Source organism: Callorhinus ursinus, unplaced genomic scaffold, assembly GCF_003265705.2.
Source record: "Callorhinus ursinus isolate GAN/ISIS: 27379988/994484 unplaced genomic scaffold, GSC_fseal_2.0 scaffold84, whole genome shotgun sequence".
NCBI classification, from domain to species: domain Eukaryota; kingdom Metazoa; phylum Chordata; class Mammalia; order Carnivora; family Otariidae; genus Callorhinus; species Callorhinus ursinus.
This window is the reverse complement of record NW_027397146.1, coordinates 1,346,450-1,416,451: the sequence shown is the minus strand read 5'-3', so window position 1 is coordinate 1,416,451 and position 70,002 is coordinate 1,346,450. Positions and strand designations below refer to the sequence as shown.

The 70,002-nt window shown below is 49.3% G+C and overlaps 3 protein-coding genes across 10 annotated transcripts; all 3 read right to left on the bottom strand.

Moving 5' to 3' along the window:
* Positions 1-14,981: 14,981 nt before the first annotated feature.
* On the bottom strand, positions 14,982-21,187 carry CNGA2 (cyclic nucleotide gated channel subunit alpha 2). Its single transcript, XM_025862834.2, has 6 exons — positions 21,078-21,187; positions 20,766-20,858; positions 19,972-20,142; positions 18,768-18,875; positions 16,869-16,975; positions 14,982-16,521 (listed from the first exon to the last, which is right to left on the bottom strand). The coding sequence occupies exons 1-6, from the start codon at positions 21,185-21,187 to the stop codon at positions 15,116-15,118; spliced, it is 1,995 nt and encodes a 664-aa protein (XP_025718619.1). The 3' UTR covers positions 14,982-15,115.
* An 11,059-nt stretch (positions 21,188-32,246) lies between these two features.
* Positions 32,247-40,018, bottom strand: FATE1 (fetal and adult testis expressed 1). Its single transcript, XM_025862836.2, has 5 exons — positions 39,807-40,018; positions 38,667-38,794; positions 34,035-34,141; positions 33,549-33,627; positions 32,247-32,831 (listed from the first exon to the last, which is right to left on the bottom strand). Exons 1-5 carry the CDS (start codon positions 39,910-39,912, stop codon positions 32,700-32,702), a joined length of 552 nt encoding a protein of 183 aa, XP_025718621.1. The 5' UTR covers positions 39,913-40,018; the 3' UTR covers positions 32,247-32,699.
* A 13,215-nt stretch (positions 40,019-53,233) lies between these two features.
* PRRG3 (proline rich and Gla domain 3) lies at positions 53,234-63,825 on the bottom strand. Of its 8 annotated transcripts, XM_073887923.1 has the most exons (6): positions 62,884-63,005; positions 61,900-61,960; positions 60,761-60,840; positions 60,176-60,214; positions 58,945-59,105; positions 54,481-58,574 (listed from the first exon to the last, which is right to left on the bottom strand). In XM_073887923.1, the coding sequence occupies exons 4-6, from the start codon at positions 60,180-60,182 to the stop codon at positions 58,047-58,049; spliced, it is 696 nt and encodes a 231-aa protein (XP_073744024.1). In that variant the 5' UTR covers positions 60,183-60,214; positions 60,761-60,840; positions 61,900-61,960; positions 62,884-63,005; the 3' UTR covers positions 54,481-58,046. The 8 variants fall into 8 exon arrangements, 7 of the variants coding, with proteins under 7 accessions (XP_073744024.1, XP_073744020.1, XP_073744019.1 ...); XM_073887919.1 differs by lacking the exons at positions 60,761-60,840; positions 62,884-63,005 and adding an exon at positions 63,158-63,443; XM_073887918.1 differs by lacking the exon at positions 60,761-60,840.
* Between the last annotated feature and the right edge of the window lie 6,177 nt (positions 63,826-70,002).

The following is a 70,002-nucleotide window of genomic DNA, read 5'->3' as shown; positions in this document are numbered from 1 at the left end:
CTCCTAGCCCCTCTTCAGGATGTCTCAGGAAACTCTGCTGTGTACACCATCTCTGTCTGCAGGGCCTACTGCTGGCTTCTGTACTGCAGTAATTTGTGCCACCATGTTCTTTTTTCCCTTCTCCTGACCAATGCTCCCTGCTTGACTGCTAGTGTGCGAGGACTTGATTTGTTAAGACACATTCAACTGCTTCAATATCCACCCCCACAATGTCTCCATCATCTGACTCCAGAACTACTTCCACTGTCTCCCAAGCCCTCCTTTGCATTGCCTGAAGCCTCCCAACTATGCTTGATGACCTCCCTTGAAATGCCTATTGGTCTTCACCTTTTGCCTCTTCAAAGCAGTTCTGGCCATGCTGTCCCTTTAACTTGTTCATCTGAGTGGAGAATCGTGCTGGCAAATATTTGTGCTTTGGAGCATGAGTTGTCTATTTTCTTTGAATACTGTGTGTTAGCCTAGTACGGTGACAAGAGCCAAGAACAGGGGCTCAGGAAGCATGAATTTAAGTCCCACCACTCTGAATAACTCACTGTGCCTCTCTGGAAAACCCTACCTTTCTTTGAGCCTCAGCATCCTCATCCACAAAATGGAGCTGCCTTCCTCGCAGGCTTCAACACTGACAGAATAGAGGCTTTGAAATAGGCAAGTCAATCTGCATAGGAGAAGAGCAAGGAGGAAGACTTGCCCTACAGATATTAAGATATAATACAAAGTTACAGCAATTTAAAAAATAACAATATGCAATGGTGCAGGAAACCATAAAACTGCCTAGATCTCCACCTCACACCACATATAAAAATTTATTTCTGATGGATTAAAAACCTAGATATGAAAGGTGAAAGCATAAAGCTATTAGAAAATGTAGGAGAAATCCCTTTAACCTTTGAGACGGCAAGGATCAGACCTAAAATAAAACCTTCAAGCCATATGAATTGATAAACTCGACTAATCAAAATCAAGGATTTCTGTTCACGAAATGATAACATTGGAAAAAGAGATAAATGACTGAGTGGTGAATACATTTGTGATGTCTAAAGCCAAACCAAGAAGGGATCCTTCAGCAAGAAGACAGGGAAAACAACAACAATAACAACAAATAGATAAAGAATTTGAGTAGGCAATTTATATAACGGCCAATAAACATGTGAAAAGGTGTTCAAGCTCACTAATAATCAAGGATATGCAAATTGAAGCAATAAGATTTCACTTGGCCCCTATCAGTTTGGCAAATAATAGAAAGTTGAAAAACACCAACTGTCAGCAAGGACTAAGTGAAACTGGAGATTCCATGCCCTCCTGGTAGAGTGTAAACTGCTCTACTGTTTTAGAGAGTAAACCAGCAGGGCTTAGTAACATTATGAACACCTGTACTTTATGATCCATTGAGCCCACATCTGGGTGCCTATCCCAAAGCAGGTCCCATTAGGACATGTCCAAGGATAGCCACTGTGGCACTGCATGGAACTGGGGATGAGCCATTTTCCATTCCCAGGAGAATGGATAGTTTAAATAGAAAACTAAGCAGCAGTTTGAGGTAACTAGATGTATGTGCAACATGGACTGATCTCAAAATTAAAATTTTATTTTAAAATAAGAAACAGAACAAGATTTATAGCACAATAACATTTATGCAAATTAAGAACACATACACAAAACACTATTTTACAAGAACGCAGAGACTCATCTCAAATGCATTAGAGTGGGTGCCCATGGAAGAGGGAAAGGATGTGGGGATCTGGAATAAAGGGGGAAAACAACACAAGAAAGGGGCCTTGTAAACCCTGTCAGTGATTCTCATAGCTAGCCCTGAAATGGCGGGGGGGGGATTTAATTCAACTGTGCACCTAAGGTCCACAAATAAGTTTTATTTAGTCTTTTAAAGGGGAAAAAAAAGGGAGAGGGAGAATGGAATAACTGCTTACTGGGTATGCAGTTTCCTTTTGGGATGATAAAAAAGTTCTGGAATTAGAAAGGGGTAATGGTTGCACAACATTGTCAATGTACTAAATGCTATTGAATTGTATCCTTTAAAATGGTTAAAATGAATGAATTTTATGTTATGTAACTTTTATCTCAATACAACCGAGAAGAAAAAGAACAGGAGAAGGAAAGAGGTACTGGCCATTCAGGGCTTCTTGGAATGCAGCCTGCCCTGAGGCCTTTTCTCATCACAACCCTGTCTCCTGCCCACGGGCCCTTGAGGCCAGGTTCCCCACTGCAGCTCAAGGATGTCTTGCGCCTGGGTCTGGCCCTGTGCAAAAATGGCATAGATAGCAGTGCCCTGGCCTCACAAGGCAATTTTCTCTCCTTTATTCCTTCCTGACATGGCAGCCAACTTCCATTTTAGAGACCTGGGACTTTGAGGAAGCAATATCATAATCCTTCCCCTCTTTCCCAGAGTTTGCCAAAAATTTCGTCATCCCTCCTGGTGTCAAATTAAAACAACCGACAGGTGTGCAGTGCAGGAAGATGGGGTTGGGGCCAAGGTTCAGAGCCCATCACTCAGACACAGGATGGCTTCTCAAGCAAAGGTTGCTTTGTCCCAGAGCCCCAGGCCTACAGCATGAATGTGTGCCTGTTCTGGTCCATGCATCACACTGCATGCCCAGGAGTGTTCATCTTCACCTTACATGGAAATGTCCTCAGAGCGGCACTCTGGCAGGGATGGGACATTTCCATGTTGCAAGACAAGCTGATGGGAGACATCAGGACATTTCCTCTTTAGAGGGGCTTCTGGCAGCTCTTTCTTTGCTTGGAGGCCCATGTAGTTACGTCATTGCTACCACTGGGTCTCAGGATGCTTAGGAAGGCAGCCCTCCCCAGGGTCTTGGTATTCAAGTTCAGCACTTTTGGTTAGGAAAGGTCAAGGCTGGAGCTGGTAATACTAAAATTCCAATACATGTGTCTTTTGTTATTACAAGCCAGGTCACCATGAACAACCCACATGCACCTTCCTGTCTAAGGAAGCCCTTAACTTACATTCCTCTTTCAGAAGGGAGATTGCTCACTGCTCCCCTCCTCTCCATCAATGTTGCTGCTGGCCAGCAGAGAAACAGCATTAAAACAAAGATCTGAATGTGTGTCTCCCCTGCTTTCAAACACTGCAAATAGATAACAAATACAAATGCTTCCTCCTGGCTTTCAAGGGTCTCCATGATAAGACCCCTAGCAGCCTTTCTTCTGCCTTGAAAACTCCTGCTCATCCTTCAATACCTTCCCCAATTCTCCCAGACAGGGTTAGTCACTGCTTCCCCTGGGTTTTACAGCAAATATTCATTAAGCTTCTTCTGGGTGCCAAGCACAATGCCAGGACATAGTGGGTACAGAAGGGATCAAGACATATATAGTCTTACACTCACAGAGCTGGCAGCCTCGTAAGTGGAAAGAGATGGGTGTGGGCAGAGAGAGAGAGAGATTGAAGAAAGAAAGAGATAACGAAGGGAAATATGAGTGAGCAGTGCTGGCCAGAAAATAAAAAAGATGAGATGGTGTGACAAAGAGTGGCTGAATGGCCACTTTAGACTGGGTGGCCAAACATGGTGACATTTAGGCTGAGGACTGAATATCAAGAAGGAGCCAAGGATTGTGAAGCCAACAGACCTAACTTCCACGTACTCACTGCACATCTGTAGCCAATCACTTAAACTTCTTGTGCTGTGGTTATTGTATGTGCAAAATGGGCAAACCCAGCTTGTCAAGTTAATGAGAGGCTTAAATGGAACCACATCGGGACACCTGGGTGGCTCAGTCAGTTAAACGTCTGCCTTCGGCTCAGGTCATGATCCTGGGGTCCTGGGATCGAGCCCCGTGTCAGCGGGGAGTCTGCTTCTCCCTTTCCCTCTGCCTCTGCTTCTCCCCTTGGCTTGTGCTCTCTCTCTCTCAAATAAATAAATAAAATCTTTTAAAAAATGGAACCACATGTGCCTAGAGCAAAATGGGCCTTAATAGGTCAATATCACCACAGCTGAACAGCCATTTAGTCTACTCCTCTGTTTAATATAGGGACTCTGAGGCCTGATGTCACCCTAGCTTTGCTTCTGGCCCTAGTTTTTGGACTGCATGAATGTAGTGCTCTAGTCGGCCCTCAGTGTTTCCTGAGACAGTGTTTGTGCAGCCACTCCCACCCCTGCTCCCTTGGGTACTCTCTGAGTCCCCAGGATGCCATTGCTGCACTAGCTTCTGGCTGAGACTTGGAGCTTGCCTCTCCAGGCCTTGGCTGGGAGCAGAGGGACAGGGCAGCAATGGGCAGAAGCAGAGAGTAAGACAAGCTGGAAATGAACGGCCATGACATGGGCCTTGGGACTGAGAGACACAGGGGCAATGAGTAGCAATGTGCAGATGATGGGCAAGGATGGTCAAACCCTATAGGCAGAGACTGGGATGGAGAGCCATCCAGCCAAGGGAATTCCAAGAAGAAGACAAAAGGATCATTTTACAGGAGATCTGCCCATGACTTTGCTCCCTCACAGATAGCTCATTGCTGGGGGGTACCCATCAGAAGCATCTCCCACCAATTACACACTGACCAGGAGCTCACTAAAGCCCAGGAGCCTTCAGAGACCCCACCCTTCATTATTGTCCAGACAGCCATCAGCAGCGCCATTTGGCATGTTAACTCACAGCTGAGACTCTGCCCTAGCATGCCTGCCTCCCCTGGCTTGCTCTTTTTCTGAGTTCTTGCTGCCTGCGGGAGGGCTTAGGATGGCTGGAGGAGTGGGGCTGGGATTGGGGGTTGGGGTCCAGGTCCTTGGGCTAAGCACAAAGTCCATTGAGGCCCAATCCTCACCAGCTCCAGAGGCTGGGATGCAGGGAGAGGTGGAGGGGCAGGGCAGTCTAGGGCTCAGAGAAATGGGCAGGGGGGAAGCTGAAAAGGAAAGGGGCAATAGAAGGGTCTGGGGAGGCAGGTTGAGGAAGAGAGGGAGATAAAGAGAGCTTGGTGGTGGGGAAGAGCTGTGAGAAGTGAGGGCTGGATGGCATTAGGAAAAGGACAACCTAGAGAAGACAGAGAGAGGGGAGGGGAGAGAGTAGGAAAGGAAAACAGAGATGGATTGAAAGGACGGCAGATGAGGGAAATTATTCTGAGAAAGGGGAAGAGACAAGAGGTGGGGAAAGAGAAGGAAACAGGAGGGAAAGAAAGGGAGCTATTGAGGGAGAAAGAGGAGGGGAGGAAGGAGAAAGAGAACAAGGGGGGTAGGGAGGGCAGCTGAGAAGCACAGAAGAAACAATAGAGGAAAGAAGGAGGGTGACAGAAGAGGAAAGAGCAAAGAGCCAGAGAAAGGCAACCAAAAAAGGTTTAAAGGCAGGGGAGGACCATTTCAGATGGCACTTGTGACCTGGATGAGAGGAAAGACCAACCAAGCATATGAAGATCATTTCAAAGGGGACATGACAATGGCCTCCTAGCCAGGCTCCCAGGAGACACTGCAACATTTCTCCAACAGGGTCAAGCCACACACCTGCAAGGCCGACTGATTCTTTCCACTCCATGAGAGACCTTGTGCCAGCCTCCCCTAGGTGAGCCCTGCTACCCTGCAGAGCTGAGCACTAAGCTCTGAATGTTGGGTGCTAGCCTAGTTTGAGAGGTAGCTAAGCTTTTCCAGCTGTCATCACTCTCTGGCCATGACTTACCAGGATAGGGGCCCAGAAGTTTCCCTGCCTCTCTCCCTTCCTCCCTCCCTCCTTTCCTTCCTTCCTTCCTTCCCTCCTTCCTTCCTTCCCTCCTTCCTTCCTTCCTTCCTTCTTTCCTTCCTTCCTTCTATCCTTCTTTCTCCACTCAGAGATGGCCACAGCCTTACCTCTCCTCCAAGTTCTTCACTGCCCCAGTGAGGCAGGTGGAGGTCTGGACCCAGACCCAGGTCCAGGTCAGAGCCCACAGTGGAAGTCAGGCAGAACCCAGGTGCTCATGTGGCAATGCTTCACAGGTGTCTGCTAGCCAACACCTCCACTCCTTTGTGTAGTTGTGGATTTGCAGGGCCACTAGTCCAAAGTGCTAGGTCTCCCCAAATGTAATGTGGCATGACACAGATCTAGCCATAGTCACCAGCTATGAAAAATACGCTCTTAAAATAACAGGCAAATATGAAGTAATGGATAGGATTTTCATGCCATTCACAAATGATCCAATACATAGCAAGATTTGAAAATAGACAAAAATCAAGTTCCAGCCAGCTCCAACTCAAAATCCTCAAATGTCACCAGTCAGTGCTTCAGTGCTTACTCCATCTGGCTGTGATGTTATCTCTGCACTTGGATAAACAACCCACCAGAAACTTGAGTTTTGGGCCCACAGTGACTCATTTGGGGGCTGCTGTCACTTCGGGCGGGGCTCAGGAACAACTTCCAGGTCACTTGCCCACAGCAACCAATGCTTTGCACCGCTCACACCGTGGGATCTTTCTGAAGCTGTCCCATAGCAGGAACAATTAGCTCTCAACACATTTGGACACAGTCACTGGCTCACCCTACATTGTCTCTGGGCCAAGGAAAACTATTTTCTGTTCCACAAGATCAGAACAGAAAGGGAAGAACATGACCATGCCTGCAAAATGAGCGGCATTCCTGGGACTCTTTTCAGGCAGATTTCCTCTTTCCTAGACTCTGTTTCCCCACCTACTCCCTGGCTCACATCCACACAGAACTGGTTTATTTCCAGAAACCACTGCTGTGCTATGGACACACTGGATACACACTTGTTTCCTAAAGGGTTGTACTTTTATTCCATAGATATAGTAGGAAACACAGACAAATTCAAACTTGTTAAAAAATAAAGAAATACACTGACTGGTTTCCTCATTCTTTGAAGAAACATTTTTTGGCATCTTCTCTGTGCCAGACATTGAATGGGGACAAGGAAATTGAGCCACAAGAGGTAATTTGATCAAGCAGATCCAAGGGGATCTCTGGAGACCCCCAAATCAGGGTGGCTTTGGGAATGGCCAATTTCAACTTGAAGCCTAGGGAACTGGTCCCAGCCCTTGTAAAAGAGGGGCCAAGAAAGGGAAGAGATGAGGGCCATGACATCTGGGCCCCTCCTAAGGAGGCATTCCTGGGCCATTCCCTCCTAAGGTGGCACTCCCCCAAATTGTTTCAATGTTTAGAGGGAGGACTCCAACCCAGCCTGTCTTTCCAAGCACATTGCATATCCAAGTGCTCAGCGATGAAATCGATCTGCAAAGGTGACTCACAGGCAGACAGCCAGTGCAGTCACGGAGCCCTGTCTGCATTCCCAATTTGCCTGCTCAGGTTGTCGCCTTGTTAATGTTATTTACCAAGCCCAATGCCCCCAATGCCTGTCCCCAGCCCCTGCTAGAGCCCTCCAGCCATTGTCCCTGTACGCCTGTCACATCTTGTCAATGCCTTCTTGAATTCAACAGTTCTGGGCAGCCTGTCTACAGACTTGCCTGCTCACTCCCGGGGCCCCAGGATCCAAGAAAGTGGCCTAGTGGCTACAACCCCATCACCTCTCAGAGCAGGTCCCAGAAGGAAATATCCCACAGCTACATCTCCCCTGCCTTTCCTTGGGCAAGAAAGAGAAGGGGTTACCAACAATGACCCTGCACGTGGCACTGTGCTGCTGGCAGACACAGTCAGGGTCTCAGTGGGAAGCGGGGAATGAAGGGGTGGGAGGGGATTCTATGCAGAGGAAATGGGGAGACCTGAGGAGGCCCCTGGAGAACTTCTTCCTGCCATGCCCTGTGCCCGCAGCTGCACTTCTCACCTCTCCCAAACTCATTCTTGCCCGGGGGTCTTGGAGTGCCCCAGTTTCCTGGGGTCCAGGTCCTGCGACGTGTAGGGTGGGCAAGGGCTTGGAAAGCGCGGTACTAAGCTCCACTCGCGGCGCGAGAGCGCCCCCACCATGCTCTGCGGCCAGAGGTGGAACAGCAGCTGGGTGAGCGATCTTGAACCTGAGCTAGCCCGGCCAACCCGTGCCTTCCAGACCCTGGCCCAGGCTGCTGCTCATCTCCACCAGCAGCCTGTTCACCCCACCTCGCTTGGCCTCCAAGACCTGGGTCCCAAACGCTTCTCCCCGCTCCAGCACTGGACAGTCCTCACCTCCCTAGAGCCAGAGTTCTCCAAAAAGCCAGAACAGAAGGGTCTCCAGAGACCTTAACCAATTATAAGGATAGGAAAACAGGCAGCAAATTCAAGGCAGATGTTTGTTCATGGGCTATGCTAGGAACTTCTAATTACTAACATCTTACCACTGCTCCCATCCAACACTAGCCCTGAAGCCTCTCTAACCCCCTACCTTGCCCCCTTAGACTGGCAAAGAGTCAGGCTATGCCCCAGGGACTCAGACCCTCAAGAGCCAGAGGATCAACCTACAAATTCCAGGGATACCCATTCTTCCAGCTGGCCTCTGATTCCACCACTCCGGGAAGAAGTTGGAAGGACTTGGATGTGGCACTGGCCCAGATTATGTAACTGAGTCGGCATTTAAATAACCTAACAAATTGCCCAATTTAATTTTTTTACTCAATCCAATAAAGGAGAAACAAGAAAACGTATCTAATTAAATACATTGATCCATAGAAACTGGCAACTCTGAAGGTCTGCCTGGAAGTTAGCAGTTACACAAACTTGGGTGACACAAGGGTATGAGTTGAGGTAAGACAAACTCATCGCCTCCCTTCCTCAGAAGGGCTTCAAAGGGTCCTGAAAAAGTCTTTTTTTTTTTTTAGTAAGTGGGAAATTGAGGCCAAGAGGGAAAGAAACTCATCCAAGTTCAGCCAGTGAGGCCAAGCTAATCCCAGGTTCTGTGGAGCCCAAGAGAACATCAGGTTCATGCTCCACTCCAGCCACAGACTGGGGCCCTTGGCCTTGGTCTTCAGCATCCTTGCCCAATTGGATCCTTGGACCTGGCACACGATCCTGCTTGCCAAAACAGCTCCACTGCATCCCTCAAGACCCTTGGCAAATATCAAGTACTCAGGGACAAATCTGTATATGGAGAACAAAATAGCAGCTTGCCCAGACCCCCTTAGAGCACTGCCCGGTTTGATTCCTGTAAGTACAAGTAGGTGAAAAGTTCTGGAAAAAAGCAGGGCGTCACCAAGCCTGGAAGAGCCAAGAAAGAATGGTTTGATTAGAAATAACGATTTAATGCCTTCTTCCCCAACTCTGCTACTGTGATTTGCCCCAGGTTTCCAAGGGTAGAAATTTCCATATCTCTAGCAAATAGGGTGGAATAGAACCTACCTTACATTCCTGGGCTCCCAGGCCAGTACCCCTATCAGATCCTACACACGCATGGCCCTGGTCCCAGCCACAGCACTAAGCCCCTTTGCAGCTGTGCTTAACAAGCCTTTTAGCAAGAAATACATCTTCATCACCCTCCCAAATGGTGCCAGCTGTAGCTGGCTTTGTATGGGGTCTTAAATAAGGACTGGATGGTTCTTCCAGGGAAATGTCTGCCTTTTCTCCAAGCAGAATCACTTAGTAGTTGGCAGCTCAGTCCATGCCAGGGGGAAGGTGACCTGCAACAGAACACATAGTTAGTATGGCAAGCCATTCCTCCTGCTGGAACCAGATGGCATCCCATGCCAGCCTACCCCAGTTCTCTGTTCGGCTTGCAGAGCTCTACCTTCAGTAGGGCCCTCTAGGGACCAAGTCCCTACCCACACTTCCAACACCAAGAAGCTTCAGCCATGGAGAAGGCACTGTGAATCCCACAGAGAGGAGGTGGGGACTGGTTTTTATGTGGATCTCTGTGAGGGCCACTTCAGAGCCCTGAAGACAAAGAACCAGTCATGGCAAGGTCTAGAGGAAGAGGGATCAAGGCGGAGGGACAGTGAGTGCAAGTCCACCAAGACAAGAAGAAGCTTGGTGGGAGTGTGGAAGGAATTAAAAGAAGACTGGAGGGCTTGGGCCAGAGAGAAGCAGGAGGAGAAAAAGAGCAGGCAAGATCAGAGACATGGCCCGGGCCGGTAACAACAGGACCTGGAGACCACAGTCATGAGTTTGGATTCTATTATAGGAATAATGAGAAAACAATGGGAGGTTTTAAGCAGGGAAATGGCAAGGATTTCAGGAAGACAAGGTAGAAACAACGACATTAGTCTGAAGACAACTGCAGGCATCTAGAAGAAAGCTTATGGTGGCTTGGACCAGGGTGGAACCAGTGGAAGTGGGAGATGTACGTGGATTCTGACTTTACTTTGAAAGTTAAGCAGAGAGTAATTCCTGGCTGGTTGGATATACTGGATGAAGGAAAGAGGTAAGTCCAGGATGACTTCAATGGTTTTGGTCTCAGCAACTGGAATGGTGGACAAACCATCACTGACATGGGGAGGATGGGAGGGAGCTGGTTTAGAAGAAAAGCAATAAAAGGTGAGTTATGATGGTGTTGATTTTGAAATGCCTTACTGGTGTCAGGTAGGCATTTGGATATTCACCATTATCTGGTCACTACCTTCATGAGCCATTGGAACAATTATTCATATAAACATTTTCTTTAAATCAACCTTAAATCAGTTCACTTTTTTCTTTAACTCCATGCTAAGCAGTTATATTCATAACATCAAGGGTTTCATAGAATGCTAGTATTTTTTTCTCAATACACATTAAAATTAATAATGACAAACATAGTTTCCAGGTCCCCTTGAAGTTCAACCCTTGACATTTTCTCCATGCCCAACCCTCAGCAAAGTCTGGGCACCTAGCATACACAGACTTGAATTCAGCCATTGGCTTTGACACCCAGAAGCCTCCAAGGGCATTCGAAGGGATTGCAGTGGGGCATTCAGAGAGGAAGACCTGGTCCTACAGTTCAGCAAGGCCCTGAGGGCAGCCACCTAACTGCCTCAGTGAGCCCTGCTCAGCCCTCTGCTTGGTAGGGGGGTTTCACAGAGCGGTGCCCACCACCCTTTTCTTAGGTCCATGCGCCCTCTGGTGGCTGGGTTCTCTGAGTCTGTGCACTGGGGGCTTCTGAGCTCATTTCCAAGCTTCGCAAAAGTGAGGGACGCTCTACCTTGGCCTCCTTTCAAGGGAAGGGAAAGGGGTCAAATTAGCTTTAGGCTAAAGGCTAAGGGACAAATAGGTGCTGCTGAGGCTGGAACTCAAACTGGGCTGAAGTGGGGGCAGCAGTCTGCCAGCCAAGCTGAAGCAACCAAGCATCAGACCAAAAGGGGAGGGAGAGTGGTGGGTAGCAGCAGGGGTTTTTGTTTTCTATAGAAGGTCACCAATGCAAAGAAAAGCACATTGATAGCCATATACAAATAGGGCAATTTACCTTAGGTGGGTATTTTCAGAGGAAAATAAAGAACATTCCAATTGAAATATTTTAAAATCAAGAGCAGGGAACATCAGACTATGCTGAATAAATACAACACATAATGGAAAATGTACTTCAGTTCTTAAATTACAGCCAGTTATGGGAGAGAAGTGGGGGTGGTGGCCAGCAACAGGCAAGAGAGAGTCACGCTCTTGCAGAAAATAACCAAGGAGGGGACTAGGAGTGGACACAGAGAGAAACACTGTCTGCCTAGGCTGACGTCCAGATGCTCACACAGGCATCCACACCACATCTACACAAGTGCGCGCGCGCGCGCGCGCACACACACACACACACACACACACACACACACATTCACATACTCACACGCCCCAAGCTTCATGGATATTCTTTCTGTAACTCTTTCATCCTTTTCTCAAAGAACAAACTGTGTTTAGATGAGAAGAGACCAACTGCTAAACAGACACAGCCAGTGTTCAGGACAGTCTCACATTAGAAGGCTGTGGTAGGCCTCAGAGAAGGGGCCACTTAACTGAGTCTCAGAGGAAGAAAAGGCAGAAAAGAGTGATCCAGGCAAAGGGAACAGCATGAGAAAAGTCCTAGAAACCTAAGAGAACATAGACATTCAAAGCACCGCAAAAGGTGATTAGACTCAAAGATATCTGGGGAGAGGATGGGAGCAGAGCCCTGAATCCAGCATCTCAATCCAGTGAGCTCTCCAGATGACCCAGATGAGTCACCTACTTTGCACTGGGGAAAATTAGGTCCAAGATTCAGTGTCTGCTAGATTGATGTGGGCTGGAAATCAGGCACCCATGGGGGCTGGGCCAAGGGTGAACCAGACTCCAGTGGAAAAGGCTGCAGATTTCTTGCTAAAACCAAGGAAATATTTTTCAGTGCACCCATCCCCCTTCTTCTGGGCCCAGTGCCATTCTAGGGCAACAAAACTAATATCTACTCTGGGTTCCAGCACGTAGTGAAACTGAGCTCTTTAGTGTAGCCTTAGCTATGATCAACTGTTGGATCCCCAAGGACCCCACCTCCTGATGGCTCAGCCTCTAATGAAATGAAGGGACTTAGAGTCCTTTCTTCCAGCCCAGCACTCAAAAGGAGAGCATACACATTTGTGTATTCATGTTCCATCATGAATGCTGCCTCCCTACTGCTGCCACTCTCAGGGATCAGGTCTAAGCATGGGTAATCCCTCCATGGAGAGCCCTCCAAGTGAGTCTGTCCCTGGTCAGGATTTGTTACTGTAAGGTAGGCAAGAGACCAAGAAATTACATCTAATGTAAAAGAAGTCTGGCTAGAAGAATGAATTCCAATGAAGATCAGTGGTGACACCTACATCCAGGCAAATTGGACTATATAAGAATTAAAAACTTATGTGTGTCAAAGGACACAATGAACAGTGAAAAAGCAACCTATGGAAAGGGGGGAGGAATTGCAAATCATATCTGATATGGGCTAATACCCAGAATATATAAAGAACTCCTACAACTCAATATGAAAATCAAACATGATTAAAAAAATTGCAATGGACTAAATAGACATTTTTCCAAAAAAGATATAAAAATGGCCAACAAGCAATGAAGAGATGCTCTACATCACTATTTACCAGGGAAATGAATATTAAGAATACAATGAGATACTACCCACACCCATTAAGATGACTACTGTAAAAAAATAAAAACAAAAACAGAAAACAAATGTTGGTGAGGGTGTAAAGAAGTTAGAATCCTAGTGTACTGTTAGTGGGAATGTAAAATGGTGCAGTTGCTAGGGAGACAGTATGATGGGCCCTCAAAAAATTAAAATAGAATTACCGTATGATTCAGCAATTCCATTTCTGGGTATCTTCTCAAAAGAAGTGAAAGCAAGAACTTGAGCAGATATTTGTGTATTCATGTGCATAGCAGCATGATTTACAGTAGCCAGAAGATGGAAACAACCCAAGTGTCTATCAATGGATGAATGGATAAACAAAATGTGGTCTATCCATACAATGGAGTACTATTCAGTCTTAAAAAGGAAGGAAATCCTGACACATGCTACGACATAAATGAACTTTAAGGGCATTATGTTAAGTGAAATAAACCTATCACAAACGGATAAATAGTGTATAATTCCACTTATATGAGTATCTAAAGTAGTCAAGTCATATAAACAGAAATTAGAATGGTGGTTGCCAGGTGCTAGCAGGGAGGGAAAATGGGGAGTTGTTGTTTGATGGGGACAGAGTTTCAGTCTGGGAAGATGAAAATTTCTGGAAATTTGTTTCACAACAATGTGAATGTACCTAACACTACAAAACCGTACACTTAAAATAGTTAATATGGTAAATTTGATGTGTATTGTACCATGATTAGTAGATAGATAAATAGAGACATAGAGAGATGATAAATAGGCAGGTAGGTAGGTAGGTATAGATAAGTGGTATGCATAAAAGCATCTGAGTCTGCACCTAGAGCTTCTTGCCCACTAATTTACACTTATCCTTTGGGTTCCTAATCATCTGGTGGTATCCCACTCAAGTATCTGCTCCTCCAGAAGATCCTCTGCAAATCCCCAGATGTAACCAGTGTTTCTGTCAAGACCCGGCTACTGGCAAATGGAAACATAAGAGTTTGGTGTGTTTGCTCATTGCCCCAGTGAATCAGTATTTTCTGAAAGGCTCCTCTGGGCCAGGCATGTCCCTGAGGCTACAGACAAAGCAGTGAGGGAGAGAGTGTCCTGAGCCTGCCCTCAAAGAGCCTACAGTCTGGAGGGGAAACCAGTTCTGTCAAAACCAAACACACAGCATGATAAGAGCCAGAATATAGACTCACAAGTGCTGTGGGAGTCTAGAGAGGGGGTGATTGACTGCCTAATTGGGAGCCTTCTCTAAGAAGGTGGTGCCTGAGCTGAGTCCTAAAGAACTCAGTGGGGCTTAGGCAGGCAGCAGAAGACAGCAGAGAGTGTTCCAGGCAGAGTGAGTCCTGGATAAGAGGAAAAAAGAGGGGAGAAAGGGAAAGAATGTGAATATCAGAGCTGAGCAATAACCACAACTCATTCAAATGAATTTATTGACTTGTAGGTGTCTCTACTGAAGATGTGAACTTGAAGAGTCTCCCACCCACTGCCAGCCTCAGGGCTTCTTCAGTAACGCTCTGTATAGAGGAGTGATGGCCAGAGCTCCCTTCTCCAGGTGGCATTTCCTTGCTCCTCACTCCCTGCCCTGGAATGGACCGGGAGCCAAGAGAATAATGATCTCTCTGGTTGAGAGAAGACTACAGAGACCTCACTCCTCGCTGGCAACATTCAGATGGATGAACAGAACAGGACTTGGAGTGCTTGATGGAGAGGCAGCCCTGAGTGAGCACACTCCTACATGCCACCTTCCTTTCCCTGCCTTGAGAGATAGACACAGTACCTATGGTAACTGTCTGCAGTCATTTCTCGAACTACATACATGTGCAGGGAAATGGGGATATTCAGAACACATATTAGAAAAGCAAGGACCAGAACCAAGTGGGAAGCAGCTATGTGCAAAAGAGCCTGGAGAGAGGGCAGCTCTGCAGTAGGGTGCACAGTGTCCTGCAGGTGGGCTTCTTCAGAGCAGATCATTGCCCAGCCCCCCATGCCCAAGAGAGACCCCTTGAAGATAGTTCAGCTGCTCCTCTCTTCTCTCCTCAGACTTGGTCAGGCTAAAGCTCCTGGAAGCTGAGCCAACATGGTCTGCACTGTGCATAAGCTTGGCTATTAGCCGGACTTGGAGGAGGGCTCCTAGAGGCTTCAAGGAGAATTCAAGAGGGTAATGCATACAATATGGACACCTGCATGGCTCTTCTAGTTCCTGGGGTCAAGGCCAAGGCTGGGAAGGCAGTTGAGCCCAAGCCCTTATGGCTCATCAGCAGCAGTTGGCTCGGGGCTATTCACCCCATCTGACAGGTAATCATCCATATTGTTCTGCTTCATCTTGGTTTCCAGAACTGTAATGCGCTGCTTGAGTTTCTGCTGGGCTCCTGTGTACTCAGCCAGCAGACGGCCAAAGCGAGTGTACAAGGTCTCCATGTTGGTCTCCAGCTGCTCTAGCTTCTCCTGCACATCTACTTCCATGCTGGCAGCCACCTCATTCTCATCCAGCAGCCCCTCCTTCATCAGGATCTCCCGGCCTCTCTCCTCCAAGACCTTCTTGGCATCAGGGTACTCAGTCACAGCTTCCATAAGATCATCCTTGGACAAGCAAAAGAGATCTGAGTAACCAAGGCTACGGATATTGGCTGTGCGTCGATTGCCCATTTTGCTGCCCTTAATGTTAAGGATACTGATCTCTCCAAAGCAACTCCCAGCCGAGAGAAGGGCATATTGAGTAACACCATCATCAGCCACTACTGCCAATTTGCCTTCCTTGATTATGTACATCTCCTTGCCAATATCCCCCTTGCGGCAAATGTAATCTCCAGGGCTGAAGACCTGAGGACGGAGCTTCAGTACCAGCTCCACCAGCAGGCCAGCTTCACAATCCTGGAAGATGCGCACTTTTTTGAGGGTAGACAGATGGACATTGATGGCTATCTCAGCCCTCAGCTTGGCTGGCAAGTTCTTGAGAACTTCCCGCTCATCCACACTCTTCTTATTGGTCCACAGGTAGTCAAACCACTTAATGACCTTGGCTTCCATCTCCTTGCTGACCTTTCGGAACTGCATGTAATGTTTGACAGCATCAATCTTGGCCTGGAATTCAGCCCGGGTAGCATTCATGTTGGAGATCATGGAGCCCACGTTTCCCACAATGGTGGCAAAGATGAGGACACCAATCAGGAAGTCAAAGATGACAAATAAGTACTCCTCATCCTTTACAGGGGGTGGCGTCTCCCCAATGGTGGTAAGTGTCAGGGTGGACCAGTAAAGGCAGTAGATGTATTCCCTAGCCAGGTAGCCATACTCAGGGTCAGTGATGTTGGGATAAACCCAGGTGTCAACCCCAAAACCAATGGACTTGGAGATGGCATAGTAAATGCAGGCATTCCAGTGGATGATGACCAAGATATAGAGGACCAGGTTGCTGATTCGGAAGATGTTGGGGTAGCTGGTGCGTGTCTCAGTGCGGTCAAAGAATTCAAACATGCGGGCAAAGTGTAGCAAGCGGTTAAAGCGCAGCTCAGGGCTGTGGATGCCCACAGCAAAATAGATCAGGTCCGTGGGAATGATAGAAGCCACATCCAGCTTGAACTGCAGGGTGTGGATATAGTTGTCCCGCAACTTCTTAGGATCTTTGACCAGCAGCCCTTGCTCCAGAAAACCTAGTAGAGATGCAAACCAGTATATCAGCTCTGCCCTCAGGCCTGTCCCTCCCAATAGGCTAATGCTCAGCAAGGGACAAACTGCGCATTCAGCCCTCCTTCCCAAGGAGAGGTATAGAAAACTCATTAGCAGAGCTGGCCTGAAAGACCCTGAAAGATGACCACCAGGTCTGAACCTCACTAAGCACGTGGGGACTGTGAGGTTCAAAGAGGAGGAGACACCAACTCAAGTCCCAGCTAGACAGTTGAGTCTAACACAGTGTCAAGAGGGCTTCATAAAAGTATGGACTCAGGACTTTGGACCTATGGGTCATGCTCCTGCATATGCATCCCAGTTGCTCACCTACCTGTGCGCAATCGGATGAAGAGGTCCGTGATGTACACTACATCTGAGAAGTAGTCCAGTACCAGCCATACTAGGTAGTAGCCTCTCTGTAGGTCACTGAAACAGGCTCTGCAGGAAGACAGGACTGGACTTCACCCTCAAAGTCAGCCAAGGCCCTCTGGAGGCCTCAAAGTGAGTGCCCACTGAGCACAGGGCTTGGGATGGCTACCAGGGACACTGACCAATCACAGTCAGTCTAATGTCATGAAGAAACTTACTGACAAGCAACTTATACTCCAATCCTTATTATTACATAGACATCCTTAAACAGACATCCACACTGACCATTACTTTTCTCTCATCCACTGGACTATGAGTACTAAGAAGGCAGAGACCACCTCTTAGTCATTATTCCATACTTTATGCCCTAGTCCAGAGCACCAGGATTTGACAGGTGTGAGTTGAATGAAAAATGAGTCATTGGAAGTATGAATTATAATACACAGCTGAATAGCCTCGATACCCATCTCTGCAACATACACCTATTGAGAACCCAACACAGACCACTAGCCAATCCAGGTGAGAGAGGAGAGAGTAGCTGGGCTTAGCCTAGAGGCAGTGGGAATGAAAAGAGGTTGGAGGCTGCAGGAGTTTTAGGAGGAATTGACAAGAGTTGGTGACTGAATGGGTAGGAACCTAAAGAGGGAGCCGAATAAGAGAACCCAGGATGATGACCCAATGAGTGTACTAGTCAAAGGGAAGAGCTGTTAATTCTGACTACTTGGTCACATTTCAAATAAAACCCCAGCCCCCTCCACTGCTGCACAAAGCCTAGAGAACAGTCTTGTGCCTGCCTGATGTTCACTTGAAGTCCTCCAGCCACACTAGGCCATCCTGAGAGGGGGTTTTAGCATTTGTTCCTCCTTCCTAGAATGTTCCTTTCACCAGCCTCAGGCACCTAAATAACTGATTCCCTCCCAGCATTCAGGTCTCAGCTAAGGTGTCACCTCCTCAGAGAGGTCTACACTGACCTTTCTCTAGTAGCTTCCTGCCTCAAGTCCCTTAGGCATTTGTTTTGTTCATGTTTACTGCCAGTGTCTCCCACTAGCCTGAGAGCTCCAAGAAAGCAGAGACCATGTGTGTCTTGTTCACCACATTATCCCCGGCACTTAGCACAGAGCCTAGCATCCAATGGGTGCTCAGTCAAACCCTTGCTGAATGAATAACTGAAGTGGGGGATGGGATGGGGTGGGAAACGATGTCAAGGAAAGCTACCTGTAGAGAGTGGCTTTGGAACTGAAACAGCAAGAAGAATCTCCATAGGCTAAAAATGGGGAAAGGGAATTTTCTCTTGAGGAAACAGCATGTTATGATCCAAGAGTAGTGAGTACTGGGGCTGGGGTATGCCCAGAAGGTGGAACTAGAGAGAAGGCTAGGTCCAGAGGGCCTTGAAGGTCACTCTGAAGGCTTCAATTCCATCCGGTGAGCAATGGGGGGCCATTGAAGGGTTTGTGAGGAGGAACTGACATAATCAAATATCAGTTTCTAGCAACCACACTAGTTGCAAGTGTGAAGGATGCATTGGAGAGGGCGAGAGTGCCTACAAGAAATGGGTGCAAAACTATTGTAGTTATCCCAGGGAGAGAAGAGGGTAGCCAGGACAGTATTGGTGTAGATGGAGAAGTAGGAACAGATACCAGGAAAGGATAGACATGAAGCTTTGGTAGCATATTAAGTTGGGAAGTAGGGGGCATTGGGGGTTAATAAGGCAGAGGGAGGTGCCATTGGCAAGCAGGGAATCCAGAAAGAAGGCTGGGCTGGGTGAGCTCTGTATCCACAGCTGGGACTGGTGTACTCTCAACCCCAAGGCCTGTGCACTGGGATGCTTTGGCCACCCCCTCCCAGATCCCTCCCTGCTCACCTGGCCACCAGCAGGCACCAGTTGTAGAGGACAGGCATAGCAATGACAAATAGCCAGCGGTAGTACCAGTCCCCAGCTGGATCCAAGACAAATAGTTCAAATTTCTTCCTGAGGAGACAGACAGAGGCCAGGCTTGGGGACTAGGTCTTCAGTGTGGCAGCACCCCCAGGTCCCAGAGGCCAGGGGTCTTTTAAAAAGTAATTCTTAAGATGATGTGCAGGGTAAAGACTGGGTTGGCTCAGGTCCCCATTTTCAGGGAGCCACAACTTGGTAGTGGGCATCTGAGTAGAGCTCAGATGGGCAAAGGTCACCCTTCTTCCTATTTTAACCCCACACAAACCCATTGGTTCTCATGCCTTCTGGAGGTCCCTTGACCAGAGGGCAGGGCATGGCCAGGGGCAGTCTTTTCATTGGAGTGGGTCTCAGGGCCTGGGGAGGGACTTCCGCAGGATGGTAATAAAGGCTCAGGGCCTGTTCCCACATCTCTCCTGGGAAGAGAGAGGCACTCCAAGAAAGTGAGTGCCACGTGCTTCCTGCCCACCCCACCCTCCCTGTTTGGTCCCTGGTCTCCAGCTCCCAAATCGCTTTCCCATATGCTACATCCTATCTTGGCAAAAGCTCTTTTCCTCCACTGGCCAGAAGTGGGGAATGTCGGCTTGGCCAGACATCCCCAGTCGCCAGCTCATTCTTCAAAGAATAGACCCTCCAGCTCTACCTTCTCCGCCCTCCCCACCCCCTCCTGCTCAGTTGTTCCCAGGCCTTCCCCAGCCAGCCAGCCCCCAGTATGGCCTCCTCAAAGGCCCACCTCTGTACCGACATTGGCGCTGGTGTAGGCATACTCTCAGCAGCACTCCCTAATTGCACCCTTCTCTGCATTTACTGACTGCTGGAACTGAGACTGGGGTTGGCACACATTCATGTGTCCTTGCTTTTTGCTTCATGAGCAGCAAGAGGATATCTGGCAAGGCGCAGCTAGGGGAAGAAAAGCCACCAGGAACTCCCATGGTAATTGGCCCCTGGATGTTGGAAAAGCTGTGAACTGAATTAAAACCATAGCAGGTCTCCCCTGCCAACCCTTTTGCCTGCCATGGCAGGGCTTGATATAGACCCCAGTCTTCCTCTGGCAGTGGCATAAGAAACCCCACCAAGCCCTACAGCTGAATGCTTGAGAGCCCTTCTACTCCTACAAGCTGGACAGCTATACTTGGTGCCCTTGCCCTCGCCGTCCTTGTCGCCTTTGCCATCCCCTTGCTGTGTCGTCACAGTCTGGAGTTCGGGCCCACGGAAACGCTCCAGGAATGAGTCAGGTCGCGGTTCCTCCTCACAAAAATTCTTGTTGGCCCACTCTCTAATGATCCCCACCAGGCGGACAATCCTAGAGATGAGAGGAAACATGAGCCAGAGAGGAGAATCATGCTGTTCAGAAAGGATGTAGGCCCAAGAGCTCACTGTCTGGTGAGGGAGATGGAGAACGGACCCTGGAAACAGGCCAGTCTATGATGTCTGCCATGCTAACAGTTGGGATGGGGGCCAGCACTGAGGGCAGGGACTGGGGTTCAGGTATGACTCTGAATGCAGCCTGAGGGGCAAGGGGTTGCTCTGGGAAGACTTCCTGTCAGAGACGCCATCTCAGTTGATTGTGGAGAACAAATAGTGGTTTCCAGGGCAAGATAAAAGTTGGGCTAATGGAGGGCAAGCCAGGAGGAATATTGGTCCAGGTTTCCTGAGACCTAGGCTGCAGATCTCAGGACCCTCTACATAGACCCCTTTGCTAGTAAAAATTCCTCCCCCTTTCCCAATGCTGAGACAGACAACTCTGAAGGCAATGCTCCACTGACCACTCCCAGCTTGCTCACAGGAACCTCCTCAGGAGAAAAGTGCTTCCCAGGGGTCTTAGAAGAAAGGTTCAGCGGGACTGAGAGAAGGTGAGTTATGGTAGCCACTCTGACAGGCCTCATGGACGGAAGCAGGTAGCAGGAGGTGAGTGGTGGAACCCACCTGCGGAAGCCACCCCTCCCCTGCTGGGAGGCATCCATCTCCTCCAGCCTCTGCAGTTCTGAGGAGGTGTCATCGTCGGCTGCAGACTGTGGCCTGTAGAGGAAGAAGCAGAGCTGACCAGGGTTTCTGTGGGCATGCTTTGTCTCCTATCAGCATTTTTCTCTCCTGGGAGGTGCCTAGAAACCCCATAGTCCCTTTTTAGACGGTATCCTTAAGCCAAAAGATGGTTTGCTCTGTGATAATGAGGCAGAGCTGGGAGAAAGTAGAAGCCTCCAGGCCATCTCTGAAATGATCCAGCCTCAGCAGACTCACCTGCTGTTGGTCCTGTGGTCATCTTTGCCATTGGCCTTGATGGCAGGAGGTGCGTGGTGGTTGTGGTTATTGGCTGGGGAACTCTTCACACCATTGGATTTTTCTGTCATCCTCCATGTACAACCAGTATCCTCCCTGCCAGGGAGATGGCCAAGAGGAAGGTCACAGAGGATCTTGGATACCATATAAGGCAGAGGAGGTGCAAGTGAGCAGTGAGAACAGAACCAGGGCTCATCTGGCAAACACCAGCATTCTTGGGTACTGCTATGGCAATGCAGGACAGGAGGATTCAGCATTGCCTAAGTACCAGGCTCTAAATCCCAAGAAAATGAAGATGCTGTCACCACTCTGCCAGGTAATTTAAAAGGCAAACAACATTAAATAATTTACAAAATGTGCTTATTTTTCTTTCACCCCGGTGAATTTTTTGACATATGAACTATCAAAGCTAAAACAAAACAAAATGGATTAAAAAAATAAAAGATGGTATGCCTGGGCAGCATAGTCAGTTGAGCATCCAACTCTTAGTTTTGGCTCAGGTTGTGACCTTAAGGTCCTGAGATTGAGCCCCAAGTTGGGCTCCACACTCAGCATGGAGTCTACTTAAGATTCTCTCTCCCTCTCCCTGCCCCTCCCACTTGTGTGCTTTCTCTCTCTCTCTCTCTCTCTCTCTCTCAAATAAATTAATTAATTCATTAAAAAAGACTGTCTAAGACATCTTCTGGTGCCCTGGCTTTCCAGATGTCTGGCACATGCTTAGGATGCTGAGCACCTCCAAACCAGCCACTGTCCCCAAACTCCTGCCCCATGGGAGAAAATGTATCTCCTTGGCCCAGAGCAACTGCCACTCCACCACTCCCCGCTGCTCTCTGGTTCTCCTGACCTAGACCACCTCAGAGCTCATGTTCCTCAGGTGGGAGTTCATCTCTCATTGACTCCTTCAACCAGTGGTACTGTCTCTGGCACTCCTTCCCCTCAGCTTTAGTCACATTCTCCCCAGTACTCTCCAAGTAATGTTGCATAAGCTGAGAAACAAAGAGGAGCCCATGGTTGGGGCAAGGAGTTAGGAGGAGAGAAGGGAGAGCTCCCATGGGCTCCATAAACAGTAGTACCAGTCAGAACTTTCTCCTTTGGGCTACAGGGAGCCTTGGAAGAGGTGAGCAGGACCATGGCTAGAACAGCATTATATTCTAGAAAGATCCTCTGGCTGCTATGTGGGGACTGGATTATATGGGGAGAAAGATTGGAGGCAAGGTGGTAGGGAGAAGGCTGAAGAAGATGGTGCCAAAGGAGCCCGAGACAAGTGGGCAGTGTGGAGAACTATTCAGGAGGGAGAAAGGACAGGACTCAGAGATGGATGGGGTATGGGGAGCACTGGAGAGCAAGTGGGTGGGATTACACAGAAAGAAAATACAGACTGAGGGACCAGGTCAGAGCTCTGGAGAACCCCAAAGTTTAAGGTATGAGTAGAGGAGGAGGTATCCACAAAATAGACTAAGAAGGAGCAGCCTGAGAGAGAAAAATCCTGAAGAGAGACAGGTGATTGCATTCACTCTGCAATGTTTCTTGCCATGGGGTCAGGGAGGCTGGGGAACAAGATTCAGAGCAGCTCTTCCCTGCTCAGGCTGGTCAGCATGTCCCACCAGATTTGATTAGAAATGGTCAGCACATCCCCCCCAGGTTGCCTATGGCCCCTACTGCTGAAACCCTGCCACACTCCCCATCACCTCATCCCCCCCATCTACCCGTTCCAGCTTCCAAAGCTGTCACTATGGTGATGGCAGACACACCAAGCTCTATGGTGTGTGGTAATAACAAGCAGCCTCAGAGCTGCTCGCTTGGTGTTCTCTGTGGGACTACGGCACTGGGATGCTAATGAGGGCACCTGAGGAATAAGAACCAGCATCTCTGAGTCCCTGCTTAGACCATGGAGGCAGCAGACCATGGAGACAGAAAGTTCCAGGCAATGCAAACAAAGGTAGTACCACTCACACTGATCAGAGTTGGCCTCAGTGGAGCACTGTTCAGTGAATGAATAGCAGGGGTACAGGTGGGGCAGTAAAGGGCAAGTCCTTTGCAGGGATGGAAGAGACACTGGTGTGAGGAGGCTGGACCTAGAATGAAATGTGAGCAGAGGAAGCCAAACCAACCCAGGGAGGCTGCAAATACCAGAAAGAGGACTTGAGGCAGCCTCTCACTGATAAAGATCCAGTGCAGGCCCTGCCAACCACCACTTGGACCTATTCCTTACTAATCATCCCTAGTAGCTGTGGCCCTCAGCCCACAATAGAAATAACTGTGGGGGCACATGGCAACATTTATAGCCTCTCTAAAGTTCTAGCACCAAGACAGATTCCTCTCCCATTATTCCTGCTCCTTCTCTGCTACAAACAGTCCCTTCCTTCAGTCTGATTGCCCAGCAGCTGCCCTGCCACACATATTGCTGTTCATCAGAACCACCCCGTCAGGCTGCTTGCCAGAGAACAAAGGCAGGCAGCTATCTCCTGGCACTGTAGGCAGCTAGGCCAGTGGTTCTCAGCTGCACACTCTCCAAGAAACTTCCTCTAGTCCTAAGGCTTCCATTACCATCATGTCCCAAATTAAGGTCCCAATTCGGGCATCTCTCCCAAGCTGCCCACCCATATATCCAGCTGCCTGGTAGACATCTCCTTTGAGGCACCTCAAATGCAACGCAACTAAAACTAAACTTGATACTTTTACCTTTAAATTGGCTTCTCCAAGTTACCCATCTCATAAAGGGGGGCTGCCCTCTACCCAGTCATCCAAACCAGAAACTTGGATGTCAACCATAATTCCTTATTTCCTTCAGTCATCATACCCAGATAGCCTCTGTCCTCAGTCAATTGTCCCCCCCAAAGTGTCAAAGATCTGTCCATCTACTGCCCTCCATTCCCAAGGCCCTGGCCTGGTCTCGAGCCTTGACTGCTTCTCTCCAGACATGCTACAGCAGTCTGACTGCCTCAATCCCCACCAGGCTCTGGAATGGAGGGGAGATGTGGACACCATCAGGGTTTGCTGGGAGTTAAAGCTCTCACAGGGGATGAGAGCAGAGAAGGAGGCTGAGGATAACATTCTCAAGACCAGCAAAGGTGACATATGGCCCAAGGAGCTGAAAGAGTGGGGGAAATTGGTGACCTTATCCAAAGCAGCTTCCCACCCTTTTCCCCTCCAGCAGCCATTAGTTTGTTTTCTGTATTTACAGATTTGATTCTGCTGGCTGTTTGTTTGTTGGTAGGGAGATGGGCAAAATGGGTGAAAGGGGGTGGGAGATACAGGCTTTCACTTACGGAATTAATAAGTAACAAGGATGAAAAAGGTACAGTGTGGGGAATATAATCCATGGTATTTTAATGGTGTTGCATGGTGACAGACGGTAGTTACACTTGTGAGCACAGCATAACATAGAAAAGTTGGATCACTATGCTGTACACCTGAAACTAATGTAACATTGTGTATCAACTATACTTCAATTTTCTATTTAAAAAAAAAAAAGCAGCCTCAAGGAGTGGTGGTAAAAGACAACATGTTTTGCAGGGTTTCATAATGAGTAGTAGGTGAGGAAAGAAAGATATGAATATGTCTAACTCTTTCCAGAAGCTTGACTGAGAGAGAAAGGAGAAAGATAGAGTAGAAACTGGAGAATGTGGGGTTGCAAGAGGTTCTCTGTGTTGCTCCTGTTATTCTTTTAGTGAGATAATAAAGCAGGTATAAAAGTTCTGAGGAGGGATTCAACAGATAATGAAAGTATCTGTGCATTTGACCAACTCCAGGGGGAGCCTGATAGATTCCCTGGGTTGAGAAGAGAGACAAGAGAATCCAAGGAGACCAAAGGCAGCTGGAGTTTGCAGAACAGAGCACTGGGGAAGAGAAAGCTGCACAGAGAGAGAATTCTGGAGATCTGCAGAGTCCCTTTCAAGTTTTCAGCTGAGCATTTATCAACACACACCTATGAGGAAGGAAGTTATCCATGGCTGGGGAAAGAACCATTCCAAAAAATTGTAGGTTACGGTTTCCAACCCTAACACAGGACTTGGAATAGCGTCTGATGCCACCAACTAGACTGGAAAACTTAATAATTCGTGGGGTATCTGGTGGTATATCCAGAAGGGTCCTGCTACTGTAGTGGGGAATAATTTGTTCCTAGACTGAACACTGTTCTGATCCCACTGAAAAAGGCTGAAAAGCAAGACTCAAAAGGATCAAACTTTCCAAATAAGTTAACTTCATCCCAGAGCAAGACTCAAAAATATCTTTTAAAATAATAAAAAAGTATCCAGCATCCAACAAGGTAAAATTCACAATGTGTGGCATCCACTCAAGAATTACCAAGCATATAAATAATGTCTCCATAATGAAGAGGAAATGATCTATTAATTAAAACAAACCCAGAACTGATACAAATGTAGAATTACCAGACAAGGTTGTTAAAACAGTTAATATAACAAAGATAAAAGAGAATGATAAAAAGAAAGAGCAAAGCATCATTGAGCTGTGGGACAACTGCAAGTGGCTGAATATAAGTGTTGGTGAAGTTCCTAAAGGAGGGGGAGAGAGAAAAAAATATTTGAAGAAAAAAATGGCCAAAAGTTTTCCAAGTTTGACAAAAACTATTAAGCCCACAGATACAAGAAGCTCAATGCTTCTTTCTAAGCATAAGAAACATGAAGAAAACTACACCCAGGCACATTATAATCAAATTCCCCAAATCCATTGATAATGGGAAAGCCTTAAAACTAGCCAGAGAAATAAGACAAATTATGTACAGTCACAAAAGTAAGGATGAAATCAAATGTCCAATAATAAAGGTAAGGACTTGATGGTAATAAGGAAAATCCTTCTGCTGAGCTTCAGGGTTTCCTTCCAACTTCCAACTGGACATTACTCTCTGGCTGCCCTTGGACAGATGCAGTTCATCGTGTCCCAAATCACACTGAATTCACCACCATCAGCCCTTAGACAGACATTTGTGACTGACTGAGACTTCAAGCCTTCAGCTTCTGGCCTTCAGGGTGGCTTGGCACTCAAGCTTCTCCCTAAAGAGCATGTCCAGGCTCATTCTCCCTGTGCACAGCTTCCTGCCAAGTTCCCAAAGTCCTACAGTGAAGCCTGAGTCCAGATTATGCCACCCTTTTGCCAACACCCCTCTGCACTAGATTGTGCACTGCCTGAGGGCAGGCATTAGGATCTGCATTGTTATACAGTGCCTCCTCGTACAGCACTGCAGCTGGTTCCTGGAAATTGCTCCACACATATTGATGGAAGGAAGGAAGGGATGGAGGGGGGGGAGGGGAGAACACATAAAGGTTAGACCTTGGTGCAGTTCGGAGGAATCTCAGAAGGCAGAGCTTAGAAGAGGGAACTGCTAGCAGGGAGACGCTCCAGTGAATCCTTCCAGGTGACTAGGTATCCCAACTTCTTTTATAGTCCAGGCCATTCTGGCCTCAGATTCAAGTTAATACCAGCCAGATTTTTTCTGATTGGGAAAGGAACTCTTCCATGACTGAGAGCCTGGAGAGGCAAGCTCCAAGTCTCAGCCAGAAGCTAGTGCCCTGGATATTAAATTTCAGCCATTACAGCAGAGAAAGTCCTAGGCCGTAGGCAGAGAATGGTATCAAGGGGTGAATTATGCACATCATGGGTGGCAGGGCAGTAAGGACAAGCAATCAAGAAAGCAGAGAGGTAGGCAGGCAAGCAGGCAGTGACAAGGAGGCCCAAGAAGAAGGTAGAACCTGGGGATGCAGGAAGAGTTTCTCATTCGTTGAGCAACTATCGTGTGCTGAATACTTGACCTAAGTTAACTCATTTAATCCTCACAACAACCTGACAAGTTTGATGCTATTATTATCCCTACTGCACAGATTCACACCTAAGCAATCTCGCTCCAAAAGCGCACTCAGCCACAGGGCCAAACTGGCAGGTGAACAGAGCCAGGGACTTGGGTATGAGTACCAAGAGGAGAGTTAGGTCAGAACTGCACCAAGCACTGCAGGCTCTTGTGAAGCTGAAGTTGCAGTGACCCTGCTAAGTCCCAGAACTAAGAACAGTGTCGGGCACTTATTGAATGGATGAGGGAATCATCTACATGACAAATTCCAAACTCTGCATTTGGGCATTCAAATCCCTTCTGGATCTCACCAGACCCATGTTTGCAGCCTCATCTTTTGTGGGGCCATCTCATGTTGGAGCCTGGTGGGGTGTGGCTAGGTCTGGTCCTGGCAGTTCTGAGGCAACCATGGCATCCAAAGGCCAACCAGGTATACACCTTGTCAGCCAGTTGGGGTTCAACTCAAAGCACATGTGCCCAGTCTAAGCACTCAGTGTCAACTTCCTCTAGGTAAGGCAGCCACCACGCAGGAGGCCTCACCTAACAAGTAGTGCTAAGGACTCTGCTCATGCTCTGTCAACAGCAGGGCCAGGACAGTGGCAGGAAATTTAGAGACCAGGCCACCCCAACATTAGCTGTCTCTTATGGCCACAGGCCAACATGGATGGAGCTGACATGACACTTCCTGGATGGAGCTGACACTTCCTGGTCTGGGGTCAAGCTCAGCTGAAGGACCAAAATGGAGAGCCTGTCCCTGTCCCAGTCCTGGCTCTGGGATCTTCCCTCAGCTAGAAGCTCTAAAAACTTCACTGCAGATGCTTTTGCCCAAATGGCAGAGGGGCTGGCTCCCAAAGCCTGAGAGACCTGCAGTAGACACTCTTCCTCAAGGCTCTTCCGAAGAAGCCAGGGTGCATTTGAAGGACTGAAAGCAAAGACTGTAATCCAGTAGGGTTTCTGGGAGAAGCATTACATAACCCCTGCCCCTACCTCCATTACTTCTCATATGCAGAGAGCCATGGAGCTCCAGGTGGCATACCCACCATGCTTTGAGTCTGGGATGCCCAGAAATGCCCTGGGCCAAACAAGCAGCAGAGGCAAGGGTGGGTGGTAAGGTCCATAGGCTTTTCCTTCTCTCCTACCAAAGCCTGCCTGGCCAAGCAGCCCCTCAGCCCCTCAGGTCCTGTACTCCAAGTCTTCTTCAGTCACTCTCCTAGAAGAGAACAAAGACTTAGCTGCCTTGGGCCAAGCCTAACATGGCACTCTGTGTCTTCATACTCCTAGAAACCCCAGGATTTCATTCAGCTGCTTTGACAGGAGACAATGTTTCCCCACACAGCCACTTTCCCTCAGCTGGGAAAGACCAGTCACATGAAAGCCCATGTCAAGACGGGCTCTAAGACCTGCACACTTTCATGGGGTGCCATCAGCCTTGGCTACAAGAAGGTGCCAGTCCTTGATCAGTGGCTGCCTCAACCCAATGCCAGCCCCTTTCCTTACCAATCAGATGACTTCAGAGGCAGGGTGTCCCCTGACCAAGTCAGCATCCGTTGGCCCTTCTGTGAAGCCTCCAATCAGAGACAAACCCTTGGGGGCTCATCAGCACCTGAAGCCAGCAGTGACCTCCTGGTGTTCCTGTTCCCAGGCCACTGGGGTCCCTGAACCCCCACACAGCTGGGAGCCTCTCAGAGAGCTGCCTCACCCTGCCTGACACCAGCAGGGGAGACTGACAGTGGCTCAGAGGAGCTCACGCCCATGGCTGCAGCAAGCTCAAGACCCTGGCCCAGGGTGGCACCCACCCAATGGAGAAGCTGTCGGACCTGTTGTCTGGATGCGTGACACTCTCACTATGGGCCCTGTACACCTCAGGCTGTAAGCAGGTGAGGGCTGGATGCCGGGCTGCCTGACTGTGGAGGCTGCTTGTCTGCTCAGACCCAGGAGCCAGCCCCTCCCAAGCTCCCTGAGGAGCCCTCCCTTACATGGAGCATGCATCGCTCAGGGCTTTGTGTCTGGGGACTCAAAGCTACCAGCTCACTGCCCCAGTGCACCTGCCTCCCACCTTGGTCACAGTCCTGGCCAGCCTACCTGCCAGATGACAAGTCAGGAAGAAGACTGGGAAAGAAAAGAGGTTCCTGGGGTGGAGCAAGGTTGGAAAGGAAGCCATTCCTTCTTTTCCAGGGCTCCCTGGACTTGGCCTCTAAGAGGGGCCATGGCTGGGGAAGTGAAAGAGGGCAAAAACCCTTCGGTGGCAAATCATTAGCTCCTTTTCAAGAGGCCAGGTACAACAAAGCCCCCTCTGTGCACCTCACATCTTTCCACATGCCCACTTTCTTCTGCCTGGTTTCCCCCAGCTGCTGGGAAGCCAACCTGAGACAGAAGAACCAGAATATTGAGTTTCAGCATCTGCATCTGCCAAGGCCGGCAGGGTTTTAAGGGCCAGCCCAGTGGGGCAGGCATGACCAGAGGTTTACCGCTTTCCCCACCTGCACACACATCTGGGGAACCGGCCCATCTCTCAGTGGGTTGTGTGGGGTGGCTTACATGAGATCCCATGCACAAAGCCCAGGACACATACAGGTACACATATCTATGCAACACTAGGAGGTCACCGATGGCTGTGTCACATATGTGACAGCGAGAGTTTGCAAGGATGCACACCAAGCTGACCATGGGAGTTAGTTCTATAGCGGGGCTTAACATTGTGGGACAAGGGGCTTTTTTTAGCTACACCTGTAATGTTTGCCTTTTTCAGGAGGATATCATCAAGCAGGACTCGTGTAATTATTTTTTACATGCAATGTGCTAGCACATAGTAGGCGCGCCAGAGAAAGTAGTGGTCAGAATTGACTTACTTTTATGCCAGAGGCTTTTCCACAGTGGGCATGCCCTAAAGACCAGGCTTGTAAGACCAAGGCAAGTCCAGCCCTCAATTCAGGAGGCCAGAATTGCTCTCCAGGGACTCTGGTCAAGATGCCATCCTACCAGCCCTTTATTTCTGCTAGGTGCCAGAGATGCAGAAGGCAATGGAAGTTAGTCCCTTCCCTTTAGCAGCTCCTGATCCAGTGCAGGGACCAACTACGTACCCCTCTAATGCCAAGCCTGGGCAGCCCATAGGAAGTTTCAAAGAGGAACGATAAACAACACACTGCAGAAGAACCCCTTCCCCCACAGTCAAGTATGAATGAGTCCTTCCCCTCTCCCACCAGCCCATGGGGAAATTGAAGTCTTCTTGGGAGATGGGTTGGGCTAATGCTGGAGTGCTTGGGCAAGGCCAAGGGGAGCTTGGAAGGGGGTGCCAGCCCCTACAATAGGGCCCCTCACAGAACTCTGCAGAGGAGCCCACTGCCTGTCTCCCAGGTCATCATGGAGGCCAGCATGGGGCAGCTTTTGCCTCTGTAGATGGAGCAGGGCTAGCAACAGCCAAGCAGTCACACCACAAGGTAAGGTATGGAGGGTAGCCAGGGTCTAGGCAAGTGCTCCACCTTAGCTCACCTAGCTGAGGAGGCATTTCTCCAGGGGGCTGCCACACTGTTTGTTTGCATCTCAGCTAAATTGCTCCCAAGGGTGAACCTTTGTTTCACAACATATTTTCAGCCAGACTTCTTCTGAAAACATGTCCATGTCTGCTCACACACACACACACGCACACCCGTGTCCCATAGGGTAGGCCTTGCCCCGACCTGCAGCAGCCTTCTCTTCCTCTGAGCCTTCTGGCACAGCCAGCTGGAACAGAAGAAAGGGGCAGCTTTCAGAGAGCCACTCCAGGGCAGGCCTTCTGGCATCCTTAAATCCAGGCCTCTCCATTCTGCTTGGTTGGCATCCTTCCATGTCCTCAAAGGCAGTGGGGACTTTGGGCTTGTGGCTGTAGCCATTAAGAAGTCCCTGCACCTTTGGGCCCTGATCTGCCCTGAGGCTGTGGGGAGGGGAGGGGTGGCCTGCAAGGAGGTTCCCCAGCCTTCCTCTTAGTCCTCAGATTATTCCTGGGCACCAGGGCCCATTTGGAGGCAGCAGGGAGGCTCCAGGTTCTCCCCAGGCCTCTTGGCTTTCCCAACTAGAAACACTTGTGTCTGGATGCCACTCTCTCCCCATTCCACAGAGGGCTTTCTTCTGGTACTCCATTACCCTCTCTACTCTGGGACCAGAGAGGGAAGCTCCCAACTGTTTCTTCATTAAGTGTTCTTGTCTCCACTTTCGGCAGGGCCCAAGCCCCAGTGGCCACATGCATGGTATCCCACAGGGCTGACAGGAGGCCCCTGAGAGTCAAGAGTAGAAGAACCCCCCTCATTGTATGGGGGCCATTGATTACCAGAGAAGGGGTGGGGCAGGGGCAAAGCAGGCTCACAGCTCCAGTCTCTGTCTTTCCTTCCCTTCTTCTTTCCATCCCTGTCCCAGTCTCTCATCCTCCCTGTCCTCCCACTATCTCTATCTCTTTCTATCTCTGTCTCTTTGTCTCTGTCTCTTTCTCTCTCTCTCTCTCTCTCATACACACATACAGACATGGACATACACACACATACAGTCATGTTTATTTTATATCTAATGACTAACATACTTTCCTACCTTTATAGATGGAGATGCCCTGACAGATTAGGAAGGTCCAGTCAGCCACTAAAGCCAATAAGAACTTTCTGGGTCCCTGCCCCCCAAGAGATATGTATTTATCTCTTGGCCCCAGGGAAAGGGGCAACAGCTCTTCCCAAAGCCTCCTGCAGCCCAGCACATCTGTCTCGTGGTCGGGCCCCAAGCAGCAACGCTCCCATTTGCTCAATCCAAGTCCCACTGTCCTATCAGCAATCTGCCCTGTCTGAGGTTAGCTTCATGGGGCTGTGGACATGGGGGAGAGGGGTTCGAAGCCCCTACATGTGACCTCCCATCCAGCCTCCACAGCTGAGTAGGGGTCTTGCCCTCAGTCAGTCTATATGAGACAGGTAGAGCTCGAGGCTGGAACACAGGAAAACCCATTCTAGACCTAACCCTGTCCCAGTCTTGCTGGATGACCCTGGACAATGTTCTCCCTCTCCAGGGCTCAATTTCCTCCTGGGCAAATGGAAAGGTTTCTGGTGCATTCCAGGTTTCCTCTGATTGAGTCCCTGCAATGCCTGGCCCAGACAAGCTGTTGAGAACAGCTTACCCACAAGCACTCATTGTCATGAGCCCAACAGGAAGGACTCTGCCAACCCCTGCCCCTAAAAAGGCTCCCTGCCTGGGCAGGGGACTTTGGGGAGGAGAGAAGGGAAGGGACCAGGACCCCTGGGTCGGGGCATCAGCCTGGTCCCTGCAACAGTGACTTTGTCCAGATGTAAGAAGATCAACCACCAGGGTTTGCTGCTATCAGTGAACTTTTATTGAGTGCATTTTCTGTGTAGAGCCCTGTACACAAAGTGGAAGAAAACGGAATGCACAGCCAAGCCCCTGCCACAGAGGATGGAACAGAAGGGACACTGAGGGCACAGAAGCAAGTTTCAGCTCTGAGATGGTCACTATGGAGCCCTGATGGGCAAGCAGGAAGCACCTGCCACTGGTGTTACTGTGGGGACAAGATGTCACCCTCCTCACTCCCCAAAGTGGCTACATTTCAGCCCATTCAGACTTTTGGAATGCCACACTTCTTTTACCTCCCAGCTGCTAGGGCCTCCCCCAGGCAAGCTGTGTAACCAGAGTTAGAAAATGGCTCTGATGCTGCTAAGGATTGCTGGAAGATGGAAGGAAGATGGACAAGGGCAGCTCAGGGAGAAAGGGGAAGAAAAGGAAGGAGAAGTGGGCTCAGGCGGCATGAGGCATCACTGGCGCATCCACAGCCACAGGTTGGCAACGCAGACCGACACCAGCATGGTGAAGAACAGAGCATCCCTGTGGCGCCAGGTGGCACCCTGGTCCTCCAGGTCTCTCAGCCGGCTGGTGATCACTTGCATCTGCAGAGACCAAAGGGGCAGGTGAGTGAGATTCTCCTGGGGAAGCCAATGGCTCACCACCGGGGAAAGTATGAACTTAGTACAGGAAGGGGCCTTGCTGCCCTTTGGGAGGCCAAAGTGCCTCTGGGTGAGAAAGAGGCAGAGCAACTGAAGCCAGGGGCTGGGGTGGGCCCATGGCACCGACGGCTGGGCTGCCTGTGTTCGCAGGCCCAGTGGCCTTGCCCCCCTCACTGGTGTTCACCCAGTTGTCTGGAAGAGGCCAGCCCGTCCCAACTGTGAGGGGGGAGGCGGGGAAGGGCCTTTCAGTCCTGGGGCAGGCCGGCATGGGGGCAGCTGCAGCACCAGAGTAAAGGCTCCAGGATGGGTGACACTCAGGGGCTGGAGAGGGCCACCAGGGCAGATGTCCCTTCGGGCCTGCTGTGGCCTCTCCTTGAGAAGACAACCTCTTCTATTGCCTCTTCATCCTCCTTTTGACTTCCCCTATTCCCTTCCCACACATCTCAGGGAGAGAGGCAGGGCTGAGGCTGCCATCAAGATGGGACACTAGAGCCCTGAGGACTGGGAGGAAAGGAAGGGGAGCCTAACCTCACCTCCACAGCTAGAGGCTAAGATGACTTCAAGGGGGGTGGTCTCATTGCTGCTGAGGCCCACCTGCCCCAAGACACCATGATTCTGCTTCCACCCTCCCAGTGGGTCCATGGCACAAGAGATGCTTACCTGTCTTCTCATGACTTCCATCTCCAGTCCATTTAGCTCTTCCAGGCCAATCTCTGCCACCATATCTGCGTCTATGTTGCTGGGAAATAAGAAAAGACAGAGGGTCGAGGGCTGCTGGTGGTCACAGGCCAGGCATGGCAGGGAGCATAGGAAGGCCATGAGGGCAAGCAGGTGAAGTCAGGTGTTTTTCTAAACAATGACTCTGTCATCCTGAGTCCTTTCCTTCCCGGGTAAGCAGATCCTGGGACCTGAGGGCTGGGAGCCACCCTAGCCCAGCCTCAGTGTGCTCAGAGGCCCCAAGTGGGCAAAAGACCAGGAGGTTCAGGGGCTATGATGAGGAGACAACAGAGCCCCAACATTCCAAGCATGGCCAGCTGCTCACAACACCTTCCCAGTCAGTCTGTTTGCTAGCCCATCTGGTCCACCCTGGTCCCTGCCCAAAGAGCTCCAGCTTTCCTCCTGCAGGATCCCTGGGATCTCTCTTACCGCTCATAATGGAACCTCATGTTTTGGAAGCCACCAGGATACTCCTGGGGGTGCGCACCACCATGGCCTGGTTCTCTCAACATTCTGGGCATTGGCAGCTGGGACCCCTAAAGAAAGGAATGGTCAGTAAAAGTAGCCTACTCAGTCTCAACTGAGCAGCTACCCCCCATTGCCTAAGACCAATGGTGTACCCTATCAGGAGTCACGTGGTACCTGATCCTCTGGAATCAGGGGTTGGCAGCTTCAGACCACTAGAAGAGCTTGGGAATCCCACAAGTTGGCCAATTGCCACAACTCCGCCCATACCAAGCTCCTCAGTAGCTTTTAGCCATCCAAGCTATGGGGAAAGAAGAGCAGTGACAGGGATCCCTGTCCTCTGCCGACACTGTCACATGCAGACATTAGCTGAGTCAGAGAGGAGAATGGAAAACCTCAATTTTAGAACCAAGGAAACTGAGGCCTGACAAATGACTGCACTTCCCAAGGACACACAGTAAGTGTTGGAGTTCAGGATAGAACTCTGACCACTGGGAGACCATAACCTCCTTCTCTGGGTGAGCACAGCCATCCCAGCGGCTTTCATTTTTATCCATCTGCTAATGACTACATGGAGTGGATGTCTCTGGCCCACAGCTCTGGGGCTAGGGTATCTCATGCCCTGAAGAGCCAATGTGCACTAGAGGAACAGAACGTGCCAGACCCACCTGGATTCAAATCTCAGCTCTAGGTTTCCAGTGCAAGATGAAAAATTTCACAAGCTATTTGGTTTAACACATGCCATATGTCACCCTGTAAGCCCTTACCAACATCAAGTCATTGAATCCTCTTCATGACCCTTCAAAATAGGCATTGCTATCATCCCACTTTGAAAGATGGGAAAACTGAGAGGTCACATTACTTGTCCGAGTCACACAGATAGTAAGTAGCAGAGCAGTCATTTAAAGCCAGGATATTTTGCTCCAGAGGTTGTGCTTTTAATCATTTTACCAGGAACCCTCTCATATTGGACACCACTTCCCCTTCAGACTCCAGTAACATGAAAGTGAAGCGAGTAAAATGGTATAAAACCTATAAGAAAGAAGATAACAGGAGAGGAGAGGCCACAAATGATGAGGGAGGTCAGCAAGACTGCGGCATTCAGAGAGCGCTGAGAACAAAGCCACGCGAAGCAGGCCATGGGGCCCAGAGGCAGATGGGGAGCAGCAGAGGAGGGAGTCCCCCTCCTGTCAGTGGCCAGAGAGGACCCAGAGCTGGAGGCTGCAGGGACACTGGGGTGGTCTTGAGGACCTGCTGGGTGGGGGTGGGGGACAGCTGCCTTGGCTTAAGGTCTGTACATGGAACAGTCATCTAGCCCTCTTACCCCACCTGCCTGGCAGCCAGGCGCTTCCCCCTGAGTTCAAACCTGAGCTAAATGAGTGGAGAAGCAGGGGTGGTTTTGCCACAGAGCAGAGTCCTCTCCACTTTGGCATTTACAGGTGCCTCCTGCACAGCCCACCTTGCTGAAGTAGAAACCTGCTGTCTCACAGGCCTCTCCAAGACACAGAATTCTTGGTTGGCTCTATTTGCCTCATTCTTAACAAGAAACAGACAACCTAGGCTCGCCCGTCACCTGAAAAATATCTGCAGCCTTCCTATGTTCTTAAGAGCAATAGTAAGCTGCAAGGTTGAGTGATTTCTGTATAAAGGATTTTCATGGGAACTTTGCCATCATGCTCCATTTGTTGTAATAATGCAAAATTTCTCTCTCTCAAAAGTGCACACAGATATTGGTGTCACTTTTTCTGTGTGAACAGTACTTGACAGTCATGCCACTATTTTATTTTCCTCCTCATCTTCTTCTTACAATACCTCAGAGATAGGATGAAAATGACAGTGTGTGTCAAGAAAACCCCAGGACAGTAAAGGAGAATTTGATTGAGAGTTTCTCTTAGAACAATTTGCACACCATCCCCTTGATTTTCCTACAGATTGGGATCAGAAAGACAAAAGGTTTCTTGAGAGATCCGAAGGCAAATAAGGATGAGTAACTGGTGGCTGGGGTTTGTTTGTTTGAAATAACATAGTTTGTTTTTAACACATAAATATAACAAGAATTAATGTGACAACAACCGCAAGTCGATGATAGCTTATTGTGGTTTCCATCATAAGACAGGTCTAACTGTTCAAAACCAGTTGTCTTGTTTTTAATTTTAGAAACCCTTTATTTAGAATATATGCATTGTAAAACGTAAGACTTCTATAGCAATTTGGTGGAGATTAAGAAAATCTATGAATTTCAACAAGTCCTAGCTTCCCTCTACTATTTCAAAAAGTGTTATTTTTATGGTCATGTACTTTGCAAGGCACACTACTTCCCCCACACCCAAATCAGCAGAACAGTATTATGAAATTTTTTTGTCCTTTCATGTTGTGGTTCTCTCAGAGGTGGTTACGGTTCCATTCTTTTTTTTTTTTTTTTTTTTTTGGCTTAAAAGTAAATGATAAATAGAATTGATAAATTTCTTAATTCTAAATGTCTGATTTCTTTTTTAAAAAAAGATTTTATTTATAGATTTGACAGAGAGAGATACAGCAAGAGCAGGGACACAAGCAGGGGGAGTGGGAGAGGGAGTAGTACGCTTCCCGCTGAGCAGGGCGGGGCTCGATCCCAGGACCCTGGGATCATGACCTGAGCCGAAGGCAGACGCCCAACGACTGAGCCACCCAGGCTCCCCCTAAATGTCTAATTTCTAAATTCAATATAATGACTGTTTATTTTTAAAGTACTCCTGTGGTCCTAATAGGTAACTATAATTAATCCAGAGATTATGTCTCCCTACTGCCTCCCAAACACCCTATTCTCCCTCAGTCTCATGAGCATGGGTGGCTTGCTGGAGCCGAAACTGCTGGAGCAATTTGATTTGAATTCCACTTTTGGACACAAGAAGCCAATTCAATATTTTGGTTTATTTTCTTTCCCAGGAGGTCTCTCATCTGGGAGCTCTATTTCTCTTTATTCATTAGCAGTGGAATCATTTGGGCCTTTATCATAACTCATTCCCTAGGAACAGCCAGGCCTCCCCACTCTCCAACCTTGCTGCCTTTCCCCACTAACCTCTGCAACACTGTAACACCATGGTGACCCTGGCTAACAGAATCCACTACAGAACTGCGCGAGTCAAGTAATCCCCTAGAATATTCAGGTCATCCTCCTCTCCAAAATGGCTGCCTTTTCCCAGTACCCTTTGCAACAATATGGCTGCCATTTTTTCTTTCCGGAACATTCCCTCACCCAAGGTGAATGTAGCTTAAAGGATTAGCTACAGAACAATGGGACTCAGATGATTTCCCAGAACATTTGGTCTCCCTCCCTCTCCAACCTAGTCGCCTTTTCCCAGTAACCTTTGCAACAGTATAACAACCATTTTTCTAAAACTTTCCCTCAGGCGCAGTGAAAGTAGCTTTAAAGGACTGGATACAGAACTTGAAACTCACATGATTTCTTCCAACAGTCAGTTCCCCCTCCTCTCCAACTTGGTTATCTTTTCCCAGTAACTTTTGCAACAGCATAGCAACCATGTTTCTAAAACTTCCCCTCACCCACCAGTGAATAAAACCTAAAAGATTGGCTACACAGTGAGAGAACTCACGTGATTCCCCAGAACACTCAGGTCTCCCTCTTCTCCAAAATGGCTGCCTTTTCCCAGTATCCTTTGTAACACTGTACCTGCCATTTTTTTCTAGAACATTCCTTAACTCACATTAAATTAATTTAAAGGATTGGCTACAAAATAGTCAGATTCAATTGATTGGAATTCCTAACAGCAAGGGAGCATAGGAACCTAATTTGCCTTACCTTTGTCCCAGCCCTGAGAAATATATTATTTATATATATTTATATTTAATCTATTAGATGCGGCCCATCCACATTATCAAAGATTAGTAATCCTTTACTTAAAGTGCACACAGTGTAGATGTTAACAAAGCTACAAAATACCTTCATAGCAACACCTAGACTAGTGTTTGGTGAAATAACTGGGAACTACAGGCTACCCATATGGACAGGTAAACTTGACCCTCACAGTGGTCTAATCACTAGGGAAGCTGAGGGAGAATTTGGACTTAGACCAGGGACTGTAGGGCATGCCTGGGGATGGTGAGACTTCCCCACTGGCTGCAGGCAGATCCCTTCTTTCCTGCCCTTCCCTCCTTTGGTTCTCATGGTTCCTGCCCAGGCTGATTATTTAATTAATAATTAAATAATTTATATAATTGTAATTATAATTTATATAGATAAATATTTATACATAAAATATAGATATATAGAGAAACAGAGAGATTTATTCATTCATTTATTTACGAAGGAAAGTTTCATTTCACACACACTAGAGTTTTGAGGAGTAAAGTGTATATGTAGTCCCCAAGTAATATGTGATTCAGGTGTTCTGGACTCTCAAGGTTGAACTCCCAGCCTACCAAAGGATGGTCGTGACCTCTCATTGGACATCCCTGCCTTCACTGCCTCACCAGTACACAGGAGCTCCCTCCCTTGCCCCCAAGTCAACATCTGGCTCTGCTTGACCTACCATCATCAGGCAGCCTGTACGCCCAACCCCAACCCAGCTGTTGCATGCCAAGGGCTCCACACAGTACCGTTTTCTTGGGCCGGGTGGCAGTCATATTCCAAACTGGTTGACCTGCAGCAAAGCCAGCAGGCTTTGCATCCAACTTTTGTCGCCGCTGAGAGACACCCAGGGACTGGGATCCATGCTCCGTCATTTCTAGGGAGAAGAAGAAAAGCCCCAGGAACACCCATAGAGGCTGTGCCAAGGCTTCCTGGGCACGGGATGCACCAGAAAGAGGATAAGGTACCCAAACTTCTTAGGAATCGTTCAACACTCATTAACTGCTGTCCATTGGCAGATCCCAGGCCTCAGTCTGTTCATCTGTTCAAAAGTTTAGCAAGTATTTACTGAGGGCCACGCTCTGGGCTAGGTTACTGGAAGGACAGCAATGACCAAGAGACAAGATCTCAGCAATCAAGTAACCAACTGTCTGTGTGTGCATAGCGTGAGTGAGGGGGCAAAACAGAAATAATCCATCAGTGTTAATTCAGATCAAGAGATACATGCTCCCAAAGTGATAAGAACAGGGCAACATGGCAGAAGGAAGGGACTACTTCTAGAAAAGTCAGAAACAACATTGAGGCAGAGACCTGAAAGAGAAAAAGATCCCTGCCATGTAAAATCTAGGGAAAGAGCATCCCAGGCAGAGGTAACAGTCAACACAAAGCTGTGAGGAAGAACCAGCCTTGGGCTGTTATAAGGACAAGCATAAATGCAGTGTGCAGTGGTTCACCATGCCACAGCATGAAATATCTTGAGGAGGTCACCTTGATTGGCTCTTGTAGATCATAGAAAGGAGTTTGGATTTTACTCTAAAGGAAGAGAAAGCATTGAAGGACTAAAGGAGAGAATTGATCTGATTGATCTTATAAATTGAGCCCTCTGGATGCTTTGCCATAGACACAGTGGTAGCTTGAACAAGGGGGAGATAAGGACCACCCATGCGGTCCTTATCCTACTCTCTCACAGGTTGCAAAATGCTCACATCATCAATTCCCTTCCCCCCAGCTTCCCTGTCCCTCAAGACACAAGTACGTGTATATGCATACCAAGGCACTGACACACCTGTAGCCACACATACATGCATATATATGAGTCTGCCTAGCCATACACACACCTTGCACAGGTGCAGACACCCAAGGAAAGGGACATTACAAGGGCTCCTCACCTGCTATCACCAGGTGCTCTTGGTTTTGCACACAGCTTCCAGGAACCGGCTCTTCAGCCAGGGATGTTTCCATCTCCTCCTTGATGCTAGGGGGGCCTCCTGCCATCACAGCCAGTTTTATACTTTTAAGCTATAGCCAAGGATACACGGGAAGCAGGGCACAGAGCAGGCACTTGGAAAATTAGCTCTTCAAGGGGTAGGAGCTCAAGCAAGATATAGCTGGATACGGGGGTGGAGCCAGACTCCCGCACCGGGCTCAGGCCTTGGACCCAGCACCTTGTGTTCCTGCTGTATCTTGTTGGCTTGGTTCACAGCCTTCTCCCCTGCTACTCTGTAAGCAACTTAGGAGGAAAGATAAGTGTCAGAAACTTTGCCTGTGAGAACTACCCTGGCTCTCAGGTCACTTGATTTGGCCCCATTGAGGGGCAGGTGGGATCCACCCTCCATCATTTCTAAAGAGAAGCAAGTACTAAAAAAGAATAAATAAAATAAAGAGAAGCAAGTACTGGCACAGGACCCCAAAGCCAGTCAGTAGTCAAAACAGGGTTAGATCCCAAGACTGTCATGGCTTCTGCAAGCCCAGCTCTGGCTAGTAATCCAGGCCACAGCACCCCTTGGAAGGCATCCTCTGCAGAACACATCCTGTCTCTCCCAATCTGGAGTTCCCAGGGAAGGGAGATGGCCTTTTGATGCCCTGGGTCAGCCTGGGCAGGAACCATGAGAACCAAAGGAGGGAAGAGCAGGAAAGAAGGGATCTGCCTGCAGCCACTGGGGAGGCCCCACCATCCCCAGCCAGGCCCTACAGCCCCTGGTCTAAGTCCAAATTCTCCCTCAGCTTCCCTAGTGATTAGACCACTGTGAGGGTCAAGTTTACCTGTCCATATGGGTAGCCTGTAGTTCCCAGTTATTCCACCAAACACTAGTCTAGGTGTTGCTATGAAGGTATTTTGTAGCTTTGTTAACATCTACACTGTGTGCACTTTAAATAAAGGACATTACTAATCCTTGGTAATGTGGATGGGCCTCATTTAATCAGTTGAAAGGCCTGAAGAGCAAAGACTGAGGTTTCCCAGAGGAGAAGAAATTCTGCTCAAGACTGCAGCATCAGGAAACAAGAGCAAACATAAACTACTGTGATTATAACAAAATAAAAAGCTTTGGCACAGTAAAGGAAACCATCACAAAATAGAAAGGCAACCTAGTGAATGGGAAAAGATATGTGCAAATGTTATATCTGAGAAGGCCTTAAAATCCAAAATATATAAAGAACTGATGCAACTCAACACTAGAAAAACAAAAACTCCAATTAAAAAATGGGCAGGGGACCTGAATAGACATTTTTCCAAAGAAGACACCCAGATGGCCAACAGACACATGAAAAGATGCTCAGCCTCACTTACCATGAGGGAAATGCAAATCAAAACCACAATGAGCTATCACCTCACACCTGTCAGAATGGCTAAAATCAACAATACAAGAAACAAATGTTGGCGAGGATGTGGAAAAAAAGGAACACTCATGCACTGTTGGTGGGAATGTAAATTGGTGCAGCCACTGTGGAAAACAGAATTGAGTTTCCTCAAAAAATTATACATCCACATGGATGGGACTGGAGGAGATTGTGCTCAGTGAAATAAGTCAAGCAGAGAAAGTCAATTATATGGTTTCACTTATTTGTGGAACGTGAGGAAGAGCATGGAGGACATTAGGAGAAGGAAGGGAAAAATGAAGGGGGGGGAAATCGGAGGGAGAGACGAACCATGAGAGACTATGGACTCTGAGAAACCAACTGAGGGTTTTTGAGGGGAGGGGGGGTGGGGGATGGGTTAACCCGGCGATGGGTTATTAAGGAGGGCACGTACTGCACGGGGCACTGGGTGTTACACGAAAACAATGAAAATCGTCGATCACTACATCAAAAACTAATGATGTATTATACGGTGACTAACATAACATAATAAAATAAAATTAAAAAAAAATTATAAATAGAAATAACATATGAAACAATAATTCTACTACTGGGTATTTACCCAAAGAAAATGAAATAAAACAACAACAACAGCAACAACAAAGAAAATAGAAACACTAATTTGAAAAGATATATGCACCCCTATGTTTATTGCAGCATTGTTAACAATAGCCAAGATATGGAAGCAGCCCAAGTGTCCACCCGTAGGAATATTGGATATTGAATAAGGAAGATGTGGCATATACATATACAGTGGAATAGTGTGCAGCCATTAAAAAAAGATGAAATCATGCCGTTGGCGACAATGTGGATGGACCTAGTGGGTATTATGCTAAGGGAAATAAGTCAGACAGAGAAAGACAAATACCATATGATTTCACTCATATGTGGAATCTAAAACAACAAGCAAAAAGCAGAACCAGACCTATAAATACAGAGAACAAACCGATGGTTTCCAGAGAGGAGGGGGGCAGGAGGGTGGGTGAAATGGGAGAAGGGGAGTGGGAGATACAGACTTCCAGTTATGGAATGAAAAAGTCATGACAACAAAAGGTACAGCATGAAAAATATAGTCAGTGATATTAAAATAGCATTGTAGGGTGACAGATGACAGCTACATTCGTGCTGAGAATAGCATAATGTATAGACTTGTTGAATCATTATGTTGTATACCGGAAACCAATGCAACATTGTGTGTCAACTACACTCAAATGTAAGAAAAAATTTTTTAAAAAACTGCAGCATCTCTCCCTGCCTAAGATTCCAGTGTGCAGGCCTGCCCCGCAAATTCTGGCCTTGCTAGCCCCACAGTGGCAGGAGCCAACTCCTTAAAAAGAAATCTCTATGTATATACACATACATACATACATCCTATTGGTTTCTTTTCTCTAGAGAACGCTGACTGATAGAACCACCAGAGGTGAACCCTCGGCTCTTGGGAATAACTCCAACGTCCCTGGGGGAAGAGGAGGCTATTTGCAAAGGGGGCCAAGCACAGCTGGGGCCAGGTGGGAGGAAGAGGAGGAAACAGGGAGGAAAAGAGGAAGGGAGGAAGGAAAGTGTGAGGGAGAAAGGGAAGAGCTGGAACTTGCCTAGAGAGGGTGGCATGGTCTGGGTTGCCTGGCCCCCTCCCTGGCCCCACCTGTCCAGCTGACATAGGCCCTGCCTACATTCCTGAGGGCCCTGAGGAAGCCCTTCCCAGATCCAGTGGAGCAGCTGCAATGAAATCTGAGCTTTCTGGAAGGCCACCTTAGGAGCAGAGAAGTGTGTTTTTGTGGGACTCAGGAGCCTGGGAAGCAGGAACCATGGGCTTCTGCCTGGCCAGGGTTGCCAGATTGAGCAAATACAAATACAGAATGTCAATTGAATTTGAATTTCAAATAAACAACAAGGACGTTTTTAGTGTTAGTACACTCTGTGCAACATTTGAGACAAACTTGCACTAAAAATTTATTCCTGGTTTATCTGACATTCACATTAGACTGTGTATCCTTTATTTTATATCTGGCAACCCTATGCCCTGCCCATCCTCATCATGATCTCATTATTTGACCTTGAGCAAGTCTTTCCTTTCTTTGGGTCTCAGTCTCCCCATTTGACAATGGAGCTAACAATCCCTTCTTCACAGTGTGGCTGGTAAGCCCCCACTGTCTAGTGTGCCAACCTTGGCGGCTTGAAGGCCTAGAGCATCCCTAGAGCAGAGAACTCTGCCAAGCCTTATGGGGGCCCGGAGGATGGCTCATGGTTAGTGTAGGTGGTGGGCTTACAGAGACCTAGACCCCAGTGGAAGGCTCCCCAGAAAGGAGGGCCAGAGAGCCCAAAGCTCTTTCCACCCCAGAGATGAGACAGATGCCTCTGGAAAGGGGAAGGAGGGCTCCAGAGAACATCTGGCTGAGACGTGTGTATATGTTTGCAGTGCTTTACACAAATGAGATCATACATTTGAGGTACATGCCCATTCTCCAGTTTACTTCGGTTTTTTTTTCTTTTTTTGCAAGTCCTTATAAAAGTTTAAAAGAAAAACACATAGAAATGTGTAGCCTTACATGTACACACTTCAGTGAAAGGAAGGCCAGGGAATTCTTGTCTATCACTTTTTCTTTCTTTTTTTTTTAAGATTTCATGGAATTTTTTTCTCAGTTTTATTGAGAAATAAGCAACTTACTTTTTTAAGTGCACGGTGTGCCTTGGAGATCTTGCATGTCAGAACAAATCTCCCTCACGTCTTTTAAACACAGCTTTTGCTGCACAGCTGCGCCCCTGTTTATTGACCCGCTTGTGGACATTTTGGGTGTCTAGAATTTTTCACTTTTATAAACAAGAAACTGTGAGCATTCCTGGACATGCCTCTTTGCACACATATGTAAATATTTTTGTAGAGCAGGTGCCTAGAAGTGGAATTTGCGTGGTTCTAGGGTACAATTGTGTGGACAATTTTTACTAATATTGACCGATATTGTCAGTGCCCTTCCTAAGTCTGAGACTGTGCCAAGTGGGACCTCAACAAGGGGAAGAAAGTTCTGTTTTCTTCACAGCTTTATCAACAGAAGATATTATGAAACTTTCTAAAATGCATCAGTATGATGGGTAGAAAATTATATCTATCTCATTGTTGCTTTAATTTTATTGCTTTAATTATGAATAAACCTGAGCAATTTTTCATATGTTTATTGATCTTCTGTATTTCTTTCCTGTGAACTGTCTGCTGGAGGGCTTGGATCTTTATTAAAATGAGAGCTGTTTTATTAACAGAAAGGGATGGAGATGAAAGCTCTCCCTCCTTTCAAGCTAAGCATCTCCAAAGAAAACATATCATCTTTTTCCCTAAAGGTGATCATGAGCACATAGCCTCCACTGGGGGCCAAACAATTCCAGTTAATTGCATCCAAGTTTGTGCTGAAATCTAGAGGGCATCCAGCCCCCCCACGGAGCAGGCTGTTTGCCTGTCTGCCTGCCTGTCTGCTCTTGTCTTATGTCGGTCTGTCTCTCTGCCGGCCCAACCACCTGCCTCCAGGAACCCCGGGCCCAGGATCCGTACACCTGGGAGTGACACCGGGGCATCTTAGGCTAGTTGTGTCCCATGCTCTGAGCCCCCGTTTCTCATCTTCACATGGAAGATTGGACTAAAACCCAGTTTTAAACTATGTTTTATGGTTTCAGGGAGGTATGTTGGGGCTACCTGGGCTTCAGGGCAGACTCCAGCCTCTCTTCACAGAGAGCAGCTCACTTTTGTCACTTTCTCATATTGGGGTTCTATGGAAGAGACCATTCAAAGTCAGCAGGTGCAGTGGTCTACTGCATCCCAGCCCTGCTCAGTTTCAGGCAGCTACAGTCCCAAGCCCAAACGAACAACCCTGAATTGGGCTGCAAACTTAGATCCCAGGCATCTGGGCGCTTCCTCTCCTCTTGCTAATGAAACTTATGAACCTGTAAACAATTCTCCTTCCTGCTCCTGGAAGCAGCTGGCGCTGATGTCATCCCTGGAGCCCCAGGGCCTCCCCCACCAGAAGGGAAAGGGAAGGAGGACTAGCGGAGCCTTGCATTCCTTAAAGATACAGGAAGGACAGAGGCATAAACCTCAGGGACTGTAAGGCCCAGGGAATGAGGGCCACCTCGTAAGCGGAGAGAGTGAAATAAGTGGCAGGAGCATATGGGGGCAGCCTTTGGACTCATTCCCACCACCACCACCCCCCCGCCCCCGCATAGGGACAGGGCCACCAGCAGAAGGTTATAGGGAGTACCTCGACTTCCAAATGTGGGCACCTCTCATTCAGTATGACTGTCTTGAATCAAGACTGACTGAGTGTCAGGTCCTGAGACTAGGGATAAATTTCCTGTCTTCATGGAACTCAGGCTCAGAGGGCAGACAGAAACAAGCAGACAGACAGGAAGGAAGTCCATGGGTCTGTGGGGATAGTCGTGGAGGCTTATTTTTGTGGCAGTGCTGCCCTAAATCCTGGAAATGTGGTGGGTGGTCCCTCGAGCTTTGTCAGCCTAAGAGCGAGAGACTGACTCTTGTCCCCAGCACCGACAGCCTCTGACTGCACACCTCCAGGACAGTTCACTACTTCCTGAGGTGGCTTGGACTAGGTGGAAATGCTGGTCATGACCCCAGCCCCCCAAACTCTGGTCCAGTCTGGAGGGAGCAGCCCCAGGAGAAGTGGGTTAGAGACACTGACACAGAGCCACAGCCCTGGCTGCCCTCCCTGCAGCCCCTGGAGTAGCCCCCACAGGAGCAGGCTGCCTGAAAAACTGCCGTACAGCTACAACCGAGTGTAGGGGAATTGTTGCTAGTTAGGTGCCCAGAAGGGAACTCAGGACTGCACTGTGTGCCTATGGGACAGAGCAGCCCCAAAGAGCAAAGACTGGGAAGCTTGCCTTCTGGTTCCTGGTGTAACCAGCTGCTGTCTCTGCTGGCCTGAGAATCCCTTGCCCCCAAAGCTGGCAGCACATTTGGAAACCTGGAGGAGTTTAGTTGTCTGCCTGTCAGTTACCTTTGCTCCATGTACAGGGAACCCTTGGAGTGGGTGGGAAAGGCCCTTTCTCCTGATCCCTGGCGAGGGCGTCAGATAAGGTGACCTGGCAGAGTCCATGGCCTCGCCTGCACAGTGACTCCTCAGATTGAAATGTATCTGCTTCCAATTGTTTCCGTGTCCAAAGACTGAAATGTGATGTGTATGTAAAATTCAGGAGAATCAGAAGCCAAAGGAAAATGACCAACAATAATGAAGAGGTGGGAAAAATGGTGCAGCAGCTGCTCCTCTGAGCTGGAGAATGAGGTGGAGGAGAGGAGAAACGCAAGCTGAGAAACACAGGCCTGAGAAGCTGTGTGTTTTTTTCCAACAAGCAGATACTCCTCCCAGTATCCCCCATTTTAGGTGGACAAGCTGGGCCCAGCCACTTCACAATTCTGTGGCAGGGCTTAGAAGCAAACCAGTGCCTTCAGACTGGTGATCCAGGGTCCTTGGCAGAAGAGGAGGCGGTAGGTCCTAAGGGAAGAACTGGCTCAAGAGAGCCTCAGCAAGCATCCTCCAGCCCCACGCCACATTGACCTGCCCTTCACTCTCCCAAGACAGAGCTAGCAGGCAGCCCCTAACACAAAGAACACACATCAGGGAGGATGGGGTGGGTCAGAGCCCAGGCTCTGCAGTCCAACAGTCCCCTCCCCGTAACCTCTTGGGGTTGGAGTCCTAGCTCCTCACTTAGTAACAATGTGCCTCAGTGGTCGTATCAGGGGAAAAGGCACGTCAGGAGGCAGGGAATATGAAGCACGCAGCTCCTAGCAGAGTTAGTGCTTGAAGCCCAGCTGCTGTGATTCTCACAGAGGCCACGAAGCCTCCTGCTCATTATAAAAGGTGCTCCAGCTCTATCAGTGACCCATCTCTGCGTTTTCTAGGGCCTTCAGCTTCTCCTCCTTGCCAGGATGATTCCCTTCCGCACTGAAATATCATCACATCTTTCCCAGCGTGGGGATGTTGTCAGCCTCACTCACCACTTAGCACAAGGCCTGACTCCTGGTGGGAGCTCGTTAAATTAGTTGTTGAATTAAAATGACCTGAATATTAAAAAAAGAAAAAACACTGTCCTGCCTCGGTGTCTTGTCTCACTCATACTACTGGCCTTTCTCAGCTCCTTGAAAATGTCGTCACCACCATGCACACTGTCCTTTACCTCCCAGACATTCCTCTCCTCATTCTAGTCTGCCTTTCTCATCCACAACTCAACTGAAACTGCCTCAGGCCAAAGTCACAAGCAACCTCCTGGTAGCTCCTTCCCATGAACCCACTTCACTCTTCATCTTACTTGACTTCTTGGAAGCATTTCACATCATTGTCCTCTCTCTTCCTCCGCTCTGACCCTTCCCAGTGAATGGTCCTGCCATCTACCCCACAGTCTGAGCCCCCAAGCCTCAGAGTCATCTGGGACTTCTCCCCACCCCTCCCAACCAATCAGTCACTATGCATAGTTCTGTTCCACCTATGATCATTAATTTTATGTGTCACCTTGACTGGGCCATGGGGTGCCCAGATTAAACCTTGTTTCTAGATGTGTCTGTGAGGGTGTTTCTGGATGAGATCAACATCTGAATCAGTGGACTCAGTAAGCAGATGGCCCTCCCCAGTGTGAGTGAACATCACACAATCCTTTAAGGGCTTGAATAGAACAAAAGGTAGAAGGAGGGGGAATTCACCTACTCACTCCCCTTGTTCTCTCTCTCTCTCTCTCTCTCTCTCTCCCCCCCTCCCTACCTGACTACTTCAGCTGGGATACTGGTCTTCTCCTGCCTCTGAACTCTCTCTGAACTCTCTGTCTCAATGAACTCCCTCATTGGCTTTCTGGATCTCAGGCCTTTGGACTCAGACTAGAACTTTACCACTGGCTGTCCTGGATCTCCAGCTTGCAGAGGCAGATTGTAAGAATTCTTGGCCTCTATCATTACAATTGCATGAGGCAATTCCTTATAATAAATCAATCTCGATAGATGATAGATAGATAGATAGAACTATAGATGGATAGACAGATATCTATATCTATATATATGCATACAGATAGATGGAGAGAGAGGAAAAGACAGAAATTACAGATATAAATATATAGATTTCGCTGTATCTGTACAAAAAGTAGAGCATTCCTATGAAATCTTTCATAAACCAAAATGACTTAAGGCAAGAAGCAATTACTATTAATTTATATGGAAAAAATTTTTGAGTGTCCTCAGACCCAAAAAATAACCCCTATCAGGCCTTTCTGATGCCTTAGGACACCTCTTGCTGACAGATGCACAAAATAAATCAAGATAAAGCACAGGCCAGCCCCTGTGGAAAACAGTATGGAGGTTCCTCAAAAAGTTAAAAATAGAATTACCCCTTTATAGCGGCAATGTCCACAATAGCCAAACTATGGGAAAAGCCCAGCTGTCCATCGACAGATGAATGGATAAAGAAGATGCAGTGTATATACACAATGGGATATTACTCAGCCATCAAAAAGAATGAAATCTTGCCATTTGCAATGATGTGGATGGAGCTAGAGGGTATTATGCTAAGTGAAATAGGTCAGAGAAAGACAAACGCCATATGATTTCACTCACATGTGGGATTTAAGAAACAAAACAGACGAGCAAAGGGAAAAGAGAGAGAGGCAAACCAAGAACCAGACTCTTAACTCTAGAGAATAAAGTGATGATAATGGGGATGAAGGAGTGTACTTGTGATGAGGACGGGGTGATGTATGAAGTGTTGAATCCCTATATCATACACCTGAAACTAATATTACACTGTATGTTAACTAATTGGAATTTAAATAAAAACTTTCAAAAACAGATAAAGCACAGATGCTCATAGACATAGTTCAAAGCTGAGATGCCAAGTGCAGCTTGTGAGGAAGAAGCTTGGTGGGTGCACACAGCCTCTGGAACAGGTCACTGCAAAACAAATGTTCAACAATGGGCAGTGTTGTTGCTTTTGGCCTATTTTTTTTTTTTTTTTAGACCCCAAAACAACTGTCTTGTTTATTAAAACCTGATAAACCTTTCAAACTATGTTTATCATTCTTTTACAGACAAAGCAAATTGCAAACAGTGTTTTTGGTGATACATCAATTTGTGGCCACTAAGAAATTATAGCAAAAGGAGAAATCACTTGTCTTTTTCCTCAGTGCTTTTCCTACTACCCTTCCGAGGCAATAGATAAAACCAGCTTAAGGTTTGTTTTTTTTTTTTAATTTTTTTATTGTTATGTTAATCACCATATATTACATCATTAGTTTTTGATGCAGTGTTCCACGATTCATTGTTCGTTCATAACACCCAGTGCTCCATGCAGAACGTGCCCTCCTCAATACCCATCACCATTGGCCTATTTTTGTAAAAGCAAAAATCTTCTGCTGGTTTCTTTCAGTTAGCAAAAACAAGTACTAATGTAGGTTTTTCATAAAAGTGATGTAAAGCAAACTTGAAAGGCGGGGGGTGCCTGTATTTCCAACTTCCTATCTCTGTACACATCTCCTACTGGTTCTGTGTCTCTGGAGAACCCTGATACAATCGCCTCAATATATAATTCTGTGTTTGAGCAGAAATCTTCTCGGTAGTCTACTTCCCTCTGTCTCCTCTGCCACTCCCCTAGGCAATCCCGTCACCACCTCTTGCTTGGATCCTGTCATGACCCCTTCAGCCCATTACCCACATAACAGGCAGACTGATTATTTTAAATGTAACAGGCCTGGCCATGTCCTCTTGCTTCTCAAAGATACCTCAGTGCCTTCCCATTCTCACTAGAGAGTAAAGACTACAGCCCTGAGTGTGGCCTCGGGGCCCTGCATGGGCTGCCTTCCCTCGGCTTCTCCAATCTGATCTTGCCCAAGGATTTCCCCTTACGCTACCCTGGCTTCTTCTGTTTCCTTAAAAACATGATAGCCTTGCTGGACTCTAGGCCCCTTCACATGCCATTCCTCTGCCTGATTTAATTGTCTTCCATGCTCTTTGCCTGACTGATTCCTATTTCAAGCTTTAGGTTGGGCCTGGCTTCCTCAGGAAGGCTTTCTCTGGCAGCCCGCAGCCCCAGCCCCCCAGACTTCCCCTACCAGAAAGTTCAACATGATTCATTGCTGTGGCTTGTCTAATGCCTTCCCCACAAAACTAGGCCCAGAGTTCCAGAAAGGGAGGACCTAGCATGTTGCTGTACTCCCTTCTGGGGCCCCATGGCTTGGCAATTTGAAGCAGGGACACAGCCAGCTTCTGGAACACTATGCTCTGTCAGCACCTACCCCCGTATGCCCTTGTCAGCCCCAGGATTCAGGAGGGCTAGGACTGACTGGCCCACCCACTGTGCTGTTGCGATTTAGAGTAACCAGTCTGATATGAAATGTTAGCCAGCCCCTATTTTTGCAGCACATAGAGCCTGGTGAAACTGAATCCATCATGCAGTTTGAGTTCTTCAGAGAAATTGCTGAAAGTCATTGTTATTTGAGCTGCTGGTCTTGTGATTCTTAAAAAAAAAAAAAAAAAAAAAAACATATTTTGTCTATAAAAAAATCTGAGGGGACACAAAGATTTTGTCTATTCTTCAGGCTTTGGGTTCTCACATCACTCTCCTCAGAGGGACCCTGGGGAAACTGTTCTGAAGCCCACTTCTGTCCCAATCCCACCTGGGCTGTTAGGACCTTTGGCAACTGGCCCAGGCCTGTCCATTTGTGGCACGGAAGAAACTGCTGTGGGGGGCCTGATTTGAGACTGACGAGGTGCCCCTGTCTTTGCCAGCATCTCAGAGCTAAGTCCTGATGTCCACCCCCAGGCTTTTCCAGAGCGTATGTGATGTGCTCAGGGTTGGGATAAGGAGCAACAAAGTCTCCCCCTGCTACAAATGGAATGTTATAGCCTGAATTGTGTTTCCCGCCCAAATCCCGCCCCCCATTCAGATGTTGAAGTCCCGACCTCCGGTACCTAAGAATATGATTGTTTTGGGAGATAGGATCTTTAAAGAAGTAACTGAGGTTAAATGAGATCAAAAGCGTTCACCCTGACACCAAGAGGAGATTAGGACACCAACACACACATAGGGAAGAACATGCGAGGTCACAGGCAGAAAAGGGCGGTCTACAAGCCAAAGGGAAAGGCTTTAGAAGAAACCAACCCTGCCAACACCCGGATCTCAGCGAACCAACCTCTAGAACCGTAAGAGAATACATTTCCGTCATTTAAGCCATCCAGTCTGTGGTACTTTGTTATGGCTGCCCGAGCAAACTAACACATGAAGCTTGGGTCCTAATTGGAGAATATAATCAATCGACACATTTTATTTCATTGAACACTGACCGTGAGCCACTGTGCTGAGGTCTAAGGGGGAAGTGGGGAGAAAAATGTTTTACATGGCCCCTGCTCTTGTGGAATTAACAGTTGGGCAGGATGAGGTGTGAGGGCGCTGGCAGGTCGGACAGTCAGCGGGAAAACAAAAGCAAAGTAACCTCCAAAGGAGACTAGCAGTGTCATATGAGGGGCTGGGGTGTGGGGCATTCAGGACAGACGTTGAGTTCCCCCTGATGAGGGCAGCACTTCCTGTCTGTGAGCCCTTGGTCAGATGGCCTTCCTTCCCTCAGCTGTCACCGGTTTGTTGGAAGGATTGTCTCAATTAATGCATCCACAAGGCCTGGCATACCCTAAGTGCTCAATAAAAGCTGGCTATGATTATTTCGAAGCACAACTCATGGATCCTTCCCACTATCCCTCCGTCCCTTCACTAGGTGCAGTCTCGGACCAGCTGCTTGAAGAGTTTGGCAGTAATACAAGAGGAGGCTTGGGGAAAGAATGACAAAAGGGATCCCAAGCCACACCCAAGAAGCAGTCTCTGCCCCCTTCCCTGCCATCCCTCCTTTAAGTCTCTGCCCCTGACTTGCCCTCATGGTCCATAAGCAATCCCAGTGCCTCGGCCCCACAACCTGCGGTCTTGTGGTACAACATGCAAACAAGAAAGCGGGGCCCAGTCCCTCGGATGGTGCCCAACAGGGACTTTGGGAGCCTGGGGCCTCCCTCATGTATTAGCTTCCTCACATGGGCTAGCCTACGACTCTAAGTCACTGCCTAGAATGCTTGTTTCTGACAAAAAGAGCTTAAAGTTCAAAACCCATATTCAGAATGTGACCCCACCTGTGTCCTGGAGTCTGCTTGAAGACTATTCACTTGACTTCTCCACATCCCCAGAAGGTTGGCTTCACTCGACAAGCCAGTCCCAGATAAGAATGGAACCCAAGGCCCCTGGTTGTCAGTTCTGGCATTTAGCCTCCACATTCAATCCTCGAGGGAGGCCCTAAGTTTCACTGTCATTTTCTCATCACTGCCATGGCTTTTCCTATTAAAGCCTGGATTATTTTCATTACTGGGGATTGGCCCAACTTGTACTGGCAATGTCCCATGGCCATATCTCACCCCCCACCAACAGCTGGGAGTGTTTGGGGCTAAGACTATGCTTCCACCAAGGGGAAGCAAGGGCATCCTTGCCCTCCGAACAGTCTCTGACTCTTGCCATCCTCTGAATTTAGGAAGCAGAGCCAGGGCAATGCCTGAGTTTTAAATCCTACCTTCACGGGACACAGAAAAATTTCTCCCTCCCAACCCTCCCCCAGCTCTGAAACCAAGCAAGGCATCCTTTTAGCAAGAGACAACTCTGTTAGTAACCAGGGATCAGGTGACAGGGAAGTCGCTAACTTGATTTGTGAGACTTTACTAACCGCGTCCCAGGGGGATGGGCCAGGAGATCATCTTACACATATGAGGATAATCTTTAGCACCCAGGACATCTCCGCTTCCTGCTTCTAAACTGGTTTGGGCTGTTTCCTTATCTACAGTCTGACTTTTGGGAAAAACAAGTTTGGCCCACAACCATTCATTCCCCCCCCCTCCCCGCCCGCCCCGTGAAAGTTTGGGAGTCAGCAGGGAACCAAGACGGATGAGGACAGGACACAAACGAATGCCATGTGCTCTTTATTATTATTAATTATCTCCTTGTACAGAAAGGGACGAAATTTAACAGCTAAACTCAACAATTATAAAAAGAGAGAGAGAGAGAGAGAATCAGAAGCAAGTATGTTGGTTGCTCCCAGGCTCCAGTGAAATCCTGACATACTACTGAATGTACAGACTTCCCAGCTGACACGGGTCAACACATGAATACAAGCACAGTTTAAAGTGGTACCAAAATTAATCCATTTCACAGTAATCATGTCTATAAGCTCAGTTGCACGTATCAGGGTTTCCACTGTCACAAATTCACAATCACAGAGTGAAATAGCAGGTGTGTTCAGGCCTGGGAAAGCGGCATCCAGAAGGGGAGACAGATCGGGAGGCAAAAGCAGCTGTGGGATTTGTTCCAATCTTGAATATCTGTGTTAATGCTCAGCCCGGGGGTGGGGGAAGGGCAGGCACCGTTCAGCGGTCCGATGTCTCAGTACAGTGTTTGGATATCCTTGTCAGAGAAATTCTTGCTAGAGAGAGACTCACCGCCCACAGCCTGTGAAAGGAAAACCTCCCTACATTTAATATTTGGGGGCGAATGATGGGAGTGGCCAGTCTGATAGCAAAACATCTGCTTTACAGAATATTTAGCAAGATACACAGTTATGTTACTTTAAGTTGTAGGCTAGGAGCATGAAAACCTGCAGCACCCACCCTTCCCACAATGGAGAGAGACCGAGAGACCATCCCACGCAGAAAGAGCCTTGCGCACGAGAATTGCTGAACCCCAAAGCTGAAGGCACGGTGAAGGGATCCCTGATATCTTGAGCCTTTTATCTGAATAAGGTGCTCATTTTAACTAGATCCCTCTAACACATAGGACCCTGAAAATTGACTACAGTGAAGAATATTTCAAATATTTCTACAGAGCAAGAATCGCAGATACCATGAATTATCTTAAGTTGTGATTTTCTATAAGTTCTGAATTAGTGGGCTTCAAATTAATAGGCTTTTACCATGGTTGCAGGCCGTCTGATTACAGTACTTTGAAATTAGCTAATTATACTGATTAGTATGAGCAGAGTTCAGTGGGGAGGATGTGCTTGTTTCTGAATCGGCACAATCCTGAAATGGAGCTTCATTACTTGTCAAGCCGAAAAGCTTTGCTGCCCAGCTCTCCATTTTGGCCTTGAACATGAGAGCACATGCAAGACAGAGCACACAGGCACACTCCTAGAAACACAGAGAGTAGGTGAATAGGACGCCGCCCTTCCCCACCTCCACCCCCAGACAAAAAAAAAAAAAAAAAAAAAACAATCTAGAGGCAGTGTTGTTTTTTCCTTCTTCTCATGGGATGCCATTTGTTTGTCAAAAGATCAACCCGCAGCCAGAGAGGAACCATCTGGCTCCAACTCCTTAACAAAAAGACACTTTCCTGTCCCGAATTCCTCATATTCAGGCCACCAGAAAGGCCACATCCAACCCACCGGGCAGATTCCTGTTTTCCCAAGCACCCTCAGGAATTCACACTAATGGCAGTGGGATTCGCAAGCAGAAGAGGAGGCTCCTGGCCTCCAGGTCAGCCTGCTAGACGTTGCTGGGCACCCGTGCGCTTCACTCTTTCTCTTGTGCTTTCATCTTGAAAACCCCAGGCGATGGGGAGCAGCGTGGAGGGACAGGCTTGCGATTCTCATTTAAAAAGTCTTAAAAAGGTTTTTAAAGCCTTTTCTCTTTTTTCCTTAGTGAAAAATATCTGAATAACTAGCCCCACCAGTCCCAAAGTCAATAGTCGCATATTTTTTTCCCACCAAAATATAAAAAGAAAAAAGAAAAAGAAAAGGCTTAGTCTTCTCCCAAAACTTTTTGTGAAGTGGGGGCAGAAGGTGACTTTGCGGGGGCTCGGACAGCTAATCTCAGCCTTCCTCCCACAGGGCCCTGTCAAAAGGCTGTCCAGCCCCAGGAGGTGACATTCCTCCCTTCAGACTGGTACCCTCCTGGTACAAATATAGCCACACACCGGCTCTTGTTTCAGATAAGCATATGAGAAAAGGCAACGTGCACACGTGTACAGGCACACGCACACACACACACGCACACAAAGTCCAAAAACAACAAAAATGTGGCTACTACAGATTCAGCAACATATCAAACCAACGTCCATACAAAGACAGAGTTTGAAAAGATATATACAGAGCATTCGTAAAAGCCAAATGTGCACCGCGAGGAGTTATGACCATGGTGTACTGTACAGTTTTTTTTTTTCCTACAATATACTGCAAAAAACGTCCCAGAGACCACGGTGGCAAGCCCACCTGGAAGAATCCTGCGAAGCACCTTAACAGAACACAGGGCCCTAGGAGCGGCCTGTGCGCTGTCCCTGCAGGCCCTGGCTCGGCGCCTGAAGGACACAACACGTGCTGTCCTCCACCGGGCCAGGCTCCTGCTTCCCTCTCCCTCCCATCTCCACCCAGCTTGGCAGGGAAGGGCTCAGCAGATGCCAAAGGCAGCAGGCATTCCTTGGCCTAGTCCCTTCGGCTCTGGTCACTGGGGCCCATGCCTGGCTCTCCCATGCTCCCGGGTCACACGCAGCCACCTGCCTGAGGAAATGCTGGGAGGGCAGGGCTGGCCCCAGAGCTTCGGGTTGCCCCAGGTCCTCCAACATGGCCAACCAGGAGTGACCACAGCCTCCGTCGTGGAAAAAGGGGGGCCTCTCTAGGCCCAAAAATACCTTTGTGAGGAAGGGCAGGAGTGTAGTGTTAGAGGCCCGGAGGGAGGAAAAGGGGAAGGAAGGAAAGGTGGAATGCACCTGGTCAGCACCTCGGGCATCAGGGAGCTCTTGGGGAAGGAGGAGGGGGCAGAAAGTGTCAACTGGCAGGAGACTGACACCCCAAGTTGAGACTCAACATCAGAGTCACATGAGGGCCTCCACTAAGACTGGTCTCCTATAAGCTACACATTTCTAGAAGACTCTTCTTAAGGGCAAACTGCACTAGCTCCCCGGTGCTTCAAGAACTGCACAGACATTAGCTCAGTCAGCCTCCCATAGGCCTGGGAGGGAGTGGGAAGGATGGAAAACCCCAGCCACCGGGTCAAGTTGTCGAAGCTGGCGGCCTCATTGGGATAAGAACACAAGTCTCCTAAACTTGAAGCATGTCCCAAGGCCAGTCCTCAAGACGGGAGGGGCCTCCAGAAGTCATCTGTGGCCTCGAGGCAGGGTTGCAGTCAAAGAAGGAGACCCGATGCCTGTCTTGGAGAGCCGTGTTTGGACAGAAAGAAGCTTGTCTTCTCAGTGGCTTGCCGATAGACCCTGGCTGTGCACTCTTTTGGACCCCACAAAAATTTGCTACATTTTTTAAAGCACCACAGAGGAAAAGTGATTTGGCACTAGGGCCAGAAGGATGGACATGCAGGGGTGAGGGGAAGCGGTACCGAGAGTCTTTTACGTGGTCACGGTCAGTTAAAGGGCAGGTCACTTCCGCCCCACTGCTGTCCAAAGCCTCACTGAAATGCAGAGGTGGACAGCCCCTAGGCCAGAGAAGGGGGTTACTAAAAATGGACCAGCACCTGGCAATAACACAGCAAACCCTGAATGGGCCTTCGACCCCGCGTCACAGGCTTCCCCACCTCCCCTGCCAAGAAATTTCTAAAAAGGGACACTTCAGGATCTTTTCCCCAGGTGGGCACCATTATTAAGGAGAAGTCAGTCATCTGAAGTTCAAGTTCAACTCTGCACCTGCTCACGAAAAAGGAAGTATCCTAAAAGTTCAAAGCCAGAAAGCACAGTGCTGAGGAGGCCAAGTTCATGGGTTTAGTCATTCCATGGGCCAATCAACCTCTGTAGGAGAAAACTTAAGCTCTCTGCCCCAGCCCGTACCCTCAACCACTCAGAGGCCACGGGCTCCCCAGGCAGGGTCACCGGCGTTAGTTTTCTCAGTGCTCTGATTGGGCTCAGGCCAGTGCGTAGCGGTTTTAGCACAGCTGGTACACATGTCTAGAAAGCCAAGGTCTTCAGGAGGCCAAGCCCACTAGAACCAGAGCTAGCCTCCAGGATGGCCAAGTTCACACAGGCCTCTCGCTCAATCCGGCAGCTACGCCCTTGCCCCTCATCCTTCACATACCCTGTCCTCCTCCCAGCTTGCTCTAGATATTCCTTTTAACGTGGTCAGCAGCGTGGGTGTTGGGGCAGGGGAGTATCACAGATCTGATTTCCCTCAGTCCCCTATGAATGGCCCAGGTTATATTGTTTTGTTTTATTGTGTTGGTCACTTACTCATTTGTTATTACCCTTTGTTGTTGTTGTTCAGTCCTTATAAAGCAAAGACAGAAAGCACAGGACTGTTGAGGAAAAGGGGTTTGCTGAAAGGCTAGCTTCTCTCCCTCAACTCCACGGCCTAGGCTTCCAGACAGAGACAGGTCTCCCGCCAGCTGCGTGGCCCTGGGGCCTGAGCCTATGGACATTCTGGCCACAGTCAACTCAATGGGGTAATACCTTTGGCATAAGAGAAGCCAGTTCCTGATGGGAGGACGGGATGGCGGGAGCATGGGGGTTTGGGGAAGAGCTGGACTCTCTAGCCTGTGGCTCTCCCCAGGGGCTTTGACGAATGTATGTTCTCAAACCCCCCCCTCCGTCCCCTCCACCTGTCTCTGACAACTGACTTCCTACAAATCCACGGTTAGGAAATTATTTGGCAACAGGAGGCTAAGGCTGTTTTGTGGTGGCACAGTCTTTAAAAAGTAAAAAAAAAAAGAAATAATAATAATAATAATAATAATAACAATAGGAGACCCCCTTAAAGAGGCTTTCACTCCGGACAGGACAAAAGTCCTACTACTTGTCCGAGCCAGGGTTGGTGGCCACTATCTCCTCATACTTCGGGGGTGGGTCGCTGTAAGAGATGCTCGCCTCCTCATTGCTGCTCTCCTGGGGTGCAGTCACCTCCTCATAGGATGGGGGAGGAGTGGCACTGGACAGCCTGGAGAGAGAGAGCTCAGGGAGGTAGAGGGTGCTCTCGAGGCGAACCGTGGTTCTGCCCCCTCGACTGGGCCCCAGCACCACCTGCGCGTTGCTCCCCGCCTCACGGTGCCCAGAGGACTCCCCCTGGCTATGCCCAGCGCCCCGGTACACCATGACCCGGGGGAGGCTGTGCCCGGCGCGACTGGCTAGGTACCGGTTCTGAGCATACGACGGGTGATGACGGGTGGCTTTCTGCAGCTGGCACCTCCAGATGATGAACAGGGCAATGACAATCAGCAACGCCACCCCCAGAAGGGGCACCACCACGTACATGGCATCTGAGCTTTGTGCAGGGTCTCGGACTGAGTAGACTGCATTCGGGTACCCCTTCCAGAACTCCATCTACAAAAGAAGAAGGGCCGCTTACACTTCCATGCAGGACCTCATGCCCCAGCTGGACCTCAGAGACCTTCGGTGAGTCCGGCAAGTTCAGCAGGGCCTGGGGCCGCTCCCCTCCCTGCCCCATCTGACTGGCCTCTCAGCTACCCGAGAGGCTCTGGAATGCACCCGGGACAAAGGACAATGCTCCCAAGTGAAGAGGCCCCAGAATCAGGCAGCTGGGACCCTAAGGACATGTTGTCTGTCCTCCTACGGCCTGAGGCTGGGCTGTCTTTCCTTCATTGCTTCTGACTGGCCTGAGATACCAGGGCCTGCTCTTGTTACTCCCGAGGCTGCCCCTGCTCCCAGAAGCCAGCCCCGGGGCGGTACGTGCCGTTTTCTCCTTGTCCTCGAACACCTCCTTGACCTCCTCGTAGCTGCAGACCTCCTCCATGCACTCGCGCTCAATGGTGCCCTGGCGCAGCTCCTCCAGGAATTCATTGGCACGAGGGAAGCGTTTCAGGACCGAATGGGCATTCTTGGCTTCCAGAAACACTGGGGAGAGACCTGCACTGAGGCCTGGAGTGTGGGCAGGGGCCCAGGGGCTCCTTCAAACCAGACTCAGCCCAGACACAGAAGCATAATGAGGAAGGGAAGCAAGACAAAGTCGGCGGGCAGGACACCACCCCAGATAAGGCTGACTTTCTCTGATGCCATGACGTGTCAGCTTAGAATACCAGCGACCCGAGGAGACTCAGGCCTCGGCTGTTATGGAGGAAGATAGGATCTGACTGAGAGGGAAGGGCACGCTGCTGGTGACCAATAACAAATCACCCCATATGACTCTACCAGGGCGGCGTCCCTCCACCTGAAGGGCCACCTGTGCCATCATCAATAGCCTGGCCCCAGACAATCTAGTACAAACCCAGGCTGGGCTAGATCAGGGCATTGGGTGCATACAAATCTGAGAGTGCCTCTGGGAAGGAGGTAGCAGGATCTATGTGGAGAATCTAAGCCTTTGTAGACCACACAGATGCTTCCTGCAAAAAATGTCGCTGAATGCTGGTCACATCTACTTATTCCAAAGGGAGGGACCCAGCTACGGTCCAGCCACCCAGCATGGTGTCAGCTCCATATGCCTCTGTAAAGCTGCACTAGTTCTCCTGTCACAACCGGCCCCTTGCAGGGTGCCCAGGCAGGCAGGGCTTTACCAAAAAGCAGGTGCCCTTTCCCACAGCCTGTAATACTAGTTTCGCTCATAGCGGCCTGGGCAGGTGTACGCCTACAAGGTCACCCTGGGGACAAGCAAGCTGGAAAGGACTTGAAAAGCGAGCATGCAGGGCGCCTGGGTGGCTCAGTCGGTTGAGCCTCTGCCTTTGGCTCAGGTCATGATCCCAGGGTCCTGGGATCGAGCCCCGCATCGGGCTCCCTGCTCGGCAGAGAGCCTGCTTCTCCCTCTGCCTCTGCCTGCCTGTCTGCCAACTTGTGGTCTCTCTCTCTATGTCTCTGTCAAATAAATAAATAAAATCTTAAAAAAGAAAAAGAAAGAAAAGTGAACAGGCACCCTTCCTGTGAGCCCCTGGGCATGGCCCCTCACCCCTTGGCCTGGGCCCTGGCAAACTCACCTGCCATTGTTCCTCCCTCAGACCCAGCGTCTCACTTGCCTGGCAAAGGAGAAAAGCAGAGTCACAATGAAATCACAGCCCAAAGCCTACAGGGCACCCCCTTGGCCCTGGGATGTGACGCCCACCCCCGCTGGCCTGGTCAAAGGCCAAAGGGGCACCTCATGACACAGGTCACCCCCTGTGCCACTCACAGCTTCCCATCCTTCCCTAGGCTCTCTTCCCAGAGCTCCCTGAGTCCCAGAAGAGCCCAAAGCTAACCTTCCAGCTCTTTGCCCCATGAACAGATTCAGAGAGTGTAGAAGACCTAAGGGTTGACTTTATTCTTAAAAAAAAAAAAGGAAAAAAAAACCTCCTACAGGCCAAGGTTCCTCCTTCCTCACTTCCCTCAACAGATCTTTGCACTGTTAAGTCGGAAAGGACCTCAGAGAGACAGAGATTTACGTGAGGTCAAGCACATCAACAGTGACAGAGACAGGACCCAATTTTTGGAACTCAGTTTGCTCACAATGGCAAGTCCCAGATACCTCTAATGACAAGCATGTTCCTTGAAATTAGGCAGCACACGTTGAAGAAGCAGGTACTGACCAAGCTTAACGCAGGGAACAACAGCAAGCATGTTCCTTGAAATTAGGCAGCACACGTTGAAGAAGCAGGTACTGACCAAGCTTAACGCAGGGAACAACAGCCATCTCAGAAGTCACAGACCAAACCCAGGTGCCCCGCTGTTTGTCTGCACCGGATAAGGCACTGAGGATCTTCTGAAACTGAGATGCTAACTCAATGCAAGCGTTGCCTCTAATGTGAGCTATTGTCCAAAAGCCTTGCTCCTGCTCAGGAATCATCCTGCCACTATGTAAACCGTGGCCACAGCACAGTGCGCTCCGCACCACACACTCCCACTCACACACACATTTCAGAGCTTTGCCCAAGCTGTCCACATCTGGGAGCATCACCCTGCTGCCCCCCTCCCCAAGCAGAAGCTCTGGTTTTATGACTTAACTGGATGCAAGACACCTGAACAGTGTAACCCGTCGCGCCACCCTTTTTGCCTAGGCTGCCAGGAAGTTCAGTGTTAACACTGACCATCAAGCCCAGCTGTTGAGCACATATGCTTCTCCCTTGCAGCGCAAAAGCGCAAAAGCACACGCTTTTCTGTTTATGTGTTCAGACCTCATGTATGCTTCAAATACACCTTCTAATCCTTTCGGCAAACAGGTAGGCTATAAATCATAAATAAAATTAAAGCTAAAGGAAAAACAGCAAATCTAATATCCATCTTAGGAAACACCATGTCAAGGGGGATTTTCTCTTTTGAACCCCACAATGATCGCACCCAAAACTATCAGTGAGTGAATCTGTCAACAGATGGATCTACCATTGTTAAGAAAAGTTGGCCCTTGATGTTTTAAGAGTGAAGACGGACTATTTATCTCAAAATTCTGCTTCATTACTGATCTCTGGGTTTCCAGGGGCAGGGGGCATGCCAGTCACATGGTGATGGTGTGGGTGTGGCATGCCTAACAGCAAGGGTTTTCATTGAATTAAAAATGGAGCTGTTGTGTCAGGGTTTGAAAAGAATGAGTAAAGGCTGAACTAATAAGTGAAGACAGAAAAACATACATTTCATTGCCTATCAAAGAGAACTGCCGTGTGATTTTTGTTCATTTTTATGTGGAAAAATTACGTAACAGCTTACATATAGCCACCTCTTGTCCCAAACACACCTGACTTTGGTGCGTGCATGTCCACACAGATCATAGCCACGAATGCGGGCTCTCCTCACACCTGCCAAAGTTATTAGTTCATTTTTAAGCTGCAAACAAGCCAGGAACGCCCCCCAAACAGCTCACAGGGCATGACCTACTCCATTAATAATTCTGTAGCCACCATCACTGCTACTGCAGCTATGAGGCTGCCTCCCCCACCTTCCCCAAAATTTAGCCTGCTTCTTCCCCTATAAATACACCATCAATAGGGCGTTGCTATGGCAACAGCGAGGAAGCATGAGGGCTCCACGACAGAGAATGCTGCTGCAGTCACGCATGTACATGTCCCTCCTACCCCTGGTTGATACTGTAAGGCTGACTGTAGGCCGAAGGAATTTTTAACCCACTCCCCCCAAGAACACAGCTGAATCCTGAAGGCCTGGAAAGGAAGGAAGGCCGGGACGGGCCACCACAAAGACCTTCCTTAACCCCAGCCTAGGCTGAAGCTTCCAAATCACAGCACTCTGAAACATCGCTCCCAAAATCCCTCGCACGGGGACAGGAGGGCATCAGAGCACCGGGTGTCCCAAGACGTAGCCTCCAAACCACTTCTCCAAATCCTATAGCCCTTTTCATTCCCCTCACTCAGAACTGGTCGCCAGGAAAGACTTCTGTGATCGCCAAAGCTCATGACTCATGAACCTACCCAGTGACATGGAACTCCCAAATTATGCTCAAACTCAAACTCTGGGCCCTCCTTGTCTCCTTCCACTCATGCCAGCCCTTAAAGTGCTCGCCCTTGCCCACCGTCGCCCTCCAGCTGCGCCCTGCCCAGGAACTCCAGCTTCTGGCCCAGCCACGCTCTTCTCCTGGGTCTGCTCAAGACCCCCAACGCCTTGGCCCGGCCGGGCCCTCCCCCAATAGTGCCCCGCGCCCAGTTCAGGGGCCCTGGACACCGAACCATGCCCTCGGGGCTGGGGCACCCAACCCAAACGGCCTCACCGTTCTCTGGGCCCAGGAGGCGGCCGCCCTGTTTGCGCACGCAGCCCACCACCTCGCTGCGGCGCCTCTTCCAGCAGGGCCCCTGTCCCCGCCCACCTGCTCCCCGTCGGCCAAGCCCCCGGCCCAGCCCAGCCGTCTCCTCCCTCCCTCCCTCCCCGCCCGCCTCCCTCCCGCCGCCACGGGGGCCCCCGTAACCGGCCCGGCCAAGGCCAGGGCCGAGGTGCGCCTGGAGCTCCCGCCCCTCGCAGCCGGGCGCCCGGGCCCTGCCCGTTACCTCGGCACCCCCCTGCCCCTGCTCTCCTCTGGGGACTCCGCCGCTGCCCGCCCCCCACGCCCTGCTGCGCCAGGTCTGGCCTCGCGCCCCGCGCCTTGCGCGCCACCCTCGAGCGCCACGACCACCGTGCCCTGATCGCCAGGCCGCGATCGTCGCGCCCCACCGCGCGCCGGGCCGCCGGGCCGAGGACAGGAGAGGGCTGGGGGCGAGGAGAGCGGGCCGAGGGGGAGGGAGGGCAGGCCGGCAAGCTGGGCCGGAGGGGCGGCGGCGCGCACCGAGCACTGCGCGCCCGCGCCCCACTCCGCCGGCGCCGCCCCTGCCCCCGCCCGTGCTGCCAGGGGGCGGGGCCTGGCCGGCGGGCCCGGGCGCGCCAAGTACCCCCAGCCAAAGGCGCGGGCCCCGTCGTGCCTCCGGGCATTGGCCCTCGGAAGCCCGGGCGCCAAGGCGGGCTGGGGCGGCCGCGCCCAAGGCCCACGCGCCAGGGGCCCCGCACAGCGCACCCCCCCCCCAACTGTCCCCGATCCAGGCTCACCTGTCATTGTGGCCAGCCCGCCCCCGAGTGCCAGCTGAGAAAAGAAGGGGCTCGGGCCAGCAGCCTGGGCCCACCTTGCCGGGCTCCAGCGGGCCCGTAGAAGGGCTGGGTTGAGGCTGCGTTCCGCCAATGACTGGGTGACCTTGGCTTCTTCACTTACCTCCTCCCCCCCCCCCAACCCTGCCCCAGGACGACAAGCTTCTCTCCTGTCAAATCTGGTAAATGGGGAGAATCCTGCCTCCCTCGCGGGGCTGCAGCGAAATAAAAGAAGAAATGGGCTTGGGAAACTCTTAAGGCGCAGAAAGGGAAGAGGAAGGGGAGCGCAGGGGTGGGGAGCGGGGCAGGGAGGGGTCTCAGGAGGCCCCGCTGTGGGAGGTTCAGCATGACAGGACCAGACGCTGGTAGATGACACTAGTCCAAGGAGAACCACGCGACGAGGTGGACTGCTAAGGGAAGGCAGGACCGTTCTGGGGGAGCTCAGGATCTGGATCTGGCAAATCTTCCGAGGAGGCGTCCGGTGCACCCTGCTGGGTTTTCAGGGTTCTTTTTGTTCTCTGAACCTCTGGAGCCCACCTTGCAACTGAAGTGGGCGCCTTTCCCACCCTTTTCCCCATTTTGATGTTTTGGGCAGGATGATCCTGAGAAGGCATACCCAGAACTACCCCCACCCCCATTCCTGGCAGAGAAACACCAACTGCCCTGCCGCCAGGGTGGTGGAAAATAGGGGTGGGGGAAGGCCTCCATCACCTAGGGCCTCTTCCAGTCCAGCTCCCAGAGCTAAGCAGCCCCTCTGCCCCTCTCTGTCCCTGCCCTTCTCTCTCTTCCCCCTTCCCCCACTCTGGGCGCTTTGCCCTCCACCCCTGCCGCCTGTTCTCAGAGTCTTCTCCTGACTTGCTTGTTCTTGCAAGGCTGCAGGAGCCCTCTTTGCCCAGGACAGCCCCTCTGTGCCCTCCTCGACGAGGGCAGGAGGGCGGCATCCCCTTGCCTGTGGGGCAGGCTTTCACAGAAAGAAATCAAGATTTCCCAGGGATAAGAATGGGGGTCCTTTGGGGCCCAAAGCGCTGTGGATACTTTAGAGCCCCTCTCAGTTCGGGGGGAGAGAGCGTGGGTCCTGGTTGGTGGAAAAAGTGGTTTGGATCTCCTCGGAAACTTACTTCCTGGGAAGTCCGCAGGCAACTTCGCACAACTTTCAGTGTGTGAGGCCCAGGTCTGTGGCTTTCACACTCCTCCCAGCACCCAGACCTAAGCTTCTAGTTCCCACCCTGCCCAGAATGCCTCTGTGCACTCGCAGTCATTCTTCCCACATAGCTCAGATGACATCTGTCCTCAGGTCTTGCAGGATTCTCCACCCCTGCCCATGCTGACTGTTCCACTCTCAGCTCTCTGTGTGCAGATGCCACGGGTGAGAAGGGTGAAGAGCGGCCCATCTGCAGCGTTCTGCCGGCTTCAGCTCCTGACAAGACCACACATCAGCTGTGATCTTGAGCAAGTGACTTAACCTGTCCTCATCTCATCACAGTTTCCTCATCTGTCCAAGGAGAATGAAGAGAATAGTAGCTATACCTCAAAGGCGGTGAGGAGAGCAAATGGGGTAGTCACATCAAGGGTGCTGGCATCCAGCTGCATTATGATCCTTTGGTTGCTCACTTGAGCTGCACATTCACCTCCTCTATCTTGGGGCCAGGGACCTTGTTTCTTCATGTGTCCCTCGCATCCAACAGAGTCTCATCCACAGCAAGGACTTTGGTTGATAAAGCGATGTGGAAAGACATTGAGGGGCACCGTGGTCTGATGTCTATTCTCATACAAGTGATCAATGGGGCTGCTCCCTGAGACCAGATTAAAGAGAGAAAAGAGTGGAAGCAGGGAGACTACTTCGGGACTCTTGAAATAATCCAGGTAAGAGACGGTGGCGGTTTACACCAGGTGATGCAGTGAAGCATTGAGAGGTAGGTAGATTCTGGGTAGGTTTTGACCACAGATTGGTATCAGGCTACGGCACAAAGACAGAAGTCAAGGACAGCTCTCATGGTTTTAGGCAGAGGAACAGGAAGGATGGACGTATATTTACCAAAGTGAGGAAGACAGTGGTGGAGTCAGTTGGATAGAGGAGTGTGGAGTTCAGGGGCAATATCAGGGCTGGAGATACAATTGGAGAATAAGTAGCAGTATTAAAAGTCATGAGACTGGATGAGGTCAACTAGGGAGTGAGTATAGAAAAAGCAAAGCAACCCATGAACTGAGCCCTGGGTAGCCCAACATTTAGAGGTGGGACAGATGAAAAGGAACCAGCAAATGAGACTGGGAAAGAACGAGCAGCAAGGTGTGGGGAAACACTGAAGAAAGCGGATCAGGAAGGAGGGATTGGCCAATTCTTCAAATCCTACCAACTGGAGTAGTAAAAGGACAAAGAACTGACCACTGGGTTTAGCGGTGTGGAGGTCATTGGTGGCCTTCCAGAGCAATTTCCACAGAGAGGTGGGGCCTAAGGTGGATCAGAGTGCTTCCAAATCAAGAGTGGGGAAACAGAAATTGGAAACAGTGAGCGCTGACTGATGACTCTTTTGAAGAGTTCAGCTGTGAAGGAGAGCAGAGACATAGGAGAGTGGTGGCTGTAGGAATATGAGGGAACAAGATAAAAGTATTGTTTTAATGTGTGAGAAATTACAGCACGGTAACATGTTTGTGTGCCAATGAGCCAGTTAAGAAAGAAAAAGTTGATGATGCAAGAGACAGATGCACAGATGCAGGGAGGTGGGAGAGGTGATGCTGGAGCTTGGAGCAGGTATCTTCTGGTGGCTTCTCTTTTCCCAGCAGAACAGGAAGCCAGGCCACTAGCTGGGAGTGAGGGTGGGAGAGGAGTATTGGTGGTTTAAGGAGAAAAGGCTTAAAACAGTGTTCTGGGAGACAAGAAGGCTGGATGCTCTATGGAAATGTAGCATGATTGCTAGGCTGCATTAAGGGCCCACTTGAGGTTTAATGGCCATTAATTTAACGTGAAATTACTCAGCATGTCTCCCTGGTTTTCACCAGACGCGTTCAATCTCAGGGGTGCGGACCCAGAGTAGGTAGAAAGTTGGATTTTATCAGGGTTGAATTTTCCTACATGAGTACAAAGAAATGACAGAGGGACACAGGAGTTTTGTGTGGTTCTAGGGAGAAATGAGGATGACTGGTCATGGATTAATGGGTAAGGAAAGAAGTAAGGATTGAGTCAACATTTGGTGAAGGGCAGTGAGAAAAACACTAGGATTATTGGTTGAAGGGTCCCGGTGGCAGTCAAAGGATTGCTGGAGTTCTTGTAGTTCTAAAAGGAAGGAGCTGGCTTTCAAAGGTTGGGATATAATGGAGATTGTGGAGATGTGGTGGTGACAGATAATGGCAACATCTTAGGATACGACCACAGAAGTCAAGAGGAGGGAAAGAGTATCAGGGGAGAGCAGGTCAAGGGACTGAGAGAACAGGGGTTTGAACCCTTTCTGTGGATATTGACATCACCAAGAATGTGCATATTTAACCACTTCTTATACCGGAACCCTTGAAGCCTTATCTCCTTCTCAATCCCTCATTCCACTCCTTGGCTTTATCGTGAACCTGAGGGGCATCCCATTCTTGAGCCTCGCCTGTTCCAAGAGCCTCCCTCCTCTCTCAACTTCATTTGTCCTGAAGGTCACCCCACCACTGAGCTTACACCCTAGCAAGTGCCACATACCTTCACTGAGCCTTGCTCCTGAACCTTTAGTTGAGCACCTACCATAGGCCAAGTGCTATGCTTGGTGCTGGTGACATAAAGGTGAATCAAACAGACCAATGTCTACCCTGCTTCCATTCTGGTTGGTGAAAAGAGACAATAAACTAACAAACATGGAGGATACCTAAGACGGCAGTTAGTAGAGGTACAATGGAGGAAACCAAAGCTGGGAAGGAGGACAGGGGGCACCAGGTCATCCTGATTCTAACCCATGCCTGGAGCCTCTCAGTGTGTGGGCTGCTAACCCCAGGCCAGCTCATGGTGACAATGTGTAGCTTCATCCATGCCCCCAGAGTCTCCCCACTTCAACCCTAGGACTGACCCTCACCTCACCCCCTCTGTGGGCTTGACCTCCAGATCAGCTCCCAGTGACATTCTTGATTCTCATCTATTCCTCAGCCCTCAACTGAGTTTCATCATCAAGCTTCATCTATCTGCTCCCTCAGCTTCATGTTGTCCAGAGGCTTACTTCCTCCACAAACCTCCCCCAGCCCTGACCATCTCTCCTACACAGTGTCTCTCTCCACTCCGTCCCTCAGCCCCACCCCACCTTGGACCCAGACCCCATCTGGTCCTAGGTTTATTCCTGAGCCCCAATACCTCCTCCCTTACTCCTGTTCCAGCTCTGACTCTGTCAGAGCAGCTTCTGCCTTCCCAGCTGACGTTGGACTGCCTCTCAGCAATTGGCTCAAGTGCTCAGAATCCCCCTTCGTGTGGCCCAGCGTGTTCCTTGGGGAGACAGGGCCTGAGGGTTCAGGGTCCTGGCAGTTTGAGGACAGCTGAGGAAGTGCCCAAGATTGGAGGCTAGTCTTTCCCTGGGCAGTCATCTTCCCTTTGGCCACCTGCCCTGATGGGAGGGTGGAGGAACTTCTAGACCAGCATTTCTCAAAGATTTTGCTGTACAGGACTGGGGAACCAAAGACAAGTGTGGGTGGCCATCATCTAGCCCATCACAACCACACATCCCTTCTGTCCCAACACAGACACACGCACATCCTCCTCTGGAAAAAGATGCCTAAGCAGACAAGTAACCTCAGCCCCGGTGCATTTCATTTTCCCTACTGCCACCTCCTGGACACAGTGGACACTGTAGCCACCACCAGGACCCCCGCAGGTGCATTCCTTTCCTGTGCCGGTCTTCTCTGGGTCCCATTATCACACGAGTTCCATCAACCATGCTGGAGGGCTCCCAACTGAAGTCCAAATACATCCCTTGCCCCTGGCTCTTATGTTTGGGGGTGGGGAGCCAGAATCATGCCAGTGTTCAGAAGGGGACTGAGCCTCCCAGAGCCATTGTCTGACGGGAATGCTCACCAAGCAGCAGAGGTACCAGCCACCAGCCTCCGGTCCTTGGGAGCAGACACTTAAGGGAGAGGATGCTGATGAAAGCCATGAGAGGCCCGATGACAACTGTGGTGGTCAGAATGCACAGAGCTCCAGCCACAGCGGCCTCCTGACTATTCCAGAAGCACCTCAGGGTGTTTGCACTTGTTCTTCACTCTGCCTGGAGTTCTCTTTGTTGAAAGTGTGTAACAAATGTTCATTGAGCACTCACTATGCCCGGGTATGTCCTAGAGGCTGAGGGCACAGCATCCAAGTCAACCGAAGGCCTTGTCTGCATGAACAGTGCAGTGAGGGAAGACAGACGACACATTAATAAATAAGCACAATGTAGACCATGTTTCATCAAATCTGAGATGGCATCAATTGCATGACCTAACAAGTAAGCCGTGCTTCCAATTAAGCCATGATACAACACTTTCTTACCACATATAATTTCTATTTTGTACTTATTGAAAGAGCTCTGTAGACTTCCACCAGACATTGACTTTTATCATAGATCTCTCTGGTACTTGCATAACCAAGGAAAATATAAAGCAAACTAAATTGGTTAAAGTAAACTTGCTGCCATTCAGAGGCCAACCCTCCTGAATCATTTTCTGACCAAGCCTTGTAGATGGCAGTATCATCAGGAGTGTTGGGGAGGAGGCCTTTCTGTATTTTTTTTTAAAGATTTTTATTTATTTATTTGAGAGAGAGAGAGAATGAGAGATAGAGAGGCACGAGAGGGAAGAGGGTCAGAGGGAGAAGCAGACTCCCTGCTGAGCAGGGAGCCCGATGTGGGACTCGATCCCGGGACTCCAGGATCATGACCCGGGCCGAAGGCAGTCGCTTAACCAACTGAGCCACCCAGGCGCCCAGGCCTTTCTTTAAATAATGTATTTTTTTTAAGCCTGCAGACCCTAAATCAGGCTTTGGAATTCCCAGAGGCTTGCTCACTTCAGACTCCTGCTTAGGGCATGCAGCTGATGATGTTTGATCTACGACCTCAGCACCACTCTCCACCCTGCGCCCATAGCCATTGGTTCCTAGAAGTTAAAGAATTAACTCCCTATTGTCCCGGGGATTTCTTCTCAAACACTGACACTCACCCTGCGAGTTTTGATGTTGGCACTTTTGATTGGTGCTTGCCTGGCAGCATTGTAAATGAGAGTCATCTTTATTTCCGAGGCTGCAATGGGAACGAAATGGAAAAAAAAAAAAGACATTCCTCTTAGCATG

Coding starts and splice junctions, on each gene's coding strand:
- CNGA2 (XM_025862834.2), bottom strand. CDS start 21,187: ATGACAGAAAAATCCAATGGTGTGAAGAGTTCCCCAGCCAATAACCAC. Junction 20,859..21,077: donor GACCACAGGACCAACAGCAG/GTGAGTCTGCTG, acceptor CTTCCTCTACAG/GCCACAGTCTGCAGCCGACG. Junction 16,522..16,868: donor CTTCATCCGATTGCGCACAG/GTAGGTGAGCAA, acceptor CATCTCTACTAG/GTTTTCTGGAGCAAGGGCTG.
- FATE1 (XM_025862836.2), bottom strand. CDS start 39,912: ATGGCAGGAGGCCCCCCTAGCATCAAGGAGGAGATGGAAACATCCCTG. Junction 38,795..39,806: donor AGAGCACCTGGTGATAGCAG/GTGAGGAGCCCT, acceptor TCTTCTCCCTAG/AAATGACGGAGCATGGATCC. Junction 33,628..34,034: donor ATGAGGTTCCATTATGAGCG/GTAAGAGAGATC, acceptor CTTATTTCCCAG/CAACATAGACGCAGATATGG.
- PRRG3 (XM_073887922.1), bottom strand. Junction 58,575..58,944: donor TCGAGGACAAGGAGAAAACG/GCACGTACCGCC, acceptor CTTCTTTTGTAG/ATGGAGTTCTGGAAGGGGTA.